At 32.2% G+C, this 72,089-nt stretch overlaps 1 protein-coding gene across 1 annotated transcript; it reads left to right on the top strand.

The window, feature by feature from the left end:
• Nucleotides 1-17,524: 17,524 nt before the first annotated feature.
• Nucleotides 17,525-71,658, top strand: LOC131853248 (glycine receptor subunit alpha-1). Its single transcript, XM_059204090.1, has 10 exons — nt 17,525-17,568; nt 41,303-41,379; nt 41,934-42,033; nt 54,444-54,598; nt 62,272-62,427; nt 63,085-63,225; nt 64,777-65,006; nt 65,818-65,984; nt 66,815-67,004; nt 71,509-71,658. Exons 1-10 carry the CDS (start codon nt 17,525-17,527, stop codon nt 71,656-71,658), a joined length of 1,410 nt encoding a protein of 469 aa, XP_059060073.1.
• The last annotated feature ends 431 nt before the right edge of the window (nt 71,659-72,089 follow it).

Raw genomic sequence — 72,089 nt, 5'->3', positions numbered from 1 at the left:
TGACCAACTAATTCATTAGAGTCTAAATATTGACTGGTTAAGCAACTAAATAAGAGCAAATCAGTCGTAGTGATTAGAGCAGACCAGTCCCTATAAGCAGCACTCGTTCACGAGTATAACAGTTGAGGTAGCCATTATTCTGCTCAACCATAATAGTATGGTTGAGCAGAATAATGGCTAGCTAGGACGCCCAAAGATTACTTATAGATGATAGATAAAGCTGTATTGTATAAATGGGATGTTACAGCCCGCATTGATGGATGGACAAATTGACAGTGACAATCCTTCCGGCTTTCAGGCTGTCTGTCCCCGCGTACACATCAAGGTGATTTGTAACAAAATTTTGATTTTCGAAAAAAGTCGTCGCTTTATTTATTGTCAGTATTTCCGTCAAAGGAAAGTTAGTCAGAAATATAAATACAATACACAAAGATTTTTTAATTGTGGTATTTCGAATTCATACTTATAATAAACAAAAACATTTTTGAATGGTAATTAAAATTTTGGCGGGATATGTAATACCTTACAATATTATATAAGCTTCATTATGTACTGTGTACAATTAAATATTTTTTTATTTATACTACAATGGTGTTTATACTACAATACAAGTATACGGCCCATATGATGGTAAACAGTTACCGGAGCCTATGGCCTCGACCCTTAAATTTCAATTCATTTTAACCTAAGGTCTATCTAAGGACATATCATAAAAGTCTGTAATAGACCTACAGGAATAAAGATATTTTGATTAGATTTGTTTAATTTGTCTAAGTTGTAACACCACTGGATCACAACGTCTTCTACAAATGATGATTCTTTTTATTAATCAGCAACGGTCAATGTCAATATTCCACGCTGTCATGTAATTGGCCTGACGACGTCGCCGTCGCGAATGCCGCAGTCGAATATCATATTAACAGTCTGTCGTTCGTACCAGTAGGGGTACTAAACCTTTTTTACTAATTTATTTATAAAGTTTTAATATGACTTTTAATCATATTTTTAATTAGTTTCGGCTGCTTCTTGCTAAAAAAAAAAGATATGTGTAAGAATATGAGAATATGTTTGACTTGGTTCACACGTTCCGTATATCCAATGTAAACTATGATTATACAGTATCAAATACTGTGTTTTATTACTGCTACTAATATCGTCAGGATGTACCTATCTATTCTTTACTGAAAGAAAGATTGAAAGAAAGACTATTTATTTAGTGCTTTTACTATAGAAAACAAAAAACGTAAAATAAAATATATACATATGGCACTGAATTGTCTCCACTCCACCAACTTTATGGCATGTTCTATGCTAACGTGCCGCTAGTTTTCAGTGGCACCAGTACAAAAGAAAGAGAGGCACTATATAAAATATTAATAATAACAATTTAAATAAAAAATAAAATAAAACAGGAACATGCCTTACCCAAATATAGGGAGAGAGCACTACTTAAAATACTATTAATAACAATTAACATTAATAAAAACAGGAACGTACCCTTCCCAATATAGGCACTCGTACAAAACCCACAAGCAAATTTTATTTATAATCACCTATTCAATAGACGTGGGTGATAATTCGTTTGTAAATCTATATATTGTTCAGATTTTAATACCGATGATACTGGTTCCACAACTTCTTTTTCTGTAATAACATCATTAGTGTATTTGTATATTGAATAACATGTAATCGTTGTTATTTTGTCTCAATTGCGTACTCACGTGCTTTTTATATTTTCATAAAGTATAGAGGTTGTCTGTAGGGCTTACTTTGCGATAAGATAGTCAGGGATGCCTACTGTACAAGGTTACTTATACAAATACAAAGTATTTGATATTTGGTACCAAGACATTTTCAAATGCTGTCCACTGCAAATGGTACATGGTTGACCCTTTGGTAACAGGGCATATCATTCATTTCATTTCACTTTAGTGGAACGTGGTTGAAAATGTCTCGTACTAACGAAAGAGATTACTTAGTTTTCGGATTACTCTAATGCTGTTGGCCTCAGCTGGCCTTTACAGTTTCACCGTACGATAGGAGGCGAAACCCGCAGAAGGACTTATAGAGCGGCTGAAGGCCAACTCCCGCCTGACGGATACAACTTTATTCTGCGGACATCGTTAGAGATACGAACCTTCTAATACGAGATATTTGTACCAGAATATTTTCAAGTTTCAATTAGTACGAGATTTTAATATACAAAATTCAATCTACGAGATTAAGCAAATTGAATTAGTATTCAAGATTTTATAAGATTTTATGTCCTCGTACGAGACTGTTTTAAGATTAACAACCCTGGTTTTCTGTACCCATTTTCTCATGTTATTGAAATTTATTTACAATATTGAACTATTATTTTATTATTTCAAGAAAATAAACCCAAATGTAGAAAATGTACGAATGAATAATATACTATCGACGTCGTCGTACTATTTATTAATCTTGTAAGAAAACCTCATTGATGTTTATTTAAAAGTATAGGAAATTTCTTAGATGAAACCAATAAGGTTATTTTTGTATAAGTAACGAACCTAATCATGATACATTATAATAATATTTGCAAAATATTATAATATTCTTGGGAAAATCCTTTATATTTTAATATGATTATATTTTTATTCAAATTGATGATGTTAAAAATAGATTTTATAAAGGAACCTAATTATATTGTATTATATAATATGAGATTATTCCACCAATGTTTCATTTCGAAATATATAGATGCCAAATCACAAAGACAAATTTAAATTAACTGATAATAAGGTTGTTTACGTCTTGAAAAAAAAACAGGCAAGTACCGTTACCGTTATTTTGTACAAAAATATATCTTCAATATAAAAGACAATATGCTTCAGTCTTCATGAATGCAGTGTATAAAGATGACATTATATGTATACGTATCTGTCGGGCAAGAGTTGGCCTTCAGACGTTTCTCGTGTCCTTCCGCGAATTTGAAGTGCCATCTGCACTCGCCCTCTATCATACAGTGAAGCTGTAATGGCCAACTACATTATAATAGTTGGAAAAAAATAATTAAATATAGTAACTACAGTATCTATTCATCTTATATATTCAAGATCAAGGTCAGTCATTTCAGAATTATATACACACTACAGATAAGAAAATATTAGATAATAAGAGTTTCGCAGTGATCAAACAATATGTTCAGGCCACCCAACCAACATCGCGGGTCCTACTAGTTAAATATATATGTACATACCTGTTAAAATACAAATTATAATTATGAAATGATATACGTTTATCATTTCAATAAAGTATTTATATCCAAATCATACATCATTAAAAAGCTTCCCATCTGATTTTTGTATACAAGAATATATAAAATACATATATTTGGTATGAGAGTATCATCTAAATCCAGCCATGGTGTTTATTTTCTTCATAGGTGGCATAATAAATGTAGATATAAATATCAAATAAATTAGATTAATCTGAACTATACACTTATTCAATATTATTAGGATTCAAATTATCCAGATAAGATATAAAGGAAAATTTGTTGAAATAGCTGAAATTACGGGCTATAAATAAAGTAGGAATTCATAATTATTGTAGGATATTATAAAAGTAGTTAGGCGCTTTTTTCTAGAACTGTAACGCTTTCCGACTTGAATAATGTACAATATATATAAGCTCTAAATATATTTTAGATTCTTAATCCATCTAAAATAAATTAAGTAGTATCAAACAATACTCTACCTCATTATTATATATTATATATTTTTTTATAAGAACAGTAATTTCTATATTATTGATAAATTGCCACAATATAAAAACATTTACGGACAAACATTAAGTAACAAGTAAGTTAGCATAAAAATAATAAAAATGGTCTTAAAATAAATAACTTAAATAAATTATAAACTGAAATATGCTTATTTTTAAACTTTCTGATATAGTACACATTTTTAATTTAGCAACGGATTTAAGCATGTATAATTTTAAGGTAAATAACGGTAAAGGTCAGCATGTGTTATGTATAGTGCGAACTAATCGAAATGTCGAGAGAGGTAAATCTTTATTTACCATGAAATTTATTATATTAAAATGCTTTTAAGAATATTAAGAATAAAACGTGCTTATGCAATATAAGATAATATTAAAACCTCAACTAATTATAAAGACATTTTTAGAAAATAAATCTACGAATAAATCAAGTTTGAAATTCCATACACGTACTTATAATATTATTGATTGTATGTTCTAAAAAGTTGACTACTTCTGACATGGCGGGCGGTGGGTGTCTACCATAGGTCCAAACACGCAACCCGCGCTCTGCAACGACTTTTCAGTTCAAACTACCGCGGGGGCCGCCCCGACCGCGCCTTACCACTTTTCACATAAAATATATAAAAAATTAACCCTCCACCGACGGGAACGAGTGGCTAAATCCTGTAAAAGTGCCTTCATAACTTGCAAAGTTCTTGTGAAGTGTCCACTTTATGTCACATTTGGGATATTTATGTTGTTGGCAATCATATATAGATGCTGGTAAGTATTTTAGTGTGGTTTACTTTACAACTTTTTTTAATTTTTTTATGTAACTGAATGTTTGTTTTATAACCAGACGGTTCAGCTTATGAATGTATACGTAGATAAATGTAACGTAACTTTTATTTACTTTTGTGTTTAAAACTACACAGGTCAAACAATAAAGTGTGTGATACTTACGATACTCCTCTGATATTCCTGAAGAGTGAGAGGACTAAGTTGTGAATACTCTGTCTGAATATCTGAATATAGCCATTATTAAAAAAAAATAGAGCAGGGGAAATTACCAGTAATAGGGACTATTCATAACGTCAAAACAAAGTACTCTATGTGATCGACCTCCACGTGGTCATCTTTTTTAACATGGTCGCTCACATTCTGATGAATTAACCATAATGACTTAAATAAATAAAGAATATAATTGGTAATTAAATAAATTTTATTCACAATAATAAAACAATATAAGAGAAACGAATCTGGTAAATTAATTGGAAGATCACAGATAAACAAAACATAAAAAAATATTGGAAACGAAACTTTAAATTTGACTGAAGTATTAGTTTTTTCTATTTTTTTAAGTATATCTTAAAATTCTGGTATAACGAAAGTAATATCAAATAAGGAAAACTTTTTAAGACAGTTTGCCTGTTTCGTTTTCCTAATTAATTTTATGTAGTATATACGTTGGGTACATTTGTAATAAAATCTAATGAAAAGAAATATTTAATTACTAAAATACTTATTTTTATTAGAAGAATTATAATTAAAATCTAATTTTTATACTTATAAAAATCCTTCAAATAAATAATAATGCCTATATTAATAAATACAGTTTTATAAGATCATGTTTTGGTGGTCTAGTGATTTAGCACACTGCTTTACTTCCGAATATATTTACACTAAATTACCGATATAAAAAATTGTATTAATGCGTATGATTGCTTCTATCGGTCTAAGTGTTCCTATGTATAATATGTATGTATGTAAAAATAAATATATCTAAGTATTTGTATCAGTTGTCCAGTATCCACAATAAGGGCTTAGCGTAAGACTAGATAGAGTTGTTTGAACTATCGAAGGATATTATCATTATTATTATATTATAATAATAATAATAATAAACTGTAAAACCGTAATAGTAAGCATGATCACCAATCCACCTAAAAGAATGGAAAGATGAGCATAGAATGAGATCAGTTAGCATATCCAAGGAAATTCACCAAGGTAATACCATGATTATTTTTAGTATGTTTCGCTCATATGTCAATTAAACAATGTATATTACAATATACATAATGTGTGACAGATGATAATGTAAGAAAGAGAGGAAATAACGTGATGACTGTGTACGGGGTTGAATGAAAGAGAAAAACATATTACGCCGACCCCAAATAAATGGGATAAGGAAGAAGCAGATGATGATGATGATTACAATGTACATAACGGTACTAATATTATCCAATGTAAATAAAATATTAATAAATAATGTAAATTATATTACTAATAACCTCCCCGTCCCAGAAAGTTAACATTTTGCATCAGATTAGCGGTTAGATTCTTCACACAGCAATTCCGTAGTAATATTTATAAACTTCATTCCAAACTAATTAATCTAAATGGTTACACAAATTTCAGAACAGGAATCAAAACAACACGAAAATAAAAACAATTGATATTGTATGTAAAGAAAGGGACGCATCGTTTTCCTCTTTGTTTGATGAGATTCCAAAATAAAACACGTCACATGTCAGGCATGAACAAACAGAAACAGGGACTTACAAAGATCAAGCACTATTAGATATTCTGCGGCTCAACTTATAAACTCACTCCGCTGTAATAGGTTTTCGTTATTTGTTCTTGTCAAGCTATTTCTTTTGTTTCCACGTTTATTAATGGAAAACCCGATGGAAGTGGGTTCACAATTTTCAAACATTTGCGGTGTCTTCGCCCTGCTAGGGAAATAGAAACTGTTGCTTTATTCAATAGCTTTGTTCGAGATGGAAACAATTAATTGGTATTAAACTTAAGTTCCAGAGTTATTTGGATTCCTTTATGGATTTAGAACAGTGTTACGACTGTGTATGTGTTTAAGTGAGATAGACTACATATAAATTGTCTGTGTAGGTAATTCTTTCATCTATTATATATTCCCGTATTTGTAGAGCCGTATTTATATAGTACGAGATTCTCACCTTGCCGTAATACAGGTACCTAACTAGCACGGAAGGTAATGATTTTGAACTGTATACCCTCAGAAATATTTTGTTTTATTTTAGATAGTATATATAATTAATGTTTTTATGGAGAAATAAATATAATATTATTAAATTTTATCATTATCAATTTTTACTGCCGTGTAGCTTGCTTTGTAAGCTATATTATAGTTTAAAGAGTTTAATTTTTGACGGCCTCGGTGATAGCTGTTTAGCACACCACCGGATTCGATTCCTCGCATAACACAAATACTTGTTTTAATATGTATGATAATTTGTATGAAATTTATATAATTCATTTTAATACATATTGTAGAGTCATACTTCGTAGAATTGTTTACACTATTTATATATTTGTTACAAATAATCTTACCTTCAAGTAACAGTAGCAAGTAGCAGTAAGGTATCATAATTAATACACAATGGGCTCCTAAATTAAAGTAAATACATACATTATATAAATTGAAAACACCCAGACATAAACAGTAATACTCATAAATACAAACATTTGTACCGAATGAGGAATCGAACCCGCGACTATCAGAAGTAAGGCGTGTACCACCACAATGAATCTATCCTTCAGTTTGATCTTAGTTTGTCAGAAATGTTACTTACAGCTTTCTAATCACCATTGGATCTATTTACTTAGTCTATTTACTTGAATTTTAGTATCAATCTGAACTCTAACATAACTATATGAAATTGTATACGATCTCAATCGAAATGAGAAGTTTCTTGTTAGTTATTCTCGTGTATTAGTTTCAGGTTTCAATCTGAAACTAATACATAAATTCTAAAGTAACCGTAAATTTCCCTTATTTTTTTATATAGATGATAATGGAATAGTGCACCCGCCAGCGTTAACGATAGCGATAAGATGAACATGATGATAAGGAACCACGTGAAGGTCAAATGACATTATTATGATGTACATTGCTAACAATGGGATTATTAGTATCATTACTAATTTGTTGAAATGTGGGAATACTTAAAAATATTTTGATTTGATTTCATTACTTATATTTTTTTGTACATTTTTCTATACATGTTTATATTTTTCCAACATATGGTACACCAAATATTAATTTAGCAATATTTATTTCTTTATTTTTACTTTTTTACAAACTTGTTTAATTTTTGCAAATATATATATTAATTTAGTAATGTTTCTTTTTTCTTAAATATGATGCAAAACGAAAATAAAAGCAGATATTTTATTCCCTTATTACTCATATTTACTACTATCAATTTATTTCTCACTATGTTTACTAATTTTATATTTCTATACGAATATATATCATTTATTCGAGTGAATGTATTATTATGAAAAATTACTCAACAAAACATCACTAAAATTAGTAGAAATAATTGCGAAATATAATATTTTAATCTTCTTTGTGATATTTATTTCAAATAAAATTATTATTATATTCAAATAATATTTTAGCCATTAATTACGAATTTGCATACTGATATACATTAGATGTGGAAGTGTGATAATTTCGTATATTATAAATATTATGTGTGCATTATTGTTTTATTATTTCGATTTAAGAAATACATACATTTCTTAAATCGAAATAATGTTTGTTAGTTTTTTAAATCATTCTTTCAATTTCTTGCTTCAATAATTATTTTTATATTAAAATTTACTGTACTGTAGAGTATAATAAACATATATATGTATACTTATTATAAAAAAAAGTTATCCACTGTTACTGTCTATATGTTCGCAATAATCATAATCGGAGTGATTTCTGAGGAGAGTTTATGTGTATAATTCATTCAATTCAATTCAAATTCAAAATATCTTTATTCATGTAAGTCTATACAGACTCTTATGATATATCAAATCTACCGTCAGTTCGGAATGATTTCCAGATGAGAAGAACGAACAAGAAACTCAACTCATATTCTTTTAAAAAAAAATCTTATACATATTTACAATAATACAGATTCATTTTTTAATTCATTAAGTAATTATATAAATTAATAGAAATACCCAGGCAAAACCGGGGTTGGTTGCTAGTAAACTGTATAGTTGGTTTGTAAAGCGCTCTAATTATATAGAATCTCAAATATTATAATACCCTAAGTAATAATACAATAATTTGAATAGAAATGAAACAACTAATACGCGAAGCCAACTGTAGAAATCAATAAGTAATAAAATTGATTTCTTTAGCTTTCCCCTTGTTACCAATGATGGAACGTAGACCAATGGTAATAGAGGCTTAGTCACACTACACTTCCAAGGAATTAACCATTCCATTAAGGTTTTCATGGAAAGCGACTTGCAATTTCAAGTTATTAAACAAAATTACATCAACTGTTGACGAATAAAATTGTACCTTACTAATTACAAGCAAACGTTATTACTAATTAATGTGTCAGGTATTAAATATTGACTTTTTTGAATAATTCGATATGAGGTGTAAATTGTATAGTCAGGATGTTGAATTATAATATGTAAAGTTAAATATTGATATCTTGGATTTCGTAATGCCTCAAAATATAATTTATTCTGTCACTCAAGTAACTATTTAATTACTTATGTCAACTTTGCTATTAGGCAGTTTGTATTTACATAAAATTTATTTAAAAGATCAATATGATTGTCATATTTTAATCCACAAAATATGGTATTCTGATTTTACAATATTTATATATTACTCTTGCTACTAAATTAAGTAAAAAAATAAAAAATGTTATATTTTTAGACTATTGTATATTTTTTTTTTAATAAATGGTATTTATAATTTTTGCAATATATACATATATATATAATAATGGCAGTAGTAATGGTAGTAGTACAAAGTACATAAGTAGAACTAAATACTAAAACTATGTAACATTATGTTAAATGTGCTAAAACTAAACACAAATACTTTTAGACCTTGACTGTGACCGTCTAAAAGTCCTTCAGATAGTTATGAAACTAAATAATTACTATTAATAATTTCCACATAACAATCAATAAACAATAGCTCATACTAGACTACGGAGAACAGAATAGAATAGAATAGAACTTTATTGATTTGTCTCGACACAACAGTAAAGATAAAACTAATAACAATATATAGGATAGTTTCATTGTATTACGCCGACTACAAATATATGAGATAAGGAAGAAGCAGATGATGATGATAGGGATAGTTTAAAGAACCTATAACAAAGAATAGAATATATGTGCGAGTATATAGGTAACTGTTACTGCAACTCCGATCAATCCTCCGTTCAATTCGAATGGGGATCGAAATTACGACGCCCTGAGAGTTCGCAGTTCAGTTCGAACCCCTAACGGTGCCTTCAGACTAAAGTAGTATTAATCAAGCAGAAGTTAGTATTCTCCGATTCCATAAGTTTTTTCGTGGGTTTGGAGTGTCAATGCACTAACCTACTATAGTCCAGTGAAGCTGTAAAGTCCAGCTGCAGCCTACAGCATTAGAATAGTCCGAAAAAAAAATATTTTATCTATACTTACAAACAAACAAAATTGAAGTGTCTGTTCGTAATTTGAAATTAAGAGCTTTTCAATAAATACATAAAATAGTATATTATTTATATATATATATATATATATATAAATAATATTATTAATAAATTGTCTGTCTGTTCTTACTAATGTGTGAAACAGCTTTTATTAGGAAAACTGATTTTACTTACATTGGCAGGCGAATGTTATGAGTAGTCTAAGTGATAGACTACTTTTCACACATCACATCGTTCAATGAAGTTGTTCAGGTCAGCTGTGGCCGACAGCATTAAAATAATAATAAAAAATTGTTCATCCATTCAAATCACATAAAAAAAATGTGTATAAAATACAACGTTAGTAAAATTGCTACAATGTATAGGAGTTAATCTTGTTGAATGAAATAATGGCCACTCATCCGTCATGCACGTGAATGAGTGCTATTTATCTTGTTTTTTTAGTAGTCTGATAGAACGAAGTATCATCCGCATTTTATTGTGTAAATTTGTTCATATTGCTAACCCATGATTCTTTTTGGCAGCCTCGATGGTTTATATCTTAACACACAGCTTTATTTCTTATGGTGGTTGGTTCAATTACTGCAGAATACGAACATTTGCATTCACGAGTATGATTGTTTGTATGAGTTTGGGTATTTGCATAAATAAGAACAAAAAAAAATGTGTCTAAATATTTATATTAGTCTAATACTTGTACGACAAGCTCTGCTTAGATTGACGCTACATAGCCCTTCCTGAATTGTCCAGGAATATTATTATTTTTATATTCATCTTGATACTATTTATGAATAATCATGGAATGGTGGACCCGGGTGGGCAATCAGCATCTACCGATGGCCATATGTGGAAGATAATATAATCAAACGCAAATTCAAATTCAGGATTCCAGGTTTAAAATTCACCGACCCGTTTTCCGGGGAGGCCGTGTGGAAGTCGTTCTTCCATGGGCTACAATGGGTAATTACTAACAACCCACATTCACAGATTATAAACGATAACAGTTCCTATCTATAATATCACGAGATAACAGGGAAACAGACAACTTTACCTTGGACTAACTGGGATTGAACCGACGATCATCTCATTACGACACTTACCTCATTATAACTACTTGATTACCTCGTGACACATTGCATACATATATGAGTAGTCATTGTGTAGGAACTTATATAACAATTACATAAGTATATACAGGTCTTAGCTACGATATGACAAAAGAAATTGTGAATTTTTGTTTATCTATCCCCTCCGATCGATCTCCCGTCCAGGCCTGAGCTGAGGTTCGAAACGCTAACGGAGCCCTCAGACTAAAGTCGTATCTATCAGGCGGGAGTTCGCCTTTAGCCGTTTCATAAAGCCGTCAACCACAGCCGTCCTTCCGCGGGTTTGGAGTGCCATCTGCACTAGTCTCTCGTCTGGTGAAACTGTAAAGGCCAGCTGCGGTCAACAGCATCAGAATAGACCGAAAGAAAAGATAGTTTGTCTATACTTTTACATATAATATTATGTTATCTGTGCTTTTACAAATTAATAAAACAAATGACTGTTCGTAATTTGAAATCAAAAGGTTTTTAATAAATGCTTAAAATATATACACAAGAAATATTGTTAAAAAATTGTCTGTCTAGCTGTCTGTGTCTGTTCTTGCCAATTTTGACTGGACTTGCACTCGCAGTTGGCTAATGTTATAAGGAGTTTAAGTTATAGATTACTTTTATTTTAGAAATTTTATATATTTTGAGGAGTGTTCCATATTAAGTATCACTCGTCATACCTCTGAAGCGTTGCCATCCTAGAAGACTAGAAAGTCATGCCTCCTATCCTGGTAAATATCTCTTTAAAATAATATTTACAATATGAATAGAAATAAAATGGAAACAATCTTTATTCAAATTCCTTTTGAATAGTCATATAACGTTTCTTTTAACTTAAAAATGTAAATAGAACAACTATTTAAAAGGGCAACACGCAAGCTTCTGCACTGTTTTTATTGTAGTGAGAAAGCTTGCCGACTGAGCGCTGTATAAAGGAAATAAGTATGACTATTTATAAGTGCTTACATTAAGTTTAGTGACATAAAATTTTTCCATTCTTTAATTTGTCCGTTCATATGGAAGAATGAGAGAGATGAGACTCATCACAAGAAGCAAGAAACTTGTGTGTAGCTCTTTTAAATAAACGTAGTTCAGTATTACAGATTTATTAGATTGGGTAGTTGGATATAACGAGAGCACAAGCGAGTCATTCAGCCAGGTAAACAGTCTATTACGGACAATGTCACTTAAGCTATTGTCCTCTCCAGGAAGTATAGGACCATTTATAATCATTACTATTATAGCAGTAAGAAAAGATTCTTGAGACTTTTCAACCTTTTTAAGACTGGTTTTTTTTCTATACTGTTGGACGTATCCGGAATTTACAACTTCACCGATAATGATAGGGGGTGAGTGCTGATGGTACTTGAAATGCGCGGAAGGACATATAGAGCGGCTAAAGGCCAACTCTTTCCTGACGGATACAATTTTAGTCTGAGAGCACTGCTAGGCGTCGAATCTCGGCTCAAAACGTTGTAATATCGATCCCCGTTTCAACTGGACGAGGAGATCGGAGAGCTAGAGGAATAATCACCATTTAGTCGTGAAGCAAACTCGTTTAGGTGGCAGAAATATATGTGAGATATTGATATACCCACATAGACGACTTTATTTTGTTACTTACTAAATAAAGTCCCGAGGTAAAATTTGTAAAAAATGGTCTGAACTGATACCTTATTCTACCTGGTTCAGCAGGCAAGAAGTCATTTGTCATCTATGTGTATAGAAAATAAGATTAAAATTACAGGATAATAGACAAGTTATCTCAACACTTCAGAATGTCAATACATAACTATTTTATGAATTAAATAGATGTAGTTTAAATTTATTAATATTTACATAAATTAGATATTATAATTATATAGATAATAATGTTTTTATAGAAAAACTTAAAATCCATAGCACTGACAATATTATCTGATTACACTAATTAATCTGTGTACATGTGAACCCAGTACCGCTGAGGCCATCTATGCGCGGTAAGCAACCAATAAATGTTATCATTTATGCGGGTAGTTACTGCGTAGACTTTGTTACTGCACCGTCCGCATTATATATGTACACCTTCTTTTGTATTTCCACTAATATTTAATTTTGTATAAGTTTATGCTTTTAGTTCTCATGTTAAGTGAATTATTTGTAATTCTTAATGAGAATAAATATCTAAAACCTAAAACCTAAACCTAATAATGAGTGCGTAGCGTGCGTGCGTAATCAACGAGATTTATACGTTGATTATCGCATGTCTCTACTATTTGTTATACTGTAATTATTTATATAAAAAAACATCTATTAAAAAGAGCAACACACAAGTTTCTTGCTCATTCTTCTTGTGATGAATCTGCATTCCGAATGAGTGGTAAAATCAAAATATGACTATTCAAAAGTGCTTGTAATGAGTTTATTTTAATAAAGATAATTTCTATTCCTATAAAAATGAACTCATCCTCCTCTCTTCTCTTCCGCTTGCTATGCTCAACAGGGTCCATAAGTGATCTACTTTCAATTATACCTACTAACTGCTTACTGTAAAATTATGGAATAAAAAAGCTTAAATATATAATAAATAAATAAATGTAATAATATTTAATATTTTTTATATATTTTCAAGACAATTCACACAGTACCATCTAAACCCAAGTACAAATACATACATATTATACTTAGAAAACATCCAGAACTCCACAAACAATCATACTCATGATCATACAAAATGTTTGTGCCGTACGAGGAATCGAACCCGTGGAAGGTGGAAGTAAATGGATGTGCTAAACCATTAGACCACCGTGGTCGTTGAAATGATAATGTGATATCCATTTAACTATTATTATCATTTACCATCAGGTGGGAAATCTTCCATGCTTCCATAATTAGTTTAAGTAGTATCGGTTAATAAGAGTAATTTATATAGCCTTTTCAGTACGATGCAACGAGTTATAATGATAAAGACCCGCCTCTGGCGTCGCATGGCGCGAGTTGCAAATGATATTCTGCAATATGATACATGAAATAGTACCCTCCCATGGGTATATTCCGTCCTGATTCTGTACAGATTTGTATAATAGTTTAATTTCGTTGGAAACTCAACTTTGAATCTGTAGGTAGTTAGTACTCAACTTGAAGTTGAACACCAATTATCTCATTTATGGTATTAATCTAGAATTAATAGTTTAAATTAAATTTTGTAGCTGAATATCCTGTCTTGAGTAGTCAGTCACACTACTAAAATATAAAACAGGGCAGGATAGGATATTCAGTTGCATATCCTATCCTCTATCATCAATCATGCTTACTAATGTCATGGCATGTTTCGACGTGGTCGGCCGGGTTATTGGGCTCCCTAAACTATGATCTGATCTGGATGTCTGCCTCATCCGTCATACTCGTGCACGATCACTGATTGTAGGGACTTATCTGCTCTAATCGCTACTACTAAATCTTGTTTTGTATTTAATATTTTGACTCTAATAAATAGTGCTAGTTGGTAGTTTGTATTCATAAAATTCAACTTAAAATGTAAAGTTACAACTAAATTATTTAAAAGAAAGAGCAACACACGCAAGTTTCTTGTTCGTTTTTCTTGTGATGAGTATGTTTCCGAATGAGCGATAGATTAAAAAAACTATTTAAAAGTGCTTAAATTAAGTTTATTTGAATAAAGGATTTTGATTATGATATTCTATTCTGTTCTTATTCTATTCCTTCCCACATAACCTTTATAAAAACCTAGAAAGGACACCTGTAACATTATGTAATGTTAAAACTAATGTAAAGAAGATACTTTATATTATACAAAAATTGTTGTAGTTAGAACGCTAAGAAATATTATAATAATTTTCCTATTATTCTTACTCTAGAATATAATGTGTTAATTTGATTTGATTTGAATTTAATCTGATTGATTTTTAATTAAGAAAAAAAAGGCAAGTGGATTAAAGGGTAAACTTTTTCCAATACTGCCTACGTCTGCCAATACTTTTATCTCAGACTGTTTCTAGCGTAAAACTGCGGGCTATCGAATTGTAGGATCAAATCGGAATACAATCGAAGTCTCGTTAAATAGCCATTGAGTCGATTACATTATCCAATTATTCAGATTTTACAACAGTTCATTTCCATTTCTGCAACATTTGAGTTTTGTACGAAATATCCTTGCGATCATTTCAAGTAAAATATTTGTAAATTAATAAAAACGAAAAATAAAGTCTTACATTTCTGAAATAATTGTCATAATACCTCCCCAGGAGAATTAGCTCCATCCATCCATCCATAGCCCCAAGCTAATCAGAACTAACGTTATGGATAAGTGATATGAATGCTTAAACACATTTCTTTAGTAAATACATACAAAATACCTAGATCAATACAAACATTCATACTTGTAAATACAAAAGTTACAAACACGAAGGATCGAACCCGAAACCATTGGAAGTATTGCTAGTTGTAATACCACTAGACCACCTAGCCCAGTGGGAATCTCCTTAACAATATAAATAGTGTACATTCAACACGAAAGTTAAAAAATACGTATAAGTGTTTTTCACAAATATTTCCATGTTTGGCTCATTTAAAGTTCTAGTTAGACCCGCCACTTCGAAAGATTTATTATTTTATACGCCGTCGACTGAGAGTGATTAAATGACAAAATTAAACAACGTGTCAATTATTAAAAAAAATTGTAATTCCTTTAAATTATTTGAACAGATAAAATTGAAATTGCGTCTAAAAATATTTTAGTAATATATTTAAGTACCGCCAAGGTCACGAAAACCGTTACGCGGCAGTTTCGTTAAATAAATACCTACTTAGTCCGATAGAAATCGATGATATAGCCGCAATTTCCAGAAGTCTTTAACTCGTGGTAAAGTAATGGATTCCATTATTAGTGTATTAAGTAATTTCTTACAATATTGAAACCTACAAGAAAAGAGCTTATTTAAGAAGTTAAAAGGTCGACAACGCATTTGCAATTCCTCTGGTATTGCGGCTCATAGGCGGAGATACACTTATCAACAGGTGAGCTGCAATCTCATTTGGCCCCTGTCCTACAAAAAGAAATGTGTTCTCATGAAAAAAGTATTGTCACCCAATTGTGAGGAATGTGGACGCATTGACAATATTCATAATGTCCTAGTGGAATGTGTCAAGAACGAGAATAAAAGGAAAAAGATAATTAAAAAATTATAATTTGATTATTTTATTAAATAATGCGAATATACTGTCCTAGAGGAAACCTTGTTTGGGGCCACGAGGTTGGTGTATGATTTCATTAAGAATAGGTTTTAATGGAACTTTTTAATATTGTCTAATTTTTCTTTTTCTATTTTGTTGAGTAAATACATGCTTGTATTATAGATTTTTTTTACCTAAGTCCTATTGTACCTTATACAATAGGACTCAAGTAAAAAAAAATTAACAAGAATAAAAAATAAATTAATAAAGAATGAAAATAGTAATTTCTTTAAAATCTAATACACAAAAATCAATATTTGTTTGGTCTCTTCGTATTTTATAAGCTGCTGTTTCATTGCGTACTCTGAAGTGCCACTACTATATCTGACGATTTAGTAGAATTCAGACTGTAAAACATGCTACTGATAGTAGAATTAGGTGCACTACAAGCCGAATCTATCTTTAACTCAATTATTTTACTATTTAGAGGAGTAGTCAAAGACATTAGAATTAGAACTAATTGGATTTATTTTAATTTATTTAATTACGCTACCATTAGAATGTGTGAGACAAAATTTTGTGCGGAAACCTGACCACTGCTACTGGAAGTATTACGATATTCTAGATATTGCCTGTTGGTAATCAAACTCCGACCGTTATTGAATCTACACCCATATTGCGACACGAGTTTCGTCTCTGAACAAGGTAACATCAGGCAATGAATAAAGCTCGGATGCGTGCGCTACGAAGCAATCCAATATCATTGGATAGGAATTTTATTTCGGCAAATAGATGCGTTTTTGTTCAGTAAAAGATCCTGACACGAGTCAGCCAGGAATCTCTCATTCAGTCCTGTGACTGAAGTGCATGTGCATTCGGTAGAGAAGCTGCACCGATTCGTTACAGAAAACGAAACAAAAACGCATATAACTGTCAAAGAAAAGAGTCCAATTTACATCAACATTATTTTCTTTTCTTTTTTCAGAAACATTTGCGGCACTGGGATGATCACAGGCACAGATTCACCGCTCCAACATGATCCCTTGTACCTGGCCTACCACACTCTTCTTTTTAATATGGTAACACTTTATTTTACACTACTTTTAATATATAGATTCCACATGATTTTTTTTATTACCTTCCTAACCTCTAATACATTTAGTTACCAAAAACTTATAAAACGTAGTTATATGAGATATATTTAATTATATACAATACAAAACACAAGAGAGATATTAGGTAATGTTTTTCTAAATTATTTTATGTAATTGAAATAGTAAACATTGCTACTACTTTTAATTCAATAGTCTAGAATGTCTAGATGACTGTTGCATAAAAAGATATTTTTACGTATCTAATTTCCATATTTTTATGCTAGGAATTGTTACTTTCCCTATAATTTGATAATTATAAACCTCCGAGCCCATAAATGTATTTCTCGTACAGTCTCCTCAAAGTTATATATCGAGTTAACTCAGTTAACTGACAACTAACGATTCTCAAGTTAATTAATCATGCATAACATGGACACAAGTATTTCACAAGAATATTAAGTTATATTTAATTAATGGGGAACTGATTGCATATTATTATACATTTGGTCACTCTATTCTCTTTTAATTTAATTTAAACATGAATATGTACAATCGTAAATGTTTTAAAAGAAAGTCCAATTATGTTCTGACATAAATAAAAATTATCCATTAATACATTTTTGGATAGTTATATTTTTTTTATTATACCACTCATTCAGAACACAAACTCGTCACAAGTTGAATTAGATAAAAACAAGTTTTGCTCGTTTAAAGAAATGTTGATCAGAATTACATTTTTTTTTAATTTGTGTGTATACTACCAAATAACACGTATAATAAATAAACTTACATGAGTAAAGATTAAATTTTTATTTTTATTTTATTAAATGTCCAAGCACAATATTGAATTGATTGATTGATTGAACCTGCGATCATTTCAAGATGAAACAGTGTGTTACTCTCCTGCATACCTCGTTCATGATAATGGCAATACAATCTTGATTAACACATGGCTTAATACAAAGGCCATTAGATCACAAACACATGACGCATTCTATGTCGTTTACATAATAAGCACTCAAATCATTACTGGTATAGCTGTAAATAGTCTACACACGGCCGTAAAATCAGGGTGAATATTACTGCAATGATCATTTCGTAAATCACCTAGTGTGTAGGCAAATCGTTAGCGAGTAATTATTGTATAGACAGCATTGTCTGTAGCGATATTATTTGATTTCGATATTCGATTTTCAATCGAGTCAAATTCTCTCCTACCATCACTACCCGACTACGCATATAATTATAATGTCGACCGTTTAATGCACATAAAATCGAAGTAAAATCGGCTCCAATTTCGCTAATAACGAGGCGACAACGTTTCCTAAACTGTAACGTTTTTCCTAGAACAGCCTACATACGATAACAAAATCAGAGGCAATATCAGAACATTAGTAAAGGTAAATTCGACCCATACTATGGAAACTGGTTCCCTAGTTTGCTACACACGGGGTGATTTAAAAACAGATCATGGGCGCTACTCACTGCTCCTATTGTGGAATAATAGGAGCAGCGAATAGTAGGTTGTATAATCTCAGGAATGATAATTATCTTTGGACAATTCACACAGCGGCATCTAGACCCAAGTTAAGCTAGCTAAACCTTATGTTATGGGTCTAACATTATGTTATCTGTAATATAACTGATCTAACTTCCTGCCGAGGTTTTCCCACGAGACTACAGCATGGGGTTTTTCAAGAAGGGTATATTAAGGTTTCTTAAGGGTCGGTAACGCGCAAGTGATACCCCTGGTGTTTCAGGCGTTCATAGGCTACGGTAACCATTTACCATCAGATGGGCCGTATGCTTGATTATCACCATCGTAGTAGAAAAAAAAAACTGATACAAATATACGTAGATATATTTTTTTCATAAATACATAAATATTATACCCAGTGGTGCGGCGGTGGCTATGATCTAGCCTTCTTCGATGGACTATATTGTTGTATAGGAAACTGGCTGGTCGTATATGAATGACTTACCCTACTTCAATGTGCTTGTTCTTCAGTGGGCCCACACGGTTACGGGAATCTCAGGAATTCACTCAGGTTGATTACAACTATTAAGACATGCGTGCGATATGAGTGCGACGTGCGCGCGCGGCGAAAGCTATGACATCACTGATTATTGAATTAGCCGGGAGGGGTGTCAATGCACATCAACAAACCAGGTACGCATCGCGTTTGGCGTAACCATGCCCCCCGCCTTGACATAATGTCAAAGTAAAATTAACAAAAGAAAAAAAAATAAAGGAACTACACAATTGAACCTTATTGCGAATGCGACAAATACAAAAAACAAGAAAGAAAAAATACAAAAAATATCAAATGCGGAATTTACTAAATAAGAAAAATGCAAAGGATTTTAACTTAACTTATTAACCTATTATAAATGCGTACTACCTATCTTATAGAATACATATTATTGCAAAGGCAATGGACATAATTTTACCACTGGCCTTTGAAAAATACCAGCCTTTGTTTTGACTGAGGCAACGCGAATAATGCCGTCCTTACCCTTATAAACTCGTGTTATAAGACCAAGAGGCCAATGTAATGGAGTTAAATTCTCCTGCATAACAACTACTATCGTGCCTTCCTGGATAGGAAAGGCCGGCGTGTTCCATTTGCGTCTCAATTGCAACGTATGCAAATATTCCCGATGCCACCTCTTCCAAAATGATTGAACGAGTTGGTCTAAAAGCTCGTGTCGTTTCAAAAGATGAGGAATAGCGTCACTTACGTCATGTGCTGGGAAGTGTTTTAGCGGTATAGTATTAAGAAAATGAGCAGGTGTCAATGCTTCCAGGTCCGACGGATCTGAACTTAAGACGGTCAATGGGCGAGAGTTTAATAGCGATTCTATTTGTGTAAGAACAGTCGTAAGTTCTTCAAAGGTTAAAATTTGTAGCCCAATGACTTTACTTAGATGGCTTTTGACACATTTTATATTACTTTCCCAGCATCCTCCAAAATGCGGTGCGTTAGGAGGGATAAGGATCCATTTAATTCCATTGTTAGCTAATTCCTTATCCCAAACAGATCTACATTCTTGCGATAAAAACAAATAAAGTTCACGTAGGTAGGATCGTGCCCCTATAAAATTAGTACCATGATCCGTATACATGCATTGAATAGGACCGCGGCGAGCGAGAAAACGTTTTAACGCGGCGAGAAAACAAACTGTACTCAATTCACTTGCGAGCTCAATATGAACAGCCCGAGTGGTTAAGCACGTGAATAAGCAAACGTATGCTTTGCGAGTGGTTATACCACGACCGCCAACTCGTAAGAGATTGTCTGATAAAAATGGATTTAATTTAATTATTGATGCGGTACAAGGTTTTTTATTATTTAACTTGCTAATATCGTTTTTAAAATGAAACCCCTGCACAGCGCGAATAATTATACGTTCGGCGAAATCCAAATCGGAACTGGATATGACGCCGCGTGGAAGAATGTTAGCGAACTTATAAATATAACAAATTACACGAAGTAATTTCATCCATGACGAAAATTTGCGAGCGAGCGAATATAAATAAGGTTCCATAGAATCTTCAATGGTAACCAGTGCGATAGGGTTTTTATTTCCTTCATCGGAAGCTAACTGAGCTACAGTACGTAACGCTAAGTACGGGCTGCAACGTAAGCCAAATGCAACTTTATTAAATTCAAAGACTTGGAGCGGTTTATTAGGACTAAATCTATATACAATACGTTGAAAACAACGATCTTGCGGGCGAACTTTTATTCGTAAATACATTTGTCGCACATCAGCTGAGATGGCGACTGCGAACAATCTCATATTCAAGAGAATAATAAATAAATCCTGTTGTAAGGAAGGACCTGTATGTAGAATATCATTAAGCGAAAATCTAGTACTAGACTTCGCGCTTGCGTCTAGTACCGGCCTTATTTTCGTGGACACTTTGTCCTCACGTAAGACTGCGTGATGCGGTATAAAATAACTAGGGCTGTTATTTTCAATTACGTCTACGGGAGAAATATATTGTTTTTCTATATATTCGTGAATTACCTCATCATAAAGGTATTTCAGTTGCGGTTTCGATGCGAATTTACGTTCCAAATGATAAAATCTGCGTTTAGCGATATCGAAAGAGTTCCCTAAAGACTTAGAACTATACTTAAATGGTAAAGCGACTTCGTAGTGACCTGATTCGTTACGAGTGGTCGTTGTGGTATAAAAATCTTCACAGTATTTATCGTCTATACTTGTTATTGGTTTGCGATCTACTTCTTCAATCTCCCAAAATTTGCGAATTAATACTGAAACCTCGCACGAAGTGGTGGAACAGAACGAGAATGAAGAAGACGTAGAAGTTAAGGTGGGAGCTTCACCTAAAATAAGATAACCGAGAACAGTCTCCAACGCGTTTGGAGTACCAGGTGAATTTATAATTTTACCTCCAGACAAAAGGGTCGCGAATAGGTTGACACCAATCAAAAGGTCAATTTCTGATGGTGTTCCCCACGTATCATCTGCGAGCGGAATATTAGTTAAGTAACTGAGCGCGCCAACATCAATTTGACATGTTGGTAAGTTACCTGTTATTTTATTCAAAACTAAAGCGCGAATATTATAATATTGCTCATGATTAAATCTCGATCGGAAAGAGAGATCAACTGCACCCTTAACTGGTTCAGTGGCGCCACCTATACCCTTAACGGTGGTATGTGCGTCCGGCTGCATGGTTAAACCCAATTTTAAACAACACTTAGAAGTAATATAATGCTTTTGTGACCCGGGGTCCAATAAGCAGCGAATGACAACATCACTCCCATTACGAGCAGTAGCAAATACCTTGGCAGTAGCAAGTACTTCAGTCACATACGGCTGCTCATGAATGGACGATGAAAGCGTGCATAACGACTCCTTGTCTCCACCAGTGGTTCCAATAGGAACGGGAGTTGGTTCTAATCGTGTCTGTTGTGTGGGTTGTGTGTGCGCAAGCGGAGGCAATTGCGACGAAGAAGATGGTGGTAATTGGCGACCGTGCGTAGAAGATGTCTGTGCGTTTTTCGTACCCTGAGATACTTGCGTAGGTGCGGAATTATTATTTTTAAAACAAAGCAACGTATGATGTCTCGGATTGTTACAATTTCGACAGGCGGAAGTTGATTGACAACTGAAAGAGTTATGTTGACTACTTAGACATCTAGTACACATACGGTTAGTTTTAATATAATTAAATCGATCATTAATTGTGAAAGTTGAAAATTGTTTACATTTATATAATTGAGAATGTGAATCACCTTTACATAAGGAACAATAAATGCGTTGCGTAGGATTAGTACCTAAAAATGTACGTGGCGATCGAGCGATCGATCGTTGATGCGACTGTGCACGACCACTGGCGGACGCGGCGGCGGGACCGTCCAACTTGGTGGCGGCAGCGGCGCCGGCGGTGCGGTTACACGTGCGTTGTAATATTTTTACGTGTTGACGTATAAATTTTATAAAATTTTCAAACTGCGGTATGTCATCTTCTCCTCTAATTGATGACTCATACGACTGCGCGGTAGCCTGATCTAATGCCTTTAATCCCATATAAATAAATATAAAATCATCCAGCTTTTCAATTTTAAGTTGCTTTAATGCTGCGATAGTCGACGAGAAAGTATCAATAAATTTTTCTAAGTTTATTGCCGAAGGACCGTTAATTGATTTTAAAGAAAATAATTTATCTAAATATGACGTTGCAAGAGAGCGTTTATCTTGATACTTATCGATTAAAGCTTGCCACAATATAGGATAATTTTCGGCTGCTGGTACTAAGCCAGCACACAGATTTCTAGCCTTTCCTGACAGGTGACTCATAAGATAATGAAAACGTTCTGAGTCCGAAAAGGATTCATTGTCATGAATAAACTGTTTGAATGTTTCGTAAAAGAAGGGAAATTCTAAAATATCACCTGAGAAGACTGGTAACACAATTTGGGGGATCCTTACTGATCCCTGTTTGTTGTCTGGTAAAGCAGACTGACAAGCGGGAGCTGGAGTTCGCGAAGATTGAGGTTGTAACGAGACCGCCATCATCTTTATAGAATAAAACATTTCGTCAAAAGCGGTGAGAGATTGATAATTAACTACATAATCAGGGTTTAGTTCCAAATTAAGGAGAATAATTTCATCGACAATTTTAACATACTCGGTGCGCATTTGATCGATCAGGCTAACTTTTGCAATAAAAACATTACGATGTTTCTCCATTTTAGTTTTCGAAGATAATTCATAAATAGACTGAAGTTGCGAAAAATATTGTGCACGTTTTGCTTCATACATTTTTAATTTTGCGTTTGTGTTAGCCATTATTATTATTTATATATATACTTCTTAAAAAATAACAAAGGAAACCAATAAATGCGATATATAAAACTATGTGCGGTAATAACGTACAACTATACCTGTACTACCGTAAAAGTGCGAGCGATAAACAATAATAACGTATAATAGGTATTTAATGTACTAAATACCTACAAGACAGACAGATGTACTTGTAGCGAAAATAAGTACACAAATGCGAGAAATGATGCGCGATATAAACTAGCATACATAAAAAATATATGCTTACTATGCTATAAAACTACTAATTAATAATGCGAAAAATAGGTACAACTATTATCTATATATACCTATATGCGAGAAAAATAAAATAATGCATAAAAGCAATATTTTAAATATGCGGTGCGAGAAGTAAATCACAATAACGTTTTAAACACTAAAGCGCGTGACAAATAAATTTATATATACCTACTCATAAGCGGTAGTATGTAGGTACATAAGTGCGACAATACGGAATGTAGGTATCGACCATACATCTACAAAAAAAAATATGCGAGCGAAACATAAACTATACATAAAGCGAAATCGAAGTGAGTGATGTCATAGAAAATCAGATAATATATCTATAACTATAACTAAAAAGATATAAAATAACTATGTTCACAACTATTATTTTACGCGGGAGTAGTCTAAAGCGTTGTTGTTAGTCACTGTGTCGATACACCACGTATAACTTAATCATAGGTACGTAGGGCACGATCTTTAACCGACATGTATTGTATAAAACAGCTATGCGAACTAAATACCCAAACAATTTACAATAACCAGCGTATTATACGGCGAGTACTGCAAGGAAATAAAATATCTATTACGAACAGAAATAAAATCGCTGCTTATCAATAATTATTCAGATTAAATAGTGTGCTTTCCCTGCTCACTTTCTTGTGTAAAGACTACGGTAACCAACACTAACAATCTTAACATTCAAACACTACAATCATCATACATAATATTCGACAGGTAATATTGTTTCGTCAAATAGTATAACGACAACTATAATATTTCTAGAAGCTTCGATCGATCGAACAATATCGATATAATGCGGGTGAATGTGAAATTAAATGAACGAAACAACGCAAACAGATATAAAGCGAAATTGAAGAATTGAGCTGCGAGTTATGAACAATTCATAAGCGACATAAATATAAACTTATTTATTAACGAAAATACCAATGTATCGTTATATTTGTGCAACCGTGGTATGCAATTTGAATAGATCCTATTACATGCGCAATAAGGTTCAATATTACATGCGAGTCATTCACTCGACTTTCACAATAGGAAAAAATTAAAACAAATTTTAAATAAATAAATTGCGATTCCTATTGTGATCCGGCGACGGAAGGCCAATAAATGGTGCGGCGGTGGCTATGATCTAGCCTTCTTCGATGGACTATATTGTTGTATAGGAAACTGGCTGGTCGTATATGAATGACTTACCCTACTTCAATGTGCTTGTTCTTCAGTGGGCCCACACGGTTACGGGAATCTCAGGAATTCACTCAGGTTGATTACAACTATTAAGACATGCGTGCGATATGAGTGCGACGTGCGCGCGCGGCGAAAGCTATGACATCACTGATTATTGAATTAGCCGGGAGGGGTGTCAATGCACATCAACAAACCAGGTACGCATCGCGTTTGGCGTAACCACCCAGACCGATACAGGCAATCATACTATTGTAGAAATATGTAATAAAACTATTTCTGACTGAAAAATGTATTTTAATATTATGGTAGATAGTGAAGGTGACACAATACAATAATTTTGTTTTTATATTTTTGTTTATAGAAAAGAAAAAACCTTTAAATATATTAATATCAAAAGAGTTTTCTCTACACATGCTCATGAATACAAATGTTATGTTGCCGTGCGAGGAATCGAACCCGCGATCATCGGAAGTAAGGTGTGCTAAACTACTAAACCACCGAGGCCGTCTCAAACATACTTTAGGGTCGTATGTAGACAGTGTGTGTTAATATGTGCGTGATTTATGGATACAAATGAAATGAAACGAACACTCTATGTTCTATATCAGATTAACTATTTAACTAACCTTTCACCTTGAACTTTGTTTATCTTTTACGGTAAACATTAAAAGATAGCCGCTAAGAATTTCTATTTCAACTTGAAGGAGGACAACAGTGGGTATAAGTGTTTGTTTTATTAGCATTTGTGTTTTCTTTTTCATTCCACTTAAAGGCTTGTAGGTACAAACGTATATATCAAAATGTGAAATAGCACTTATTTTTGAGAAATCGTCTGAAATTCTATTTCATTTGACTCTCACACTGTTTTATTTCTGATGGTCGCGGGTTCGATTCCTCGTACAGTGTAAATATTTATATTAATGAGTATGATTATTTGTAACGCTTTATTCTATGCATATACAAAAAAAAGTACACAAGAATCAGTTGTCTAGTACCCACAACACCGTGCCGTGAGACCAGATAGCGCTGTGTTAATTGTCCAGGCTTAATTATTTATATTGTTTTATTGATTTAGTTAATCCAATTTATTATTAAGGATTCGAAATGTATACGTATTGATCTCGCGGGCACATGTTTTTTAAACATAAGCCAGTCCGCGAAACTCATTCACCCATGTGCATATAAAGTAAGAGGGATAAAAAGTTTTTTCATCTAAAAGTTTGTTTAATATTTCTTATGACATGGCGTTAGGCCAAAAGTGAAACTTCGCCCGATTGTGGGTTAAACTAAAGATTTCAACATTAAAATATACCTTGCAACAACTAATGCAATGCTAGAACTAAGATTGTTTATCAAAAGAAATAATAAAGAATCTAGATAATACAGCGCATTTAGACCCAATCTAAGACGAAAATCTTAAATACCATTTTATAAAAAGTCATCTGAGTACCTCTTAGTACCTATTTCAAGCACTAAACAGCTTACTTTTTAAGCTGTTTTAGTAAAAGGATGAAATTTGGATAAATAATAATAATTAAAAAAAATACTAGTTGAGTTTCTTACCAGTTCTTCTCAACTGAAGTAGCTAGCCGAACTGATCATTATGGTTACTGATAAAAAGTGACGTAAGAAAGTAAACTTTGGAATATAAACACATGAGTGGCCACGCTGACTTAGCACATGTTTTTGAAAAGGCAGTTTCGATAGGTCAGTTTTGAGTTTGAGATAATGCATTGAATTTACTGAATAAATGACATGATATCTTAGTCCATTGGAATGGAAACGTATGAGCGGCCGCGTGCCCGTGTATTTGAAAGGGCAGAGCAAAAACAGAATAGCCACACTGCAGGCTACCCGAGATAGTTCCTAAGAGAGACCTAGGTGGTCTTGGACAATACGGTTTCAGAGGAGCTTCCTCCCGCATACACTTAGATTGTAGAATGAACTGCCTACATAGAGACTACAGCATGGGGTTTTTCTAGATGGGTATATTAAGGTTTCTTAAAGGTCGACAACGCGCACGTGACACACCTGGTCTTTCAGGCGTCCATAGCCTACTGCAGCCGTTTACCATCAGATGAGCCGTACGCTTGTCTGCCACCTATGATATATAAGAAATACTTTTTATCAGGATTCACAAGGGCAGCGCCGGGGTTTTGAGCTAGTGTTTATAAATTTCCAATTAAAAAATGGCCAAGTTCACGCTACTTCGTTTCCCTGACCGCAACTATCTAAGGTTAGATAGTGAGACAGCGGCCGCTGTAATCTATACGCCATAGACCTTCACTGATAAGGGTTGGAAATAAACCACTTGTACACGCTACAATATAGAACTAGATTAAGGAATCTAGTTCTATATTGTATCTAGATATCTATCTAGGAATAATTATTACTGTTACTTTGAACTTACGGTCCATTTCACGTTAATTACTTTTTAGTTTCAACGTTTCGTCTATACACAGTATAAAACAAAGTCGCAGCAGTTCGCTTGTATCTTTTAAATTAATAAATAAAAAGACTTTTAATTGCAAAATAACAATATCACATTCAAGTCTAATTTTCGTAATATAATATATTTTAAGTTACACAATGGACTTAATGCAATTTTCAGCAATACATAGAGTGATTCAAGAGTTAATCCTATATCCTCCCCTAATTGATATAAATGAACTACGATCTCTCACTTACTGTTATCGGAACATCCTTTTTGGATTTGACTTAAATTATTTATAGACAACAGTATTTGTCAGATATTGCAGTTTCTTACATGTACTTAGTAGTGGTATTTTTATTACGTTTTCATAGTAATAATAATAATAATAATCTCAGGACAATTCACACAGCGCCATCTAGACCCAAGTTAAGCTAGCTAAAGCTTGTGTTATGGGTACTAGATAACTGATACAAATACATAGATAATTTTTTTTCGTGAATACATACATATTATACGCAAATTAGACTTTTAATTACAAAATAACAATATCACTTCAATTCAAGTCTAATTTGCGCAATATTATAAGTTACACAATGGATTTAATGCAATTTTCAGCAATACATAGAGTGATTCAAGAGGTAATGTTTATATACAGGCGTGTTATGGTATAGAACAAGCCGAGACATTGAATATTGTAATGCATCCGTGCTAACAGCTGCCGAAGCTGGACAGGTCCCAGCTAATTTTATATAATTACTTACAAAGTAATAAATAATTAGTGCCTATAATTAATATACCAACCAGTCACAGTGGTATTTTTTTATAAAATTTCGTATGTATGAGTCTCTAAGATTCGGTTGACGACTTAGGTAGAGTAGGAAAATTACAACTCCTGTTCTAGGATGCTAAGTCTCTCAAGGTAAGCACCCAGGTCTAGAGTCAGCTCTAGTCCTAATTTTTTTTCATAAAATACAGGATATGAAGGTCATATTCCTCCGGAATAGCAAAGCATAAGGGGTAACATGATCTAGCTCACCGCTTTACGTCCGATGGTCGCGGGTTCGATTCCTCGCACGGCACAAACATTTGTATTCATGAGTATGATTGTTTGTATCGGTCTGCGTATTTTCTATGTATAATGTAATGTGTATTTACGAAAAAAATTATTTATGTATTTGTATCAGTCATCTAGTACCCATTACACTAGCTTTAGCTAGCTTAACTTGGGACTAGATGGCGCTGTGTAAATTGTCCTGAGATTATTATTATTATTACTATGAAAACGTAATAAAAATACCACTACTAAGTACATGTAAGAAACTGCAATATCTTACAAATACTGTTGTCTATAAATCATTTAAGTCAAACCCAAAAAGGATGTTCCGATGACAGTAAGTGAGAGATCGTAGTACATTTATATCAATTAGGGGAGCAATAATAATGACATTAATACGATATCTAATGTCTGCTTTTAATATAAAAAAATGCTGACAGCTCAATTAATAATGTTCGGACTTTCTTTTAGATTACGTTTCGTTAACTGGGTAACTCGTAACATGATATTTTTTGACCTATTATACGTGAAAACTGAAACTACCTACAGATTAATTTTATCTATAATATATATATACTAGCTGTCCCGGCAAACGTTGTTTTGTCTTAAAATAAAAAAAAAATTACGGGTGGACTACCCCTAATTAAAAATAGATGTTGGCTGATTCTCAGACCTACTCAATACGCTCACAAAATTTGATGAGAATCGGTCAAGCCGTTTCGGAGGAGTATGGGAACGAAAACTGTGACACGAGAATTTTATATATAAGATGTATCTATTTCTTTTCAGTTTAGGAAATAGTTCAAAATAAAATGTTCAATTGCGAAAATAGGTCTATTACTGTTATTGTCTTATTATAAACTAGCCCTGGCTTCGCACGGATATCTTAAATATTATACATATAATACATGTACCCTCTTGAATAGCTTTATATATTGCTAAAAACTGTATTAAAATCCTGCATAGTTTAAAATATATAAACGAACAGACACCGGCGGCGACTTTGTTTTATTGATTTTTTACAGACAATTAGATAAAACTACAAATATGTGCAACCACGACGAGACTATACTCGAAGATAGAACATAATGAAATAGAATGAAAAATTCTTTTATAAAATAAACTTAATTTTAAGCACATTTAAAGACCGTTACAGAATATATAATTTAAAAGAATAACACCCTCCAATCGACCTGGTGTCCCATTCTAATGAGAACTTAAAGTACGATGGAGCCTGTACCGAGATTTGTACTCTGCGATTCAAGTCATGCCCTTTAGATGGAAATATACATTCAACCAATACATAAAATCTTCCGCTGGTTTGAAGTGCACTCTATCTTTCCGTTCGAAGAAGCTGTAAAGGCCATTCTTATTCCTTTCGAGCGTAAACTGTGAAGTACGGCGTCATACTTCGATACCCCATAATTTCTATATATCCATAATAAAAGTGTACTTGGACACTTTTATAAATAAAAGAATTAACAACGTCACACTATGTACTGTGTACTGTTGATAAAAGTTCTCATATTCGTGTCCAGTTAACATTCTAATACAAATATATATATGTATATATAACATTCGACATTCTTTATTAGAGTAATACAATTTTAATTAAAAATATCTTGTTGTTAAAACTCCTTATATGCATATAATCTGCTGAAAAATAAAGGAAGTCAAGTTAAGAAATGCTACTTAGAAAGTCGGTTAACCGAAGTTCGAGAAAAATTTAAAGAAAATAACATCCCTGAAACTGTAATCCTAAATAGGATAATTTGGGATTACAGTTTTGGGATATATTTTCCTTTAATTTTCAACAGTTTCAATATAGTTTATTGCTTTAGATTTTCCGGGTATTTCATATAAATAAATTTGGGAATTTATATACGTTATCTGAAAAATAATATATGAAATAATAGTATTTTTATAGTTGAGTAGTCTTATATCCACAAAAAAATCATAATTAAGTTTTTATATTTTTAGAGATCAACTCTAAAATTGTTTGGTAAGTGTGTAGGAACACGATATATCGTTATTCTTTTCATTCCTTGGATGTCGGAAAAGGCGATTAAGGCAACAAAGTACAAACACATAATCACAAAGGAAAGTAATTTGTGTTAATGTCAAAAGTTTTGACATCTGACAGTAATTTGTGTTAATGCAATTTTAATTTTGACAATAGCTTGTCTGAATGAGCATGGTTCTGGGTACAGGCGTGACGTTTCCATTATTGAGTGTGTTATAAATCTTATTTAATTATCTACATGGTAAATTAAATTTAATTATATATACATTTTATTTAATATCTTTTTTCGTTTGCTTGTTTTTTATATTGTAACATTGTTGAAAAGCACTGAATAAATATCTTTCTTTCTTTCTTTTTTTCTTTCTATTTATTTATTATTATTATTATATTCTTTTACACACAAACAAAATTTGTATACATGGTAGACTTAATACCTGATTATTTGATGTTATTAAATATTTCTATGATTTAACTGTCCCGCTGAATAAAAGTATAGGTATTTTACTAATATGCACTAAAACATACAAATATTATGTTGAAGTGAAATGTTGGAATTTTTTAATTATGTGTATATATTACAAGTCTGTTTTACTGTACGTAATGCTCTTTTTTGACTTCTTTCGTGCTGTACGGGACAATCATACCTTACTAGTGAAATTAACTAAAAGTTTCCCCGTAAAATTTAATAACTTAGAGGATTGATTGAACCTTAGATCAACACGCGATTTCACAGGGTTACTGACATCAAAAACAATTTTACTAGTTCCACGTAAAATTTTGTAAATTCATAACAAGTTAGCAAATATATTTATTACATTTTTTCAGACAACATTATTTTTATTTATACCACGATTAGCTCATATTTATTTAGTTTATGGTAGATATTTCCAAAGGGAAGGCCTCCAAGGTGCAAGGTGGACAGACGATCTAGTCGTTTGAAAATACACTCATTAGATATGTTCTTAAAAGTCAGTCAATATGTATACTAAAGAAAATTTACAAAAAGCAAAATAGTAAATTTTTATTTAAATTTTGAAATGACAATCATCCTGATAATCTGAATAGAGCGATCCTCCATCGTCCGTTATTTCAGAAACTTTTTGAAGCTGTATACAATATTAAAACTTTCAAGAAAAGAACTTTTTCCTTCTTAGAGGACCAGCAACTCTCTTGCAATTCTCCTGGTGCTTGGTAATCATGAGTATCATTGTTTGTATCAGTCTACATATTTTTTTTATCTATATTGTGTATTTGTTTTAAATTTATATATTATTTATATATATTTATTATTTTTTTATATTTATATATTAATAATATAATATTTTTAATATTCCCTTACTAAGGAGAAGCTCTCCTTAGTATGGGACTAGATGGCGTTTTGGGTATTGTCCAGTGATATACATAATACTATCATTATGTATAGCAATAGTTACCCCTTACCATATGGTCGAAAAAAGAAACTTAAAATATAGTGACAATATTATTTATTTTCTTTGAGTATTTATTATTTGTCCATCCATTAAAATTCCTTCGAAACTTTATCCAAAACAAGATATAACTTTGAAATTCGTTTTAAGTATGTAAATTGGGTGTACCCTAAGTTGAAACTCATAAGTCTAAAGTTCTAAAACTTTACTCTTATTTCAAAGAGGCGCGTAAATTTTATAGAATCAACTAGGGATTTTTGTTTTTTATATTTGTAATTTTTGCATGCAGATATTGTGCAAAATTATTTTTATATACTGTTTTAAACTTGAAGCGGTCATTATTTATACGTATAATTAGTAAAAATCACGGGATTTAATTAAACAAAAACAAAAAACGCGATCAAAAAGTGTATTAAATGTACGTAAAGATACTGTGAGTACAGTTTGCCGAGATGAATATCGAGCGAGTTCCAATAGTAGCAACAAACGAAGACGTGTGAAGGTAGACGCATATGTCTGCCCATAAAAAGATTTCATTTTCCATCTACCCGCTGCTCTTCAGTTTACCCGTGATCATGGTGGTTGAAACACTACCGAAATATCGGGAACTCAGCAAATAAATATAAAACGTGGTAAGATCCCGTGATTTTTACTAATTATACGTATAAATTATTTTTAATTCAATGCGCACTATGTTTATGTAAATATAACAATGACTTTATTAGCATATTTGTGTTTTCGTCATTTCTTGTAACAGTATATATGTATAGGCACTTATTATTATTATTAATTAATATTTTCTAGTCACACGGATAAAACTAAAGAGGAATGCAAGTCTTAAATAATTAATAATATGGTTCAAATTAAAATCTAATATTAAAAATATATTCACCTGGTGTTTTTGGTAATTCAATATATAATTTCAATTTAAATAATATTATATTAAAAAATTATAAATACTTTTTTGAGATTAAATAATTATTTAAAATAGCCACGCGCAATTTTCTTGAGCATTCCTCATGTGAGGAGATGGGTTTCCAAAGGAGCGATAGATTAAAAAAAAAAAGTATGAGTATTCAAAAATGAATGAATGAAATGAAGAATAAAGAATTTTTTTCTTTCTTTTCTATTCTTATTCTCTTAAGCTAGGATATTTGTAAAGAATAATTACACTGTACAAAATCTTTTGGGTTGTGTTATAAACTCGTTTCGAATGAGAAAAGAATCCGTGTCATTCATGCAAAGGACTTTGCCAGTGAGGTGATAAATTAAAAATTTATTACAAACAAACATAGCGCTTTAGAACGTTAACTCTATTTTTGTTGGCACTAGCGACTGACGCTAGTTTTAATAAATAATTATATTTGGCCAGGTTTCATGTATTCCCAGTTGATATATTAATTTTTACTATAAAATACCTAGTTAGAAAAGTAGCCCGTAAATGAAAAACAGAAATAATCTTTAAACTACATACAAGCACTTTTAAATTATCGTATATTTTAAATGAAGAATGGAATGTGCTATGCACATTTTATTTCTCTTATTTGCGTGATGCTCTTTTAAATAAATGTTCTTTTGAATCAATTCATATTAACACGGACGAGGCATAGAAACCACTATGCATTCATTATGCAATCAGATAATATTATCAGCACTACGACTTTTAAGTTTCTCTATAAAAAACATTATTATAATTTCCTTTGTTTATTTTGTTTACGAAGAAATTGTTTTATATGATATTTTAATTTTTTTTATTAATTTTTATATATATGTAACTGGAATGTCAAAAGAGTTGACGATCAACTTGATGGTAAGTGGTAACCGTCACCCATATACGAGAATATTCACAGTTCTACGGACATCACGTTATCATATCATGTCCGTGACTTTATCTTACGATATATGCCCCCTCCTATCGATCCCCCGTCCAATTCAAACGGGGATCGAAATTACGACGGCCTGAGCTGAGATTCGAATTCGACTTCTAGATGTGCAATTAGACTAAAGTTGTATCCGTCAGGTGGGAGTTGGCCTTCAGCCGCTCCATAAGTCCTTCAGTAGGTTTAGAGTGCCATCTGCACTCGCACCCTATCGTCCCGTGAATTTGTAAAGGATAGCTGTGTCAAAAAGCATCAGAGTAATCCCAAAAAAAAACGAACGAAATGTGTGATTATTTTATATCAGGAGTCATATTAAAAAAGCCACATCAATATTGTCATATTCAAATAATCTATTGACATATCTGTATTGTATTGTAAAACATAAACATACAGAAGAAAAATAAATACAATCGTTATACCAGACGTAAATCTAATCACTTGTCTCCATTCTAAGGTTGCCTGGAAGTGATCGCTTTTTAGCGATAAAGCTGACCATTGTTACCTCTTTGTCTTGTTTATTACTAGCTACTCGCCCCAGCTTTGCCCGGGTGTATTACACATAGAAACCTTCCTCTTGAATCACTCTATCTATTAAATAAACCGCGTTAAATTCCGTTGCGTAATTTTAAAGATTTAAGGATATACATAGGGATGGACAGACAGCGACAGCGACTTTGCTTTGTACTATGTAATGATTATGTTTTTTTTTATAATTTTATACATCATTGTGTATATAACTATATTTTTTGTTAGAGGAACAATAATATGTTTCATTCATTCATTCATTCATTCACAATTTTATATAAAATCTTGACCTATTGAGATTGACGTTAATCTAATCTAATAAATAATCGAATTGCCTAGTTGATGTTGCCAATTAGTAGTTTCTACAGATCGGATATCAAATCTTGTCGTCTCAAGTACAATCATAGAGTAATTCTTAATTGCTTATCATATTACAGAGTAGAGTAGCTGTACAGTCGGCAACATTTAAATTGAAAGGTTTCTCAAACATGAAAAGTTCGCACGAAGGTCAAATAATTCCTAATTGTATTAAACCCTTTACTTTGATAACGAGATCTATTTGAAAGTTACATTTACTTTTAATTCCCTTTTATGAGTTGTTAATAATACCTCATGAACGGTACGTTGAATAAATTGCACATTAAAATAACGATTAGGTGACACCCACACCTGTGCGACACGAACAACATATAAAGCTGTCTCACTCTAACATGCTCTTTTCGTGAACAATTTAATATTGTATATATTACCAGTGCGTTTAAAAATAACTAAAAATAATTAAAAATAAAGAAATGCTTATTAATCTTACTCATATTATAAACGGGAAAGTTTGTAAGTATGGATGAATGTTTGGTAGGTACTTTTTCACGCACTGAATTGATTTTGATGAAACTTTACAGTAATATAGCTTATACATCAGAATAACATATAGGCTATAATTTTCACACAGGTGAAACGGGCATAGCTAGTATATAATTTTAATTCCGATGGCTGCGGGTTCAATTCCTGTACAATTTTGTATTATATATAAATATGTATTCATGAGTATGATTGTTTGTATTAATCAGAGTACTTTATATGTATAAAAGGTATGTATTAAAAAAATAATATATGGGTTATTATCCAGTGGAAAAAAGGGCACAGTGGATCATATGGTCAGTGATGTGGTCAGAGATCCACTGGAACACATAAGCAAAGATGGAAACAAACCAGTAATTGTAACTAATCAGAAATGGCAATTCCAGTATTAAACAAAGCTTATCAAAACGGCTACTGAAACTAAATAGCCAAAGAAAGCCTAAAATAATGATAGCTCCAATAATGGGTCTGCAGGATTACGAATCCTTATATAGAATAAATAAAATAGAGTGGAGTGTATTTTTTTAAAAGAAAATAATTAATAGACAAGAAAGGATACGATTTCACCCGGGAAGAACGTCTTCCACACTCCGAACACCCCAAAGTAAGCAACGCAACACCAAACTTACTCACCTTTGCTCAGGAACGTCCCGATGTGCAGTACTGTTCATTGGCCACGCACTCTAGAGTGTATATTTTCATAAAAACAATTGTATTGTAATAATTAAATCAATAATTTTCTTGTTTTATATAGTTAAAAATACGGAGCATCCCTTTTATTCCAGTTCTTATTTTCAATTGTTTTTTTTTTATTCTAAATTCGAAATTTAAGTGGCCACGTATATTTATTTATGACCAGTATTACCAAGTAAAGCACCCTTTGCTTCAATAATCAAGCAGGTGATACAACCTGCTTAGACTAAGGAGATTCGGAATACGAATCAGGACCACTGTCCCTAAATAAAACATTTAGACACATTAGGTGTTACAGACCCTTTGAAGGCTGCTTTGAAGCCGAAGAATCGTCCGCTCAAATAGAATGAGGCAGACGTAACCCCACGCAGACGTTCTACAAAGTCCACTTCGGTAAAATTATTATTTTAATGCTAAAATAATAAGGTGCAAATTGCAATGAAATTAGCACGATGGCCGGCAATTAGTGAGGCGTAAAACATTTTTCATATTGTGTAGAAAAATCAATACATGTATGTTTACGCAGCATGTATAGTTCTAAATATAGAAGCATAGCGTGCAACTAATACAAGAATCGATGGTGTCGCCTTGGCCCGCTGGCGAAATATTTCCCACGACGGATTCCCCATGTTATTCAAATATATAACCTACAAGCTGTGCCCGCCGATTCATACACATGAAATCTATAGCTTATATGTTATTCTGATGTATAAGCTGTATTATTAGTTGAGCTGTTATTTTTCTCTTCTTTATTACACAATAAAAAGTGCTCAAAAGGATGCTTTATACAATGCCATATGGCATTCTCTACCAGAAATAGAAAGCATTGTAGGGTTTTTATGGTAAAAAACTGTGACAATAATACTATATTATAAAATACATACAATTACGAATATATCTGCATATGCTAATATGTTTGTGATACAGATTAATAATGAATTTTACATAATCTATTCTAAAATATAATGGAGAAGGATTGGTTTCATTAAAGCCGCTGATCTCAGGAATTACTGCTTCAAATTGAAAAATTCTTTCAGTGACTGATAGCCAATTTATCCAGGAAGCTATTGAATATATAACACTACGTTAAGACCAATAAAATTGGAGCAGTAATGAAAAATATGTATATTTTTTTATTACACATCTTAAATTATTGAATTCCAGACTTGATACATTTTTGTTTTATGTACATTTCACTTATGAGTACAGAATATGTATAACATTGAACAAAAATAATTCTTTAGGACTATACTTAATCTGACAGGATTATTTTTATTTGTTTTTTAGTTCTCACATCCACACAGCGCCATTTAGTCCCAAGCTAAGCAGCGCGCGCTTGGGTACGAAACAACTGATAGAAATACATGAACACATTTTTTTGTAAATACACACAAATAAACAATCGCACTCAGGAATACAAAATATTGTACCGAACGAGGAATCGAACCCACGACCATCAGAAGTAAAGCGATGTTCTAAACCGCTAAACCACCGAGGCCATCAATATTTACAACAATTTGAAACTCAGAGTCGAGGGAATTGAGTCTGTTCATTAGTAAACTTCATGATGACTATTGGGTGTGAATATCATCACAAGATTTACAATTGAATCAGTAACGAGTAAGACATATGTGTATAATTGTAAATCTGTTTACTGTGGCAGTCTCGTTGGTCTCGCCGTTTAGCACACCGCTTTACTTCCGATGGTTGCGGGTTTTATTCTTAGAACGGTGCAAATTTGTATTCACGAACATTCTTAATATCGGTTTGGTTTTTTTTTTCTATGTAAGTAGGTACTATTACTATGCCTAAACTATATATCTCCAATGGAGGTATGAGTCAATATGAACGCCTGTCACTTTTATCTATATTTTATCCATAATATAGGGAATATATCAGGAACAGCGCATAAAAATTATCACAGACATGTCATGTATTTTGTAATTTCTGTGATGTTGTTTGTAAATAAATATATATGTGTATAAACTTAATTCATCACAATATTTTTTATTGGGTTATTTCGGGTATTGTCAGGTGCCTGTAGCACCTGTAGCACTGCGATATACATAGATCCATTGTGCTCGCTTTTCAGAGTTCTCTAGACTAGCTAACTAACTAGATATTCTTGATAGCGATGGTTTTTATCTCCTCAAGATAGAATGTAATCTTTCCAAAGGAGATATTTCGTTTATGCATAAGTGGGCTACAACCACATAGGATGTGTAGTGTGGCGTTTGGCAAAAACTCCAGATTCATCAATAAGTTCTTTTATATTATTTCATATACGAGTACATAAAAAACTTCCAGACTTCATCTTATTTCTTAAGTTTAACGAATAATTTAAAATGCCGGATGATGCCGTCTTCGCAACAGATCTAACTTTAGTATTAAAATCTCAGAAGTTACAAGTGCGGCAGTATACCTGCTGCTGCATGTTTTTAGAACTATAGTCCTCCAACTTTTTAGGACTATGGTACTAAAAAGTTAACAAACAGATAGATACTTTTGAACTTATTCTAATGTACTGTAAAGTTTTATCAAAATCCGCTCAGTAGTTTTTGCGTGAAAGCGTAACAAACATCCATTCAAACTCACAATTTTTCGCGTTTATATTAATAGATGTATAGAGTATAAATTACAAATGTTGTGGACTTGAGTTGTAGCGAATATCAGATTTAATCAATTTATTCCTTTTTTTCAATTAATTTAATAAATGTTTATTGTTTACCAATTAAAAATTCATGGAAGAGTTGACCCATATCAAAATTTCAAAATTACTGATAGGCCTAAAAAAATATTTAATCACAAAATATATACTTAATTACTTTTGTAATCGTTACACAGGTGTTTACTGATAGATATTTATAGGTTATCTATACATATAAATAAAATTGGAGTGTCTGTTTGTAATATTGAAATAACCGTTTTTACTACGTGCATATGAATATAAATACGGTACATACACCAAAATAATATTTTTCACAATTTTTGTCTGTCTGACTGTCTGCTTGTTCCGGCTAATTTCTGAAATGGCTGGACCGATTTTAACGGACCTCTTATTGGCAGGTAGCTGATGTAATATCATGTATTACATCAGCTACCTGCCAATGTCATATCATCTGATGATTATCCTTTTCAGGAGCGCTCCGCTAACGTATACGGTTAGTGCAGGCAGGAACACCATTCCATTATCATTCATATAAAAAAAATATCCCATTTATACATATTTGAGAATTACTGGAATGGTCTATAAAGAGAGAAATTAAATAGATGTATTTACCAAACGGCATGTAATCACAGACAAAGATTCCCCTCCGATCGATCCCCTGTCAATTTTTTTTTTGTTATATGGAGGATAGTGGAATGGTGCACCCGCCTGCGCTAACGATTTACGCTGGCGGGGCACCAGTGGAGGATGATAAGATGAGCATGAGGTCAGGTCAGTTAGCCCATCGTGACAAATTTAACAAGAATTTATCACGATGGTTTCCAGGGAGAACCGCGTGGAGGTCAACCTGACATGGTACATTGCTGGCAATGAGATCATTAGTCCACATTACTAACAATCCCCTTTCCCCCTCCCCCTGTCCAATTCAAACGGGGATCGATATTACAACGGCCTGAGCCGAGGTTCGAACCCCTAGCGGTACCCTCAGACTAAAGTCGTATCCGCGGAAGTTGGCCTTTAGCCGCTCCATAAGTCCATCCGCGGGATCCATTGGAGTGACGTCTGCACTCACCTATCGTCAAAAAAAAGACAAAGACGCATATAAAGAAACAGAAAACAGTTTTACCTACAATTAACTAACCCTATATATTACAAATAAGTACAACAAATAGAATAGTTCGCAAAAAAAATCAGAAAATAGACGGAATCAGATATGAGAATACTAAATAAATCCTTGCATTTTATGCGTTGATATTTGTCGATGAATTCACATTCAAAATATTTTATCATAAGTTAAGTGAAATTAGAACAATGCAGCTTGGTTTCAGTGCCATTGTAAAGTATAACGAACAGTACAAACTTTCAGTTTTATACACTGAAAATAGTTTGCCTGAAATAAATTAGGAGCACGCTATCTTTTTAGAATGTACAAATTTAAATGCACCATTTTCTGTTGGCATAACAACAAATTTTATTGACGTCATTTCTTTTAAGTTATAGTATATTGGACTTTAAAACTAAAGGCTTATACTATAAAATTGTGAGTTAAGTAATAATTAAAAAGGGAATGCACATGAAATAGAAATAGATTTCAATAAGATTGTAGAATCAAAATGCCGAAGTTTACTCGAAATACTACAGCATGGGGTTTTTTAAGAAGGGTATATTAATGTTTCTTAAAAGTTGGCAGCGTACACGTGACACCCTTGGTACTTCAGTCTTCCATAGGCTACGGTAACCGTTGACCATGAGATGGGCCGTATGCTTAATAATTAGCATGGCAGCCGGTGGTATTAGTAACGCATGACGGGAGCCACTGGCTTCACGTGATGACGTGATATCCGTAATGATAATTGTAGAAGTGTATAGGAGATGGCTTTTTTAATATGTGATAATGTTATTTTGCCTTTCTGCTCTGGCGGGACACAAGTGTAGCACAATAATATGAGCACGAAGTAAGGTCACTTAGTCACTCGTGATGTATTAGCAACGATAAGGTACAGACAGAACCACGTAGAGGTCATCTGACACACTTGTCACCGTTACTGACAATCCCCTCTACACCCCTATAACAAACGTTTGCCACTTACCATAAGGTAAGCCAGCAGTATGTTTGCTATTCTATTTAATAAAACTATTTTAAATGGTCAGTGTTAATTGGAACCATCTGTTTCTTACTTATTAAAGGTTGTTTATACACTAAAAGTCATTTTAATAGACAAAAATGATAAAGTTATAGAAGATATCGAAGACGACGTATCTTTGGTGGATGGATTGGTGGATGGTGGGTGGATTATTCTCTCTCTTGTTATTATTATTTAAATATAACAATTAATAATTTTTTTTTAATTATATTGTTCCAGGCTTTGCAATGACGTTGCGTCGAAGAGGAATCACACACTGAAACCTAGGGTGGTACTGCCTGAAAACTATGTTAAAGGTAAGCGAATTGTAATCCAAATCTGATCAACGAGATTATTATTATAAACTAACTGAACCGGCAAACGTTGTTTTGTCATATAAATTAATATTATATAAATATAACATAATTAAAAAATAGGTGTTGCTGCTAAAAGAGTGAAAATTTTGAATTGAATAAAAATAAAATGACGTTTGTTAGTCTCGCTAAAACCCAGAACGATTGGACCGAATTGGCTAATTTTGGTTTTGAAATATCTGTAGAACTCCAAGGAAGGTTTAAGTGGTGAGAAAATATGAAGAAATTGCATGTAAAATAGTAGAAACTACAATTTTATTTTCCCGTACAAACTGTTCTAATCTGTCAAAGTACTTTCTGTACTAATCTGTACTTTCGGAATTTATTGCGTAACTAAGCTTCAAAAAACTTTTGACATATTATTTAATTCTGAGGCGGAACAGAGTTCACTCTGGTCATCTACATAATTAAAAATAAAAAATGTGAATATTCCAAGGTTATTATTGATATTAACTTTTATTTAATGTTTATAAACTCTCCACCATCTTTTTGTTTAGAAATGCGTCCACCAGCACGCAAAGGGCAGCCAGTTATGGTAGAATTCAGCATCTACGTGGTCGACGTGAATTCAATTAATGTTGAAGACATGGACTTCAGGTAAACTGTCTTGAATACATACTGATTAAAGCAATTTTATTTTAATAACATCTCATTTTTATGGATGATAAAGGAATGGTGCACTCGCCTGCGTGAACAGTTTGCGCTGGCGGGGCACCAAAGGAGGACGGTAAGATGAGCAGGAGGTCAGATCAGTTAGCCCACCGTTACAAAACCAGAAATTTATTACGATGGTTTCCAAAGGGAACCGCGTGGAGCGCAACCTGACATGGTACATTGCTAGTATTGGGGTTATTGGTTTTTTTTTATGGATGATAATGGTATGGTGCACCCGCCTGCGCTAACGGTTTACGCTGGCGGGGCACCAGTGGAGGATGATAAGATGAGCAGGAAATCAGATCACCGTGACAAAACCAGAAATTTATTTATTTATTTATTTATATAACTTCAATGCATAAAATACCAAGGTAAAAGTACATATGGCACACTCAACGCCTTACGGCATTTTCTACCAGTCAACCACAGGCTGTGCAGAGAAACTGTAGGCGGTGCAGATGTAATCAATAAGAAAAATAAGACCCATATCATAAATAATATACATTTACTAAACGTAAGTACATGGAAACATACATGTACAAATACATACAATATATATAAAGCTATAGATAAATATGAATAAAATACATACCTAAATATACCATATACATATCATATAACATACTTAATAGTCTGACAATGAAATAGCAACAGCAGATAGAACGTAACAAAAAAAAAACTAATTCTGGCAATTTATTACGATGGTTTCCAGAGGGAACCGTGTGGAGCGCAACCTGACATGGTACATTGCTAGTAATCATTCTCATTGACCTCCACCGAGGTGAACTTTGCGTGAAGTCATCTATATAGGTCAAGTACCTAGACATAAAAGCAAAGTACAAAACAATTTAAGGGTTTAAAAAAGTCCTTTGACGTTTTTTAATTATGAATATATTAGCCTCACAGAATTACCAGTTCGGTAACCCTGGAGCGGACGGGTTTCCATGACAGATTTTCTCAAGTAAAAAACAAAATAAAAAATAGTGAGACTAATACTCACGCAAACGATTTTTTCAAAGCCTACCTCGGTAACTATGTCTTTTATAATATTAATTGGATAATAGGATAGATTTAATTTAAGCAAGAAACATATTATATATTATAATATATTCGCACAATGGCGGCTTATCTTGTTGAGAGATATCTTCATGTCAGCCTTTGAGAAGATACTTAGGATTTGTATCTAAGTCATTATGTGATAGTATGTGAGTGGGAATCGGCTAATGAGATTTGATATATATATATATGTACCTTATCTATAGATTATTAGCAAAGTCAGGTAACCTTCTAACTGCTAGAAACTCGGGGAGGATGTTTTGTTTGTTTTGATTTGGTAGTTTTTTTTTATATGTTTTAGAATTATTTTGACGTTCTGTTTTTATATACCGATTGTTTTCTAATGCCACATTCCTTGTCTTGTTGTTTTTGCTCTTCTAGCTGTATATACATATTTTCTCACTTAGAAACGTGTCTCTTTTTAAACCAGTTTAATATAGTCCTTCCGTCACTTTGAACCTTTTTTTTAATAACCAGTTTTATTACATTGTATACTTATGGAGGTGTTTATGTTTAACATCAAGTGAAAATCCTGTGCATGCACAGGATTACTTGCACAGATTGATGTGCACGTTTGTAATTCAAGCTATATAAGTATAACCATATAATTACTTTTATAAGATTTTGATCATTATTGTTTGCGATCGCCAATAGCCATTTAATATTAAATAATTAAAAATAAAATTATAAAATTCAAATTTGGAACGTCAGGCATGGAACATCGTTGTTATTTTATTTAACTTTATATACATTTTTGCACTCCTTGAACATTCCGTGGCGTCACTATTAAATTCTGTGTACAATATGTTCACACCATTTTTTATTTCAATAATAAAACATCTTAAACATTGCAATATTCCTCCAGCAATTATTATATAATTTATCTTGTTAATTTTATAAGGGCTTTAGAGGTCATTTTAAAAATTAAGGACGTTTTTATACTGAACTATGATAAATAATGTTTTATTAGGATTAAGCAAATAAATAACGCCTGTCAATAAAGGTCATGCACGACGTAATATAATACTGTTATTGCCAATTACCAAAATGTAGGCGCTTCAAATAGCTGCATGTTATATTCTATTCATATTATATCGATGTTTCCATCACCAGAGATATCAGACATGTAAATTGGCACACAAATATTATTCATGACGTCCAGATTCGAACTATCAAACTTAGGTTTGATGATTAGATAGTAAACTACTGATCACGATGTTCTTTAAATCTTTTTGTTTTGCTTTGTGTTTGAAATAGTAATAACAAAAGTACAAACAATCTTAAAATGGTAATCAACCAGTTATCAGAAAATCTATATAGAAAATTATTTTCTAAAATATACCCCTAATTGATATCATTAATAATAACAATGACTCATAGAATTATTGTCTGTCTGTATAAATAGGATTTCATTAATATAAAACAATAATATTAATTGAGAGTAAATGTTAAATATTATTTTAATAAAATATGAATATCATATTCTAATCTCTAATTATAATTGAAAAAGTTTCCCGCTCGCCACCTTTGAAGGTTTTCAATCCCACACCATATTTGAATATTATTATAATTTTTGTAGTGCAATAATATTTCTATAATAAAAAAACCTTGACCACATCACCGTCATATACATGAAAGCACTATACACTTCACACACTTCTTCTTCTTCTTTCGTTTCAACGGCAACTAAATACATATATTTAAGTATATTTTCCCCAGAACGCCGCGACGACCCTTGCGCATTCCGTCGCATTTTTTAGGTCTTCCTTTGTGCAGGTTACTGGGCACAAAGGACAAGTCAATAGGTGTGCCATAGTCTGGGATGGCGCTCCGCAGTCACAAGCCTCCCTTGAAGCGGCACCCCACTTTACCAAGTTGTATCTGCAGCGGCCCATCTGAGTTCGTAGTCTGTTGAGAGATTTCCAAATGGGACATTGCAGGTCGCTACCTGGGGGCAGGTGTTAGGCTGGTTGAATAACATCCAAAGTAGCAGGACGATTAATATCTATTACTGTATTTATTTCATTGAGTCAGGAGTAATTTTTTTTGTAAATACATACATAATATTCATGGAAAGTAGTTTAACATATGTATTTTGGTGCAATTTTCACTATCATATTGTGGTAGGTTCCGATAGGTATAGAAACAAAACAGTTACGGTCTTAACTAGTATTTATAGTATACTAGCTGACCCGGCAAACGTTGTTTTGCCTTAAAATTAAAAAAAAAAATTTAGGGGTGGCCGATTCTCAGACCTACTCAATACGCTCACAAAATTTCAAGAGAATCGGTCAAGCCGTTTCGGAGGAGTATGGGAACGAAAACTGTGACACGAGAATTTTATATATAAGATTACGATATAAGTACTTTATGATAGTTATAACACACGAGGCCGAAGGCGAGGGCGTAATGGAGCCGAGTGTGTTAAATACGCACCTAAATCATACGACGTTTTTAACGCCACGCTGCGGTTAGTTCGAAATTTGAAAAAAAAAGTAGCAAATATTGCGGTTATGGATTTATAAAGCACTTTTGTTTTATGAGATGCTTTATATATTGAAAACCGGTGAAATTAGATCCACTTTACGAGCAAGTTTGAGAACAATACTTTATGGTAATACCCTTATAATAGGACGAAATTTGAACAATTGCATAAGTACATTCGATTTACAAAGAGATTTCAGAATTTACAATTTGAAATTATTTGAATATAGAACATGGAATGGGTTTAATAAATCATTCATCAAAATTGCGGTCAAGTGCGAATTAGACGCACGGCGAGAAATTTGTTTACAGAAAAAGATATTTTTAATAATTTAATTTAAAAAAAGAACTGTCCTAAACAAATGTGTATTGTAAAATATGTAAACATGTAATGAAATGACCTATTTTTATTGCTTCTGTATTATTTGTAGTACTGCAGTACCTACCTACAGAATACTATTTGTCTGAGTAATAAAACTGACGATAATATTTCTGTGCCTTCCTATCTCTTACGACTAGCAAAAAAAGAAGAGTCGTAAAAAAGCTTCTATACTTTACTATGGAATTCTAAAAATAATATTATATAGAAGTAAATGAAAAGAAGGTCGCATTTGAATTAGAACCTTTTTAAATGTTACAAATTATTTCAAATTTCGAAAGCCATTAAATCAAAAAGGAAAAATAACATGGAAATTTCCCGCGCTTTTACTCGCAACAAATGAGGAAACATTTTTGTACAATAATATTACGAGTGTACCTAAATCACTTAGAAGTAAATATTTGTTGTAAAATGTAACTGTAAAATGATATTTTCAACCCTATGTATGGTTACATAGATTGAATTTTGGTTTAAATTCGCCTAGAGGCAGTGCCAACTCTTAAAGCATGGTGTTTATTTACTCAGTATGTGTTGTACCTACAGGAATAAACTGTTTATTAATACTTTGCTTTATTTGCGCAATTTTTTTTTGTTGATTTGTTTTTAAACTTTTGTGTTTAATATACATTATTTATATTATTAACCGGAGCTAGTGCAACCTAGTCGAAACGTCGAGAGAGGTAAATTACCTTTATTTACGATAAAATTATTCGTTTTAAGACCCGGTTAATAATACATATAATTGCACAATTATTTTAAATATATAAAATGAATTTTATCAATTTAAATAAAAATTTTGATAATTATATATATTAAATAGAATAAACAAATATAGAAGCTGTATGTACATATTTTTTAATGTAATTTTTGTGTTATTTTAATGTGCTTGGACTTATACTGCGACCTACATAGATCTATTGTGCTCGCTCTATTTATTTATTTTATTTCAGAGTTCGCTATCTAGACCAGTCAGGGAAAACAATTGAAAGATATTCTTAATAGCGATGGTTTTTATCTTCTTAGCATATCTCCTACCGTCCAGTTCGGTATATAGATCCAATGTACTAAACCTGGCATTTTCTACTAGTAGACTCAACAGGAAGCACTGAATCACTAGATTCAGTGCTTCCTGTTTGGTTATTAATTTGAGATGTCCCAATTTTAGGTAACAAGGCACACCACAGAAAGATTCAATGCGATTTTTGCCCCTTACTTTGGCCTGATGGTCGGCATTTTCATTACCTTCAATGTTTGAGTACCCGGGGACCCATCTCAGTATAATATTATTTCTGCCTCCTACTTAATTTAGTAAGTATAGAGAAACAATCGATTAGAAAATATATACTATGCCCTACTTTGATAAATCCTTGAACTCTTGGTACAATAAACTGTTACTATTAGCAGTGACTTAATGTAATCAGACGTCAGATCTATTTTGCGAATTGATCTCCTACAGAAGATTAATCTTATGATATCTACATAGTAAATACCTATTTTGTGAAATTTCGTATCTTAAGCATATTTTAAAATTATTCGCGCTATTTTACCTTATCCATTTTATACTATTAGGTAAATCTATAACTAGATGGAGTGTTGACATTTCTTTTTCTTAAAGTTCGTACCTTCAGGTAAGTGTATTTGTGACTGACTTACTAATAAATAAATGAATAAAATGAATCGACAGTTTTTATAGAAATTGAAATGATGTTATTTTCATGTAAATCTAATATCCAATAAGTAATTTGTCTAACACTATACTATCTTTATGTACAATTTCTTTTATTTATTATGGATATTTTATGAAATAAATTATATATTACACAAGTATTTTATACTTGAATTTTTTTCCAAGTACCTACTTTTTCACAAGTTTGCTTGTCAAAAATATTACTATCAGAGAAACGATATGTATTCAAATTCTAATTTAAATTCAAAATATCTTTATTCATATAGGTCTATTACAGTCTCTTATGATATGTCAAATCTACCGACAGTTCGAAGTGATTTCGAGATGAGAAGAACTAACAAGAAATGTTGTTTACAGATTTATTTTTAAATTCTTCTAATTTGGAATTCGCTATTGTAATTTTGTCAAAAGCAAATAGTCTAATCAGTGTTCGTAATCCTAACAGACCATTCCCCACAAGCAGCACACGTTCAAGAGTATAGCGGATAAGTATATTTTCTATATCCATTATCCAGGATTAAACTTTAAGATGACAGAAATAAAATAAAAAGAAAAACAATATCAGAAATATTTCGTAACGTTTGAACAAACTCATTTATAAAAGTAAAATAAATCGTTCAGGCATGTCAATGTCATCTCATTTGATATTACATTTTTTCATTTCAAACTTGAATTGACTTTTCATAAGTACGCTTACGTTGAAATCGTGTCATAATTGTACGTTTGTTTGAAGGTATATAAGTAGGAATAATGACAGTTACATTTAACATTAAGAAGCATTATATTTTACCCTCGACTTTACTTGCTCTTTTTGGGTACTTTTCGCACCGCTCGCCATCGACAGGGAATTCATCTTCACATTCTAGAACCTAAGTGGTCTCGGACAAAGGGGAAAGGTATTGTTAGTAATGTGGATTGATAACCCTATTGCTAGCTATGTACCATGTCAGGTTGACCTCCACGCGGTTCCCTCTAGAAACCACGATGGGCTAACTGACCTGACCTCATGCTCATCTTATCATCCTCCATTGGTGGCCCGCCAGAGTAAACCGTTAGCGCAGGCGGGTGAACCATTCCATTATCATCCATAAAAAAAAGTGGTCTCGGACAATGCGGTCTCAGAGGAGCTTCCTCCCGCGTATACTTAGATTGTGGAATGAACTTCCTATGACCTTCTTAAAAAACACCCTGTGTAGTCTACAGGGTGTTTTTTAAGAAGGGTCCTTTCTTAAGGGTCGGCAACGCACACGTGACACTCCTGGTCTCAGGCGTCCATTAGATTACCATTTACCATCAGATGGTACGGTAACCATTTACTATCAGATGGTCCGTATGCTTGTTTGCCATCATCATAGTATGAAAAAGGTAAAATCACGGGTCTAGACTAGCAGACATACACGTTATAATATCTTCTTCTTTAATTGTACACTCTTGACAAAGGGATCGTGGCTTTCATGATAGTATGAGTGGATTCTCTTCATTGTCCTCCTTGGTGATAGTGTTCCTCGCAATTTCTCTCCATCTGGTACGGTTTTTGGCTGTACGAGAACATTGTACAATGGACTGATGATGGCCTCGGTGTTCTAGCGGTTTAGCACACTGCCTTACCTCCGATGGACGCGGGTTGGATTCTTCGCACGGCACAAAAATTTTTATTCATGAGTATGATTGTTTGTATCTTGTATTTACTAAATAAAAAAAGAAATATATCTATGTATTATATTTGTATCAGTTATCTAGTACCCATAACACAAGGTTTAGCTATCTTAACTTGGGTCTAGGTGGCGCTGTGTTCATTGTTGTAATTTGGGTATTTTATACGTACTATATTAGTAGTATTCACATATAAAATATTACATTTTAATGTCAATTTAATCCGTACTAAAACGATTTTACTATATGGTTCAGAGACTATACCAGGCGTCTAAGCACAACCGATGGCGACAGCTGGTCGATAAGATCGTGTAGAGTTGAGACTCTCAGTAGTGAGACGTTCTCTCACTGTTGAGAGTCGCGACTCTACAACGATCAAGAAGAAGAAGCAGGGACTTCGACAGTGAGAATGCAAGCACGTCGAAAGATTAAATTCCTAATGCTACACATCATGTAGCCGTTCTGATAAGGTCAGTCCATCACGGTGGTGATCGACCCCGAGAACGTTTGTCCTCAACTGGCCCTTAGATTATTAATTAGTCTCTCTATACAATTGCGGCTAATGTGAACAAAAAGTTGAAAAATAGTTTACGAATTCTCAAGCTTTGTTCACATAAGTTTTTGATGAAAAACTAAATGCTAAAACGCGAATGTACAGTCGACGATAATTCTCCCTGATGTTGAGTTCTTTAAGGATAGAAACATTGGTTCAACGAGCATTCCAAGGTATATGGAATTCACATTTAAATAAAAATTACGTACTTTCCCAGACCTAGAGTAAGTACTTTTATCCCAAATTTAAATACTATTATTACGTTGCCCCTCCTCTTTTACGAACCTGAATTTCATTATTGATTTGTATATATATTGTATGTATATGTATTGGTATGTGTACAGTATATATAATATAGATATATTTGTAAATATCGTGTATATGTGTAATTATTTAGTAATTTATGTAAGTATGTATGTATATAATTGATAAAGCACTGCCCACATGAATCTCTGTTTGCCCTATGGGTGACTGGGAGAAAATACCTCAAGGTGTTAAGTTCGCCATGTGCACCTTTATTTGTATATTTGTGTATTAAAATTTTAATAAATGTATATATATGCAGCATACGCCGTCAGCATCACATGTCGAGGAATTTGATCTATCGATGTGCTTGCATTCTCACTGTCCAAGTCCCTCCTTCTGCTTCTTCGTTCGTTCGTTTGTTAGATCGTTTCCTTACTGCTGAGGGCCGCGTCTCTACACGATCTTATCGACCAGCTGTCGCCATCGATTGTGCTTAGACGTCTGGTGTAGTCTCTGAACCATACAGTAAAATCGTTTTAGTACGGATTAAATTGACATAAAAATGTAATATCCTATATGTGAATACTACTAATAATAACATATAAAATACCTAAATTACAACAGTGTACACAGCGCCATCTAGACCCAAGTTAAGATAGCTAAACCTTGTGTGATGAGTACTAGACAACTAATATAAATACATAGATATATTTCTTTTTTTATTTAGTAAATACAAGATACAAACAATCATACTCATGAATAAAAATTTTTGTGCCGTGCGAAGAATCCAACCCGCGTCCATTGGAGGTAAGGCAGTGTGCTAAACCGCTAGAACACCGAGGCTGTTAAAATGTATAATATACAAAAATTAAACTAAAGATCATCAGAACGTAAGGCAGTGCATTAAAACATCAAAATCAGCCAGGAACTTTAACAATTTTTACTATAAAATAGCTTTAAATAAACCGTACGTATTTTAACAACACACTCGAAAATGTACTACAGACTTTTTTTTAATCATATTGCTTGTTACATATATTATAAATATTTTATTGATACATCAACCGTTGATAAAATATGTGAAGACAAAACCTACATAATGTACATATAAGTCCATTGATGTTTCGAATTATAAATTTTAATAATTCCCTTTAAAGGTAAAATCTGTCAAGCTAAAGCTTATTTCATCCAATGAATGTAGCTACTTACTGTACATAGAATGTATAATATTAATACTCTGTTAAGAATATATCAATGGGCTTATTTATAATACCTGAAATGAAAATGTTTGGGTAATTATTTATTCATTAAATCAAATATTCATACTAAGTAGAAAACGTTATCTGATGTTTGTTTACTACTATTTTTATAGATGAAAATAATATAATGGGGTGCCTGTGCTAACGGTTTATGCTGGCGAGGCACCAGTGGATGATAAGATGACCATGACGTCAGGTCAGTTAGCCCATAATAACAAATTCACTAAGAATGTACAGGGAGAACTTGATGGAGATATTCAGTGGATTACACATATACAGCAGCAAATATAATTTGTTCTCGTTCCGATCACAGTTGCACGTTACATATCAAATGTTACTTATTTTAAAGGTGATGGATTATACTTTTTCTTCTAAAATCAATGTGCCTAATACGGTCCCTTAATCCATTACATTTAAGACACTCTACATCTCTACATTTAAATAACATACATAATATAAAACAACATACTGAAGATTAAACAATAGAACAATAGAACAATAGTAGCAAAAAACATATCCAAAATTAAATCTGTTAAAATACTAATCCCTAATTATAGTTGGACCTATACCGGGGCTCATAACCTGATGGAGATATTTAGTGGATTACACATATACAGCAGCAAATATAATTTGTTCTCGTTCCGATCACAGTTGCACGTTACATATAAATTTAGCAACATGATTACTGATTTTAAATGTTATGATTTAGACTTTTTCTTATAAAATCAATGTGCCTAATAGAACCGCGAAGAGTTCAACCTGATGTGGACTGATAATCCTATTGCTAGCATGCAATAGGATTATCAGTCCACATTAATTACTTTTCAACAACAATTACTTTTCCCCCCCATTTTTTGAGTAGTATCACAGGACTTTCATGATTTTGTGATGTCGTAAAGCTGTTTTTTTATATAGACGATTGATACCACTTGTATTTATTTTTGAGTTCAAGATATAAGTTCTTATTTGACTATAACATTCCTACTTAGTGACTTTAAAAATAAAACCACCATATTGTTTTGATACACCAGTTCGATTTCAATGCTCAAAGTGAAAAGCATATATAAGTGAAAGAAGAAATTAATAGTCTTTGTGTATCGTTGCCGCTTCATAATGTTATTCTTCATTCCTATATTTATATATTTTTCAATATTTCATAAGTTTTTACATAATTAAATTTGTAATCAATTATTTATTTATTTAAAAAATTACATGCTGTCGGTAAGTATTGCAGTGTAATACCAATGCAATCAACAAGGCATATAAACGTACGTAATACATAATTATTAATAATAATTACAATAACAATAACAATAATAATTAATAACAACTGCGTGGCATTACGAAGGTACTATAATTACTTGCTACTTAGCACATCTAGGTAACTAATTGTCTCAATATAAAGTCTACAACGAAACCATAAATATTAGCATTCACAAGCCACTAATTGAATTTGTTTATAATTATAAAATTCATGAAAGGTATATAGGGTTTTGAATTGATTGTTACAATTTTACTGATCATGACAGCCTTTTGAATGTTATCGATAAATAATAATAGTATTAAATCTAACTTATGATTTTCATTGTAAACGAATCGGCCTTATCCACAAGTAATGAGGAAATAAATTTACCATTATTCCGTATTATTCTCGTAGACAACGTTGGAATTTATAAAAAGGGCGGTACCGTGATGGCGTAAATAACATTGAGCTGGTTTACACATAACTTAATTTGGGTTCTATTTTGACGCAGATCAGATTTTCCTTTATTACATTTTAGACAAAACAAACTATGTAGACGTCCCCCTATTTGAGACATAATCTTTCACTTTATCATAGTCACGGAGTTCGAACTGGTTGGTTACAGAGCTCACGGAGCTTTTTTTTTGCTATAAGTGAAAATATCGTTAAATGTGAAAGCCATAAAGTTTGATAATTAGAAGATCTTATTTTTTTTTTATAAAAGGACTAAAATGGTAATTTAAACAGTAAATTTTGTTACATCAACAAACATAGTGTAATAAGCCACCGGAAGTCTTTATGGTCGTCATTGTAACAATCATTTACTCAAAAGTGTTACTAACACTTATTCAATAAAAATGTCCTTAATCTAGTTTTAAACACTATAAATTGTAAATAGTATTTAATAATTTTGGTAAATTTTTAAATGTTTTTACTAATTGATATCTCGTTAAATTTTGTATTTGTAACTAGCTGTGCCCGCGACTTTGTCCGCGTGGAATTTAACTGTAATTTTCTAAAATAAATGTAGCCTAAGTTACTCCTTATTACATCAGATACTTGGCAATAAAAGTCCCATCAAAATCGGTCCAGCTATTTCTGAGATTAACCAGAACAAACAGATAAACAGACAGACAGATAAAAAATGTAAAAAAATGTTATTTTGGTGTAAGAACCGTATTTATATTCATAAGCATGTAATAAAAAACGGTTATTTCAATATTACAAACAGACATTCCGATTTTATTAATATGTATAGATGACAAATAAGCTGACGCTCTATCTAGTGGCAAGTGATAACCGTATAGGCCTATATACATGATCAGCACTACAACTTCACGTTATCATGTGACAGCCATGATATTATTACTCATGTATTTCCATTCTAGAGGAGTAAGATGTCATGCATCTTATCCTGTAATTTATATATGAAAATTATCCTTAAAAATAATGTTACAATAGAATTACTTTAGAATAGAATAGAATAGTAAATCATTTATTCAAATAAACTTAATTTAAGCACTTTTGAATAGTCAACATTTTTTTTAAATCTACCGCTTATCGGAAAGCTGTTTCATCACAAGAAGAATAAGCAAGAAACGTGTGTGTTGCTCTTTTAAACAATCCTTGTAAGTTCACATTTTACTAGTCGAAACGTGTGGATACAAACTACCAACCAGCAGTAATTTATTTAGGCTCAAATATAAAAACACAATAAGATTAAATCAGATTTAATCAGAGATCAATAATAATGACTTAAATAAATACTAATTACATTTTTATCCCATTTACAGAGTCGACATGTTCATACGACAAACTTGGAGCGAAAGCCGGCTGCAACTGCCTGAAGACATATTTGAAGAAGGCGACGATCACGTGACACTTCCACCAGAGTTTTTCGATAATCTGTGGCATCCGGATCCCTACTTCTTAAATTCTAAAGTCACAGGTACTATATTTTGTTTTTTTTTTAAGTCACCTAAATATAATTAGGCACCAGACATCTACTTATCATTTCACAATTTACTGTTAAGATGAAATCACTAAGAAATGTTAATAATTTGTGCAAATAAGTTGTCAAAACGCGACATGCTATAAAGGTGTTTTTGTATGATTATTACGTACATATATATTGTTGACTCACTAGCTATTTCCTGCGAAATTGTCCGTTTTATTGAGACAAAGATAGCCTATGTTCATTTTCAAGATACAATCCATCTTCATGCCTTCCTTCTTCCTTCATTAAGATTCACTCAGCCGTTTACTCTTGAAAAGTTAATAAACAGGCAGAAAGACAGACACACTTTTGTTATTGTTAACGTTAATATGGATTTGAATTTCATAATCCGTTTTGCGTCTATATGATTAAAGACACGCCGTACCGTAGTCACATCGCGTCTTCAAATTAAGAAAATTGAGTAATGAAGTAGATAATAGAATAGTTACTACATTGAAAACTTAATTCTGCCTAATTAAATTTCAGCACTTACATAAACTAATGACAATAATACGATAAGATAATAAGACATACAATTACATAAATTAATGTATATACAAACATAAAAAAATAAATCAAAATAAAATACAGCGGTAAAAATGGGCGGCCTAATAACAAAATATCGATTTTTTTTTCTAGGCAATCTTAGATTGGAGACGAGTGAGCAGACTTTAAGTATCCTATCTCTTAATCTAGGATACGGTCTATGAATACTTTATTTAAAATCTTTTAAACGCGATTCAGTAACTTAAATTAGCCAAACATTTTCACTATTACATTTATATATTACTGGCTAAATATCAAGGTATTATTTGCGTGAATTACGTTAAAAAATATCCTCTAAACGACTCAATTACATGCTTTATTTGTATACAACATTTCAGTCAAATACGTTCAGCCATTTAAGCATTAAACCAGTTCAGATTGGACGTATCCTTGTTTGCCAACATAATAAATAAAAAAAATTTAAAGAGAAGTAAACATTCCAACATCTTTATAAACTACGATAATTCATATTATAAGAGTAGATAAAATACTAGTAAGTACTAGAGATAAGTTACAAGCAAAAATAACTTAGTGCCAAGTTGTTCCACTAACTCAGGGCCCTGGTGAACATTAATCTTATTGAAATCTCAAATCTCCAACTTCGTTTTCTGGCAACATTGCAAACATTACATGTTTATATTCCGTATTTATCTGTACGAACTTGTTAAACGCCTCTCGGCAAAGTAAACATATCAGGAAATAATCCCATTTCTTCCTAAATACCCTGAATTCCTAAGTACTTACAGTTTAACTCGCTACATAGTTAGATTAATTTCATTTCACTTAAAATGCTGTATTCAGCTTTCTTTTCTGTAACTCAAATACATTACTTATTGGATTTGCATTATTTTGTTTAATTCGGCACAATTAGCATGTGTGAGACCATAAACATTCAGTGCAGAAACCTGGTCACCCCTTCCAGAAATGTTACGGCCTTCCCCACTAGTGATAAAATTCCAACCGTTATTAGATCTACATTCATATTGCGACACGTGTTTCGCCTCATCAACGAGGCATCATTAGGCAATTAATAGAGTTTGCATGTAATTTGGAAGCCTAGTGTTGACTGTTCGGCGATCAGACTACGACTAACTGGTATAGCAAAAATGTTGTTGAACTAATTGATAGTAAATCATCATCATCATGCTTCTTCCTTACACCATTAATTTGTTCGGCATTATATGTTCTTGTCTTCCATTCATTCCTGTTCGTAGTCTTCTCGTTGTTTACTCTCTTTCTTGCTATATCATCTTTCACACAATCCATCCATCTCGTTTTCAGTTTTTCTCTGCTCCAATAGTATTCACATTTTTAAATAATACTATTTCTATTACTAATTAATACTAAATGATAACCATCAATACAAACAACTCCGCAGATATCGCTTCGTTATATGATGGCCATACCTCGTAATTCTACTCCATACCTTGTAATTTCTATAAATTAACTTTTCGTTTGCATTCTCTTTTTACTCAGGACGTTGTTAACATAAAATCATATATTTATTTTCTCGAATTATGTATTATTTTGCTTAATTCCTTGATTAAACAAAATAAAACAAATTCATTAAGTAAGAGAGAAATAATCAGTATCTAGTGGAGGAGACTGGCACAATCCACCTCACAACAGCTCACCTTTTGTTTCTACTGGCTGCACTTTTGGTACACAAGTGCAATGAACCTTCTACTTTAATTTAAATTACATGTGTACTCCGCCATGGAGTCTATGGGGTATAGGGTAATAAAGAGTTCTACCTGTTAATCGTCTTCTTCCTGCTGCGATCTTACCTATAAAAGATCACGATATTTGAGGTCGTCTTATCTCCTGCTATGGCATTGTCTATAAAATTTCAAGAAATTTAAGAGAAACCCCAAATCTGGCAACACTGATATCGTCTATTCAAGTACACTTACAATGCGTGTCTAAGCACGTACACACCACAAAGTCTAATCTTTTTCTCTAAGGAGTTTACGGGCTTTATTTAACGCCGAAACACGACAAAGTAACGCTATTTAGGCACTGTCTTCTGTCTGTACAACGGATGTTCTTGCGAGCGAGAAATCCTGCTTAGACCCTTTTTCTTTTGATCTAATTTAAGTAGCCACCCTTCTTATTAAGAGCATTAAAGTCGACATTGGCTAGATATTTAATCTTATACTCAAAGCACTTAGCAAGAAATCCTAGTGAAAAGGACCCGAAGTAATCTTTTACGAGATTAGTTGTTTCTTAATGTTTTCTTAAACAAAAGATATACGTACTTCCAATTTAATTACGCATACATTCGTAAGCATTATTTAATTACTGATAACGATTTCGTTCTCATGATAAACAGCGATAAAACGTACGTTTATATTATGTGTGACCAACAACAAAACAAATTATAGCCACGAATCGAGTACGGTTAATGACAAAATTGCAACTATCAAATAATTTATACATAATTGAATTTGTAAAAAATTATTAACAACTGCGTTGCATTATGAAGCTGCTATCACTGCTTGCCACAAAGCACATCTATGTACTTATCACAATGTAAAATATAAAACGAAACCATAATTTCTACAAATATTCACATTTATGATTAATTAATTGAATTTATTTATAATTAAAAGGTTCATATAAGCTATATAAACATTAAACAAAGTTTATCAAGAAATTGTTGTTACAGTTTTTTTCTGGAATCGACTAATGATTGTATAGATTCAATGTGATCGAATCAAAATCGAAAATACATCAAATAGTTGTCAATGTATATTTAAACATTCAAATCATGTGTTTGTTTTATTTTAACAACAATAAAGCAAATACATCGACTAAATAACATCTATTTGGCAATTTTCCATTAGATCACGATTTCGCTTCTATCAACGTTGTTCTGAATTGGTATTAGTAAAACATAAAAGTGAAGCCACAATTTTAAGTAGCAATTCCAAATTTAAAATTAGAATAATTCCAGCATTAACATTGGATGAAGTTTTGTGTATTAGTTGATAATTTAATGAGCTCTTTAATTTTAGGAGGAGCTTTGCATTATCGGCATCAATCGGCTGGTAGGATACCTCCCATAGTTTATTCCACACACAGATAACAAAATCACGCGCAACGTATTATGTATTATTCGCCATCACTAAATAATTTACTTATCACTGGAGCATAGCTTAGTTATATCCACCATAATTTGTTACTGATATAAAATTTATAACACATTTAGCAATAAGAAACCCACATCGAAAAGTAACGAAATATTATAGTATATAGTAGTAAATAAGTATCAAATTTTATAAATACTTGCACGTCACTGCCACAAATTTAGAAATCGGTTTTAATATATTGAAAGAGAAAATGTGAATATTGCAATAGAAAATAGTGTAAAATTTGGTAGATAGCGAACAGCATTAGAAAATAATATATATCTACATATAATATAATGATTATTAATTTAAAGAACAAGTGCTTTATTTGCTCTCTAATAAAAAATGTATATATATTTCTTTTCTTTGTAACTCAAAGAGAAAAGTCTACGGAAGTGAAACACTTTCTTACTTCTTTATTCATTTTATTCGTAGAATTATAAAGTCATTAAATTATTTAGATTTTTAAACCGTTATTTACTCGGACTCTGTTAAAGTTGAAATAAAAACAGCAGCCTGCAAAAAGGCTTATTACAAGATAGATAGGATTGTCAGATTAAATTGTTATTGTTACCAAACTTGTGTTTTCCTTAAGTTTGCGTTTAGATTAATGGCTAAAACTACATTCATAAATCTAATAGATTCGATGCCTAATTGGATATTCCTAAATATTCGGGTTGATCAATATACTTTTAAAGTTTAGGTATACTAGTTAAAATTATAAACGCCAAAGTCATGATTTCAATACTTTCTGACTCTATAAAATTTTGAGTCAGTTTAAAATCCTGACTGACTTTCTGGCGATTAAAATACCAATAATGAATGAAATTCAATACTGAAAATTCTTTATTTAGATAACATAAGTTTTAAAATTCTGTGCCGTTGTTGAAGCCTTCTTTTGAGCATAAAAATTAAACCAAGCGCCTGCTCGCATCATATCCAGCAAAATATAAGCCAGTTATTTCACTTGCTAGCACATTAACAATGAATTAAATTTCTGACTATCTCATCTAGAATCACGATGCAAATAATTAACTTGCATGATTTTATAAAAGTAAAGTAATTGTATGAACCAAGACTCTAGCTGTTAGCCGGGTATTAGTACGAACAATTTATGGCAAATAAAGATATATCTTACCTCTTTTGATATTTCGACTAGGTTTCCATATAATTGTTTATGTTAAGATCCGGTTAACAATACAAATATTATATATTAAAAACACGATAGTTTAAAAATAACATACTTTATGACGTTACATATGTACACAATTTTGTATTCTAAAGACACTCTGCACTCATATTCGTACTGATACTCAGTACTTTTTATAATAAGCTTGGACAATTCATACAGCGCCATCTAGTTTCAAACTAAGCAGAACTTGTGTTATGGATACTAGACAACAGGTAGATATACTTAGACACATTTTTATATGCATTGGAAATATTCAGACCGATACAAACAATCATACTTAAGAATATAAATGTTTGCATCGTGTGAGAAATCGAACCTGCGACCATCGGTACTGCCGTCGGTGCTAAACCGCGACCACCGACGACGTCATTTTACTCATTATCTTTGTTCTTTATTGAAACTTAATATTATAACAATTAAAGTATTCCAAAGCAACCAATTAAAGTATTTTTTCCACCCAAAACCACTTTGTGGAATCACATTCAATGGTATTTCCGAACAGATACGATATTGAAACCTTCAAGAAAAGAGCTTATTATTTCTTAAATGGCCTGTAATGTACTTGCAATTGCCTTATATTGTTGCGGAGGTGCTCATTGGTAGCGGTAATCACTTACCTACACGTGAAGCTCATTTGTCCCCTACACTACATAAAGATCTACTTACAATAGTTTATGACAATAATATTTAATTAGTATCAAAAATTGTAATAGTATCGCAGATAAAGGCTTTGATGTCAAAACAGTTTCCTCTCCTTTAACAATAATATCTACAAACAAAACAATTAAATAGCTTAACTTTAGATATCGTCTAAATACCAGATGGATGAGCAATAAACCGGCGATTTATTTGGTTTATCTCTAGATTTATGTAGGTATTATTCTCAAATGCTACTGATTTTGTAAATTCCAACCCAAAACTTTAACTTCTCAGAATACTGTTAACGGATGGACAAATGTACCTTTGAATATAATAGCTTTTATTTCGCAGTATCAATTGAATTGTAGCCTAATATTTGATGTTATGATATAAATACGAGAAATGTATTGTAATACACTCAGTTATTAGATCGATCCAATATTAAATTATTTTTCCCTACGATCCAGTTCAGTATATAGATTCAATTGAAAAGAACAGGCAAGGAACTCAATTGAATTTCTTTTTTTAATAAGTCCGTTTATTTATATAGTACACTTATATAGGTGTCTATGTCTAACATTGAATGAAAATCCTGTACATGATCAGTTATTGCCGTGCAGTATCATCATTAATATATTTCGTAGCTGGAGATAATTATTCAGACTTCGGACATTATTTCACATCGTCCTAAAGACCTCATTCACATACTCGCTAATAAATCACATACACACGTTTAGTATTCTATTGACTCCATTTTCCCACTAGGGCGATTATTAACAGGCAAGATATATTTATCTTGGAAAGGATGTCTTTCAATGGGAAATGAATGAGTTCCTTCTTAACCCTTGGCTGTTGTCTACCCGTACACTGGATAAACTTGCCCCTTATAGTTTCTTTGTTTGAAGCTGTTTAGATATTTCCTTTAATTAATATTCTATTTCAATAATAAATTAAAACTATGTCATGTGAATTAATGAAGAAATAACAATATTTATGCAAACTTTAGTCATTAACATCAGCGTTTGTTTTTTTATTTAGTTTTTATACATGGTTTATCTTTTTGCATTAATTTAAATATGATTATAGTTTTTAGTTTTTAGTTATGAATACCTATATAATCATATCGGTATATATAATTAAGTAGTGATGAACTGATTTATTATTTATATAGAGACTGCAGCATTGTGTTTAATAAGGGTATTTTAAGGTTTCTTTAGGGTCGGCAACGCGTACGATACCATTTGGTATTTCAGGCGTCCATAAGCTATGGTAACCGTTTACCATCACATGGGCCGTATGCTTGTTTGCCACCATCGTAGTATAAATAGTTTAAATATAGAAATTCTTTAAAAATTAACTGAAATTAATGAATAATTGATACTTAATGATTACAATCATTATTATATCTAAATTGGTAGCTACTATAATGAAAATCAGCACTTACTATTTGAGATTTCAGCATAATATTGTATTTTAGTTATCACTAAATAAAAATTTATAAACTCAATATTATCAAAGGAATGGCACATTTATATCACAAATTCACTTAGATTTATTTTTATAGATTAGCACTTATCGAACTATTTCTTTCACGAATTATATTACTATTTTCCTGCAATACACAATATTAATTCCCAGTGAAAATGACTGTCAGATAGCAGGTTCAAATCCTATTTTTATAATGTTGCCAATAAATCGAAATCTGTTATAGACTATTTTGTCATCGCATAATGAACTCGTCATTATCATTGAGGTAAAGTGTGGCTGATTATAATTATTAATAGACTTAGTTTAAAGTCGATTGTATGGGCACCTCTCTTATATCTAATGCAATGATCAAACAGCAAACCAAATCAACTTGCGTAAATTATTTTCAGTTAGGGGGGTGAGAGGTATGGCAGTAATATTATAGGGTCGGAGACATGTTCAACTTAGTCCTTCGGACTGGCAACTCATGAGGAATACCTTACCATCACATGTCGACATGATTTTCGTCATCCCTACATGCCTATAGGCGAAGATTGCCATTGAAGTGGGTCATCAGCATGTTTGCCATTCCGTTTAAGTAAAAAACAAGTGTGAAGTAGGTATTATGATGTCCTTGATTATTATTGCAGAGATCGCGGAGTTGACGCACAAATTTTCTTCAGTGACATTGTACAGGAACCAAACGGTGAGGTACGCGGCCAGAATGCATGCGATCATCGCTTGCCAGATGGAATTTCAACTCTACCCGATGGATATACAGTCCTGTCCTATTTATATAGAAAGTTGTGAGTACTTATATCATTAAATTTAATGTTATGCGGTAGTAATTTATCAAATGCTGACAAATTCACTATGCTTTTGACGTAAGCTGAAAGGAAATATGACTAGAATACATTTCTTCACAAATTAAATTATAAATCACATTAATGACAATAATAATATCTCAGGACATCTCACAAAGTGCCATTCAGTCCCTAGTGTGATGTAGGTAATAGTATATACTTTTTTTTTATAAGTACATACATAATGTACGAGTACATAGAAAATACCCAGACCGAGACAAACAATTATACTCATGATTACAAAAGTTTGTACCATGTGAGATTGAACCTGCGACCATTATAAGTAAGGCGGCGTGCTAAACCACAAGACCACAAAAGCCGTCGTTTCACAAAATTTCCGTCACTAGTAGTATCAATGAAATCATAATTAATCAATGGGGAAATAAGATTATGTAATACAGGATCTTATCATGTTTTATTTATTTTTATTGAGTTCCCCATATTTACAATTAACTTTAATTGTGCGTTTAAATAATGATCGCGTCAAATTCAAAACAGTATCTAACATTATTGAATATATTGTTAAAGTAACTAATTTTAGCATCACATAAACCTACATATACACGATTCACTTTAAACTTGAATTAATGTTTGTTTTAGTTTCCTACAGTAATCAGAAGGTAAGGTTCCGGTGGAGCGAGTCCGGAGTTACCATCAACCCTGAACTGAAACTGCTGCAGTACCACATCGGGCAGCCACTGCGCCTGGAGGAAACAAACGGATATATGATAGACAAGGATGGTATGTCTGAACGTAATACAAAATAATTATTAATATTTATTAATATTGATACAATAATATAGGTTATACATCAAAATAACATATAAACTACTATTAAAAAAAAATCTTATGTTCTACATAAGAACCTCATCTGCATCACACATACTTGACATTTATCATTATATTTCGCCCAATTTGCATATTTTATTTAATTATAGTTTATATGTTATTTTGATGTATAACCTATATTATTGTTATACTTCATCTAAATCCGTTCAGTAGTTGCTGCCTGAAACTTCCATATCCATCCTGGATGATGGATCCATCCATATATCCATACCTACAAACTTTGACATTTATAAAATTAGTAAAATTCCATATGGAATTATGAAACGATATTCCAATATGGAATTTTCAATTAATTTTATACAGATATAGTAAAAGTAATACTAGGAAATTGCGCAAAAAAATAACATAAGATTTATATTGTGTAATTTATCCAATTATATACATTCGAAGTTTATTCTGTCAATAAAAACCTTCACAGATCAACGTCAACAGTTTTTGATCAGATATATATTTAATTAATTTATTCTAGGAATTTGTATTATATTGACGGTTTGTTAATTCCATACAAAATAATATTTATATAAAGAAGACATAGAGGTATAATTATAAAAATATTATATTTTATTTAATAATAACAAACAATGAAATTATGAACTAAGTAAATTAATTAGTCTAAGAAAACAAAAGGAAACATTATATTATATCTATTCTTATTATAATATAATATATTATATTAATATAATATATATATAGCTCATTTACCATATTATTTACAGAAATTTTCTTCCAGAAAAAATTACGAATAAACCCCATTGTATTTGTTTCTATTACATATCATTATATGTAATAGAATGGTAAAATCTTTATTAAAATAAATTTAAATTTAGGCACCTTAAATCATACTTTTTTTTTTTATGTACCACTCATTCGGAAAGTTGTCTTATCACAAGAAGATATCGAGGCACGAAACGTAGTTTTTGAAAATCTATAGATTGAGAATGAAAAAAATCTTATCAAAAATATATTATATTTGAATAATATTATTATTGTATTCACAGATAAGAGAATATCATTCAATTATAAAAGTTGAATATCTTTTACTCATCATTATCTCCTTCTTCCTTATCCCATTCATTTGGAGTCGACGTGATATGTTTCTCTCTTCCGTTCATCCTTATTCGCAGTCAATCTAGTTATTCATTTCCTTTTCTACCATATCAATTTTCACACAGTCCATGTAAAAGATGCGATAAAAATGATGAAGATGGGATAAAAAGTATCTTATGTGACAATTCAGGTAATAAAACATGTAAATACATGTTTTATTACCTGAATTAAGCTTTGGGATAAAAAGTGTCTCATGTGACATGAGATACTTTTTATCCCAAAGCTTTTTTTTAATCCCAAAATTTAACAATATTCTTAATATTATCGAATTTCTGTCAAATGATAATCTTCGCTCAATATTAATAAAATAAACATTATTAACTATCTATTCCTCAGGTAACTACTCGAGATTAGTAGTATACTTCAGATTCGAGCGTCAGATTGGTCACCACCTAATTCAAACCTTCGCACCATCGTCCCTGGTCGTGATGCTGTCCTGGTTCAGCTTCTGGCTGGACCTAGATGCCATCCCTGGGAGAGTCACCTTACTAGTCACCTGCATGTTGACCCTGGTCACCATGTTCACAGGATTACGAGCTGATATACCACCAGTGGCATACGTTAAAGTGAGTTGTTAAGAAGGATATTATTACGACTGAAATCCTAGAATAATCAGAGACGTTGTCAACTATCTGAGAGTATTCAAAACCACTTGATAATGCTTCTGGTTACGCCAATCGGGCTAACAGTCATCATTATGTATTTATATTATTTTCGACGTTTTTTTTTTATTCACTGGACTTGCCTTTAAATAGAGACAGAGCCGAACTAATATATTATGCTTACAAAGTATCTTTTTCAGGAGGAAAAAGGATTGTTAGCGATAGGAACTAATTCATTTCTTAAAAACAGTATATGCAAAAGTGTCTCCTACCTCCTTCTCTCTGCCTGCATATACCGTTACTGTAGACGGGTGTACAATTCCATTAAATGAGATATATCTTTACTTAGGGGATTTATGTTATTTTGTTTAATTCCGCTATCATTAGCATTGATGCGATCACAAATATTTAATGCGAAAACTTACCCACTAATACTGGAAGCTTCGAAGCCAAAGCCAAGTCTTGATTGTTCGGGGTTCTCAACTGCAGGTTAACGACCTGTCAAAAGGCTTCCAAGTTATATTCGAACTATTTGTTACCTGATAATGTCTCGTCCAGAGCCGAAACATTTGTCGCAATATGGGTGTAGATTCCTACAGGAATTTGATCACTAGTAATGGAGGTCATAACGCTGCCAGTAGCAGTGGTCGGATTTCCGTACTGAATAATTCTGATAGCAGAATTAAACAAAATAATATAAATCTATTATGTAATGAAATGGATTTCCGAAAAAGAATACCTAATTCGATAAAATAAAAGAAAATATCGTTTTCAGGCACTGGACCTATGGATGGCAGGATGTATGATGTTCGTGTTTGCAGCTCTTGGAGAGTTCGTAGTAGTTAAAGTATTAGATAAGCAGTACCAGGTGAATAAAAGCAAGGCACAAGAAGCCCTGCCGAGAATTATTCCAGTGGTAAGAAAAAAGTGCATTATATTTAGGTTTAGTTTAGCTTTCCTATTATAGATAACCTAGAAATTACACAGATAATATTAGAGGTAAGGTAAGTGTTGACGTACCTTAGCAAAGGGGCCCCGTAAACTTATACCCGGGTCTCAAGTCCCGGGAACTGCTCGGAGTCCTTCCCTGCCATACGATGGACCCGATCAAACTGAATAGACCTACCGGTACTAAATAACTGGTTGCTATATTAAATTTTTTGATGCAACTATATGTATACTATATATTTGTCAAGCATCAACTTTGTCATATATGTAATTATAGTTGGAGGGATAGCAGTAGATTCGGTCTCTGCCGTAATGAATTTACTTATTGCCGCCGTATTAAATATACTTAGTGAAATATGAGCATGTGTAGTCTTACGTTCGCCGTGATAACGTCAATTAATAATAATGTCCCTGACTACTCCATGTGGAATTAAAGTCGTGAAGTAATATTTTATTTGAGACTGCCTTAGTGGTCTAGCGGTTTAGCACGCTGCCTTATGATTAGGGGGATTCGATTCTTCGCACAGTATAAACAATTGTATTAATGAGTATAAATGTATGTATCAGTCTGGGTATTTCCTATATAAATTATATATATTTTTACAAAAATTAAATGTTTCTGTAAAATATTTATCAGTTGAAAAAACATATTTTGAATTTGAATTTGTCTATTACTCAATATTATAAAATGGGTAATAGACAATGTCAAATTTACAGCGCCATCTAGTTTGTGAAATTCACAAGGTAAGCAGAGCGTTGATTAGCTTGTGATTAGATGGCGCTGTGTTAATTGTCAAAGTTAATTATGATTATTGTATACAGAGATTGAATGGGGAGAAAGGTTCATGCGGCACAGTAGCTGCATGGGAAGGTAGCGGAGTTCGATGCCGGAAAGTGGATATTACGTCACCAACGTCACCGGCGGCGGCCACGCCTGCTGTACATCCAGCGCCGTCAGCACCTCACAGCAACCCGCATTTAGTCGGTGTTGAGCGACGGCAGAGTATTTTACAGGTAAAAAGTAGAAGAAGAATGAATAAAGAATTTTAGATAAATTCAATCAATCATTGACAAACATTTCCATTTTAGTACAAATTTAAAAAAATGGAGATGGCTTTATACGTCGCAAAGATGAAGTGGCAATCAACTCAGCACAAAGCTATACATAAATCTGCATCACCAATATTCTGTTGACTATAATTGAAAAAACGGTCCTAGTATATTTCCAACTTGGATGCTAATAATTATATTTAAGACGGTCTCGGTGGTCTAACGGTTTAGCACACCGCTTTACTAGTTATGGTCGCGAGTTCGATTCCTCACACGGTACAAATATTGGTACCGTTTACGGCCCATACTGACAATGCCGTTCGATTGGCGTATAAGAGCCTACTTATCAATACTATAGAATTTCTTTACTACATACATATGAATATAAAAACACCAAAATATATTTTTTTTTAATTTTGACTGTCGGTTTGTTTATTCCGGTTAATCTCTGAAATGGCTGGACGTATTTTACGGGACTTTTATTGGCAGGGAGCTGATGTAATAAGGAGTAACTTAGGCTACTTTTATTTTAGAACAATAACGTTAAATTCCACGCGGACGAAATCGCAGGTACAGCTAGTAATAAATATTTCTTATTATATAAAACCTCATATACATTACGTATCGTGCAGCCTCTATGGTATATAAAAATCCATTATATATAATAATATGAGGTAATTTTACGTATACAAAAGACTAGTAAAAAATAATCAGCTCTAGAGATTTGGGAAATCAAAGAGATATAGCGCAGTTACGTAAGTTAATAGAATTTGTTATGGGCCAAGCCCGTAACATTACATTCCGCATATAAATGAAATCTTACATAGACTGTACGTAGTATGACTGTACGATGCGACTGCGATACTGACACCGTGACGGTATAATAAAAAAAACATAATTAAATACATCACAAAAATAACAGTGGAATCGTAATATATTACGATATAAATGCATTATGATGGTTATAATCATATATACAAAATTCTCGTGTAGCAATGTTAGTTACCATACTCCTCCCAAATGGTTTGACTAATTTTTATGAAATTTTATATGCATATTCAGTAGGTCTAGGAATCGGCTACTACCTATTTTTCAGTGATAAGAGATATCCTCCTAACATGTTTTTTTTATTTATGGACGTTTTTCTTTTATTTATTATATGGAATTTAAAATTATATATAACCTTAAATTTTCACCCTTCTACCATCAACCCCTATTTTTTAATAGCCATTTTAATTTAATTGAAAAAACAACGTTTGGGGGATCAACTAGTAATCTAAATTAATAAGATGAGATTAGAATATAAAAAATTCAATTTTCATACAATTTTCCACACATAAAAAAAATCTTTGTCAGCCTAAATTCCAGTTATATTTTAAAATGTTAATTATATGTATTATACTAGTATTATATTATATATATTTAATTAGTTAAATATATATAATATAATGCTAGTATCTTAAAACAATTCACACAACGCCATCTAGTTCCAAGCTAAACAGAGTCTTATGTATACTAGACAATGGATAGAACACGTAGATACATTTTTTTGTAAATATTTACATAATATACTTAAAAAGCGCCTAATCTGATATGTTTGTATCAGATCATCCAAATGTTTGAACCGTGTGAAAATGAACTCCGCGACCATCGAAAGTAAGGCGGTGTTCTAAACCATTAAACCACCGACGCCGTCAAATAATATAATTATAAAAAAACATGCTCCTGTAACTATCATCTGAACATACAAAGTATCATATTTATGAGTATAATATAACTATTAATATAGTAGTTTCTCATCGACAAATAATGGTCATGGACCTCGCCCTGTAAGAACATTATCCTTATTTTCATTCACCAAAATAGCCAGTCTAGACCCTCAGTCAATACCCTAACTAATACAATTTCCTTTAGTCCTTGGAAAGCCAATATCTTCTAAAATTGCTCGCCTTAAAACTCACCATTTGTCATCAGGACCGAACTCTTCAGAAAGCTTATTCATTAAATTAAAAAGGACATGAAAAATATATTTTTCATTCGAACGATTTAACCTCTGTTTTGAAACATCATGCTTAAATAGAGGACTTATAGTGTTATTAATCTAAATTAAAATAGAGCTTCTCCAACGAACTTTTAAATTAACATTATTTATTTATTCATATACATTGATAATAAACCCTGGACAATTTACATAACGCTATTAATCCCAGGTTAAACAAACTGCTTGTATTACATAAACTAACTATAATTTAACTAAACAACTAATTATAATACTAATATTTGATTAAATATTATTTAATATACATACATAATATACATAGAAAACTTACAAATATACATGTATATAAATGTTCGCATCTTGCGAGGAATTGAACCCGTGTCAATTGGAAGTAAAGCGGATGCTAGTTCACTGAGGTAGTCATCAGATATAATAATACATTTTATTTATTGTTGTCATTATATTTATACATACTTACGGCGACTACTACGCCGAGTGCTAAAGTTTCTACCATAATTAATTTAATATTAAGTGAGGCTATAGACAAATAATATTAATCTATTATAAATTTGACCATAGACTTTAACAATAAACAAAACAGTATATATGCGCATGTACGTGTCAAATATATGGTGGTGTGTGTATTTTTATTTTTTATTGTTTTAATATATTTCTAAGATTAATTTAAAAAAATATATTAGCTATCTGCACTCCTCTATATAAACTGTAAGTGTGTGAAATTTCATACTCCTCCGTTCGCAGAATTTTCTTAGAAACGAATACAAAGTTTTTACGTATAAATACATACGGAACAAACAGACCGACAGACAGACAGACAAAAATTAAAATAAATGTTATCTTGGTATCTGTACCGTATATATATAATAGAATAGAATAAGTCATACAAAACCATTTACTTCTAATTTAACAGCACTTTGTTATATGTACAGTATCATATATATATACTAGCAGTCCCGGCAAACGTTAAAAAATTTAGAGGTGAACTACCCCTAACATTTAGGGGGATGAAAAATAGATGTTGGCTGATTCTCAAACCTACTCAATACGCTCACAAAATTTCATGAGAATCGGTCAAGCCGTTTCGGAGGAGTATGGGAACGAAAACTGTGACACGAGAATTTTATATATAAGATATATATATATTCAATACGTAGAAATTGTAGTAATTTGCCCCTATGATAGTATTGTCGATTCCTTATTGGATTACAATACAAATACGATCCACTATTTTCCTGGTTGTTCACATGTTTTCACATTGTACCACGGGTTTTTTATTCGCGTTGATCTTTGTGAGCTCTCTATACATAAGATAAAGGATAGAAAAGAAATAAAAGAATAAAAATAATAAACCTCTTAGAGATTATTGGATTGGAAAAGATCGCTTTTAGAGATAAGATCCTTTTTGTTTTGTTTTCTTGATCTGTTTGTTGTAATTTTGTTACTGTATTATGTTTTGGAGGGAATAATAAAATATCGTTCTATCTAACTGTATGTAATTACAGTAAGTCACTCGATGTATAACGACGACCTCGGTGGTCTAGCGGTTTAGCACACCGCCTTCTATTAATCGCAGGTTCAATTCCTCGCAGCGGTCGAATATTTGTATTCATGAGTATGATTGTTTGTATTGCTTTGGGTGTTTTCTATATATTTTTTGTATTTATTTAAATAAAAAAAATAGATATAGTATATCTGCCAGTTGTCCAGTACCTATAACAAAATCTCTGCTTGTCTTGGGATTGGATGATTCGTTGTGTGAATTGTCCGAGAATATTATTGTTATTATCCTGAGGGTATGTCTCATATCCTGTAATTTCACTGCTTTTTCTTACCATGAAACCAAAATACAGCTTACAATGCAAGCTATCTGGCGACATGCTGCTTAGTTAGGCTACATACGCAGATGACTTTTTCTAGTCTTTCTCTAATTATTCGTATCCTTGGTAGTCTAGTGGTTTAGCATACCGCCTTACTTCCAATCGACGCGGGTTCAATTTCTCCGCATAACATAAAAAATTGTATTCATGAGTATGATTGTTTGTATTGGTCTAGCCGTTTTCTACATATTTAAATCCATTATGTAATACTTATAACACAAGCTTTGATTAACTTGGGACTAGATGGCGCTGTGTGCATTGTCTAAATTCTATCTATTGTTATTAGAAATAGAAATAGAAATAATCTTTATTCAAATAAACTCATTACAAGCACTTTTGAATAGTCATATTTTGATTCTACCACTCATTCGTAATGCCAGAAGAATGAGCAAGAAACTTGCGTGTCGCTCTTATTAATAGATGTTTTTTTATATAAATAATTACTGTAATTATATCAAGTGAGAGGCATGCGATAATTAACATAGAAATCGCTACGCACTCATTATTAGTGTAATTCATTATTATTATTTACTCATTATTATTATTATTACATTACATTATTTTATTCCAGGTAGCCTGGTTGGACGCCGACACTGGACAAGAGCGAGTGTTGTGGCGCGAGATAGACAAGTTATCTCGCGTGGTGTTTCCCGCTTTATTCCTCCTTTTCGTGACTATGTACTGGCCGGTGCTGTTGCTGAAGACGAAGACATCATCATAACAATTAGAGCATCCACGAGCCCGCCATCAGTTCAGTGAATGTACCATTTAAGTATAATCCTACATATTAGCTACCTTTACAACACATACTTTTTTTTTAATTTTCACATTTTTTTTTTAATTACACGCGATTAAGAGCACGGGAAGCCAGCGCGCGCAATCGTGATTACATGTAACTATTTTGTTTTGTTAACTCTTTCGCGCGTGTTTGCGTGTTTGATTCAAGTTTTTTTTTAAATTATAACTGTTGTTGTCTGTCACAATGTTTATTTGATATTAAAGTTCTGTATACAAAAAATATGTAATAAAATTCTTTAGAAAAATACAATATATGAATTATAAAAGTATGTGGCCAGTACGTCAGCAACAATAACCATGTATTCTCTATTTCACTGATTTTAATTTCCAGTGACACGTTTAAGATTTATAAAT

This window comes from Achroia grisella, unplaced genomic scaffold (assembly GCF_030625045.1).
Source record: "Achroia grisella isolate CSIRO2021 unplaced genomic scaffold, CSIRO_AGI_Agris_v1 utg900, whole genome shotgun sequence".
Classification (NCBI taxonomy): Eukaryota; Metazoa; Arthropoda; class Insecta; order Lepidoptera; family Pyralidae; genus Achroia; species Achroia grisella.
This window is presented reverse-complemented; position numbering and strand designations above follow the sequence as displayed.

What these genes read in the sequence shown, in the direction of transcription:
- LOC131853248 (XM_059204090.1), top strand. Translation starts at nt 17,525, where the DNA reads ATGATCCCTTGTACCTGGCCTACCACACTCTTCTTTTTAATATG. An exon ending in GTTGAAGACATGGACTTCAG is followed by an intron (nt 42,034 to 54,443) that starts GTAAACTGTCTT and finishes TCCCATTTACAG; the next exon opens with AGTCGACATGTTCATACGAC. An exon ending in ATATATGATAGACAAGGATG is followed by an intron (nt 63,226 to 64,776) that starts GTATGTCTGAAC and finishes TCTATTCCTCAG; the next exon opens with GTAACTACTCGAGATTAGTA.